The sequence below is a fragment of the Trachurus japonicus genome, chromosome 14 (assembly GCF_045865225.1).
Source record: "Trachurus japonicus isolate A0001 chromosome 14, Traja_1.0".
Lineage (NCBI taxonomy): Eukaryota > Metazoa > Chordata > Actinopteri > Carangiformes > Carangidae > Trachurus > Trachurus japonicus.
In genome coordinates, this window is record NC_140920.1 from 11,153,648 (window position 1) to 11,214,595 (window position 60,948).

At 40.7% G+C, this 60,948-nt stretch overlaps 7 protein-coding genes across 12 annotated transcripts in view; all 7 read left to right on the forward strand.

The window, feature by feature from the left end:
• LOC146974308 (uncharacterized) overlaps positions 1–698 on the forward strand; it is a 1,464-nt gene extending 766 nt beyond the window's left edge. Inside the window, exon 1 of the mRNA XM_085798941.1 lies at positions 1–698. This exon is cut by the window's left edge and continues 766 nt beyond it. Coding sequence (XP_085655067.1) covers positions 1–566 — 566 coding nt within the window. The 3' untranslated portion in view covers positions 567–698.
• Positions 699–8,564: 7,866 nt separating this feature from the next.
• Positions 8,565–13,172, forward strand: zfpl1 (zinc finger protein-like 1). Of its 4 annotated transcripts, none has more exons than XM_085797480.1 (8): positions 8,565–8,721; positions 10,219–10,331; positions 10,433–10,544; positions 10,645–10,838; positions 10,974–11,052; positions 11,659–11,853; positions 11,991–12,114; positions 12,236–13,172. In XM_085797480.1, the coding sequence occupies exons 2-8, from the start codon at positions 10,230–10,232 to the stop codon at positions 12,420–12,422; spliced, it is 993 nt and encodes a 330-aa protein (XP_085653606.1). In that variant the 5' UTR covers positions 8,565–8,721; positions 10,219–10,229; the 3' UTR covers positions 12,423–13,172. The 4 variants fall into 4 exon arrangements, with proteins under 4 accessions (XP_085653606.1, XP_085653607.1, XP_085653608.1 ...); XM_085797481.1 differs by having other exon boundaries at positions 10,224–10,331; XM_085797482.1 differs by having other exon boundaries at positions 8,565–8,708.
• Positions 13,173–15,551: 2,379 nt separating this feature from the next.
• LOC146974310 (uncharacterized) lies at positions 15,552–22,557 on the forward strand. Its single transcript, XM_085797484.1, has 8 exons — positions 15,552–15,751; positions 16,211–16,454; positions 16,593–19,677; positions 20,053–20,081; positions 20,204–20,365; positions 20,522–20,588; positions 20,803–20,907; positions 21,072–22,557. The coding sequence occupies exons 2-8, from the start codon at positions 16,252–16,254 to the stop codon at positions 21,918–21,920; spliced, it is 4,500 nt and encodes a 1,499-aa protein (XP_085653610.1). The 5' UTR covers positions 15,552–15,751; positions 16,211–16,251; the 3' UTR covers positions 21,921–22,557.
• Positions 22,558–23,521: 964 nt separating this feature from the next.
• Positions 23,522–27,533, forward strand: rom1a (retinal outer segment membrane protein 1a). Of its 2 annotated transcripts, none has more exons than XM_085797485.1 (5): positions 23,522–23,742; positions 23,992–24,219; positions 25,770–26,200; positions 26,295–26,541; positions 26,803–27,533. In XM_085797485.1, exons 2-5 carry the CDS (start codon positions 24,070–24,072, stop codon positions 27,001–27,003), a joined length of 1,029 nt encoding a protein of 342 aa, XP_085653611.1. In that variant the 5' UTR covers positions 23,522–23,742; positions 23,992–24,069; the 3' UTR covers positions 27,004–27,533. The 2 variants fall into 2 exon arrangements, with proteins under 2 accessions (XP_085653611.1, XP_085653612.1); XM_085797486.1 differs by having other exon boundaries at positions 23,629–23,700.
• A 1,738-nt stretch (positions 27,534–29,271) lies between these two features.
• Positions 29,272–37,308, forward strand: frmd8 (FERM domain containing 8). 2 transcript variants are annotated; one of them, XM_085797488.1, is made up of 11 exons: positions 29,272–29,465; positions 30,490–30,587; positions 30,726–30,893; positions 31,205–31,306; positions 33,191–33,249; positions 33,587–33,753; positions 35,256–35,471; positions 35,597–35,720; positions 35,823–35,972; positions 36,651–36,879; positions 36,987–37,308. In XM_085797488.1, exons 2-11 carry the CDS (start codon positions 30,497–30,499, stop codon positions 37,097–37,099), a joined length of 1,419 nt encoding a protein of 472 aa, XP_085653614.1. In that variant the 5' UTR covers positions 29,272–29,465; positions 30,490–30,496; the 3' UTR covers positions 37,100–37,308. The 2 variants fall into 2 exon arrangements, with proteins under 2 accessions (XP_085653614.1, XP_085653615.1); XM_085797489.1 differs by having other exon boundaries at positions 29,311–29,465; positions 30,472–30,587.
• Positions 37,309–40,714: 3,406 nt separating this feature from the next.
• vps51 (VPS51 subunit of GARP complex) lies at positions 40,715–48,298 on the forward strand. The gene is made up of 11 exons (XM_085797490.1): positions 40,715–41,153; positions 42,035–42,164; positions 42,253–42,399; positions 42,508–42,727; positions 43,808–44,723; positions 45,567–45,782; positions 45,906–45,989; positions 46,082–46,216; positions 46,342–46,463; positions 47,138–47,225; positions 47,311–48,298. Exons 1-11 carry the CDS (start codon positions 40,965–40,967, stop codon positions 47,569–47,571), a joined length of 2,508 nt encoding a protein of 835 aa, XP_085653616.1. The 5' UTR covers positions 40,715–40,964; the 3' UTR covers positions 47,572–48,298.
• A 347-nt stretch (positions 48,299–48,645) lies between these two features.
• On the forward strand, positions 48,646–60,049 carry tm7sf2 (transmembrane 7 superfamily member 2). The gene is made up of 11 exons (XM_085797491.1): positions 48,646–48,701; positions 49,704–49,786; positions 51,823–52,019; positions 52,246–52,300; positions 52,817–53,011; positions 53,706–53,809; positions 57,035–57,154; positions 57,263–57,431; positions 58,026–58,106; positions 58,313–58,435; positions 59,322–60,049. Exons 2-11 carry the CDS (start codon positions 49,714–49,716, stop codon positions 59,480–59,482), a joined length of 1,278 nt encoding a protein of 425 aa, XP_085653617.1. The 5' UTR covers positions 48,646–48,701; positions 49,704–49,713; the 3' UTR covers positions 59,483–60,049.
• The last annotated feature ends 899 nt before the right edge of the window (positions 60,050–60,948 follow it).

Genomic DNA, 60,948 nt, shown 5'->3' on the forward strand with positions numbered 1-60,948 from the left:
TAAGGCAAGAGCACAGGCTGGAACTGATGGACATGAGGACCAAGTTTAAGAAATGTGAGGCCAGAGTCAACGACCTGCAGGAAACACTTCGACAGGAGACGACGAAGAAAGAGGAGCTGCCCAGAAAGACAATAGACATTGAGGAGAGCTGGCTAAAAAAGGAGAGAGACTGGTTGTTACGGAGCAGACGAATGGAGGAGGACATGCAGCGCCTGACTACTGAAAAGACAGAGTTTCAGGAACTGGCCTGCAAAACCGATAAGGAGAAAGCAAAAATTAAGAAAGATGAGGAAAAGAGGCTCAAAGAGGAGTTGAAGGAGCAGAAGAAGCAGGAGAAGAAAGAAAGGGAAGAGAGAGAGAAAAATGAGAAGAGGGAGAGGAGAGAAAGAGAAGAGCAAGACATAGAAGAAAGAAAAGAGAGAAAGAAAATTGAGAAGAGGGAAAAGAAAGAAAGAAAAGAACAAGAGAAAATAGAAAGAGAGAAGATAAAACAGAACGAGAAGAGGGAGAGGAGAGAAAGAGAGGAGAGACAGAGGAGAGAAAGAGAAATGACAGTGGAGGAATAGAAACCCCTCACCTCAACTCCCCCTCCTACTTTCTAACCCCTACCATCCACCCTTTACCCTCCATCTCCTGAACAACTCCTCCTAGCATGATGCTCTCGTACTAAATGAATGGATTCAGTGTCAAGATTGGGTTTTCTCCAGGAAGTCTGGTTTCTCCCACCTAGGCCTATTTCATTAAAAAAAAAAAAAAACATCAGTTCTGTTCATTTAGTTGTTCTTGATAACAAACATAAATTAATCAATCTATGTATGTTAATCAGCAACAACTGAATGAATGATGACACAAATCCATAAGTATTTGGATAAAAGCTGAGAAGATATCCCACCGACCATCTCTCTATGAAATCTCCCTCTCTCTTTCACTATCAAAATATCTCTCTCTCTATGAAATCTCTCTCCCTCCCCTCAACTCCCCCTCCCACTTTCTAACCCCTACCATCCACCCTTTACCCTCCATCCCCTGCCACCTGAACAACTCCTCCTAGCATGATGCTCTCGTGCTAGAAATGAATGGATTCAGTGTCAAGATTGGGTTTTCTCCAGGAAGTCTGGTTTCTCCCACCTATTTCGTTTTACAGTAAAAAAAAAAAAAAAAAAAAGTTCTGTTCATTTTGTTGTTCTTGATAACATATATAAAATAATAATTTATGTTCAATGAGCAACAATTGAATGATGGCACAAATCCACAAGTACTTGAAAAAAGCAGTGAAGATACTGCAGCAAAAGCAGTGAAGATCTACCACCGACCATCTATGAAATCTCTCTCTCTCTCTCAAAATGGCAAGAATTTCCTAGAAATTCAACAGGGTCCTCCAACCGACTTCATCGTCACTTCTATCTATCTATCTATCTATCTATCTATCTATCTATCTATCTATCTATCTACTGTATCTATACAGACAATAAATAAAAACAAACATAAAAAGAACCAAGAAATAAGGCTGCTCCCCTCAACAACAAAAATATATACACTTAGTTCATATTAAATGATGATGATGATAATAATACTAATACATAAAATAAAGAAATGAAAAACAACAATAACAATATAGACACATAGGCTAGTTCATATTAAATGGTGATAATAATAATACTAATACTAATTCATAAAATAAAGAAATGAAAAACAACAACAACAATATTATATGATATCAATTAGAGCTTTCATTTTTCAACAGCTAACCCTCTCTCTCTCTCTCTCAATTCAATTCAAAGCGATTTATTAGCATGACCGTTAAAATACAGTGTTGCTAATGCAATACAGACAATAAATAAAAATAAACAAACATCTCTCTCTCTCTGAATTCAATTCAAATTTGCTTTATTGGCAAGAATGTTACGAGAAATAATACAACTCAAAGAATAAAATAAAATAAAAAGTATATATATATTTATACTGTATAGCCTACCCTATGCATGTCTCTCTCTCTCTCTCTCTCTCTTATATTAAACATGACATGATTGTATTTTTTTTTGTCTGTTGTCTGTTGTCTGTTTTCTTTTTGGTTGTTTGTTTTTTGTCTTTGTTATTTGTATCAGAGAAAATGTACAAAATATGAGATACGGGGTAATGCATAATGGAGAATGTCTTATCTCTCAATAGTTTCCCATTTGGGAGACTTGAAGACATGCAGAATAATCACAGAGCCACCACTGCGTCATATTCTATGTCAAATTAAACAGCAGAAGCTGGCCCACAACGTCTAAAAACCATGTTTATATGACCCAAACACAGCCCAAACACTACTCAAATAAACAACTAAACAGCAAACTTCATGAAGCACCTCTGTGTGGACCTAGTCGCCACATTTCTGGCTCGTAGGCTATAATTATGTAAAACACATCAGCTCATATGAAAGAGCCGGGCCGAATATTGGAACAACACATAGCAACCGCGGCTAACACAGAAGCTACACAGAAGCACGGCAGAAAGGAAGCCAACAACGCGCAAAGTCGAGCAAACACAGACACTGCGTGGCCACTGGCCAAAACCTGGTTGTACATTTCCTCTTACCTTTGCTGTTTTGCCGTGAAAAGTTTGTTTTATGGGTCAGTTTGAACTTTGACCGGTGTTACATCTAAATTGGTCCGGACGGGCTTTACGGTAGCGGCGGAACCCTTGTGAGCGTTATTTAGTTCCGGTTGATTCTTTTTCAGTTAGTTTATGCAAATAGTGTGAAAATAAAGATTAAACAATGGTTTATGGTGGAAGGTGGTTCCAAGCTGTGCCAAAAATTGACATTTTGGAAAAGCTCGCCTGAATATTTTGTAGTAAAATCTCAATAATCTTGTACTGCTTCACTTTATCAGAATCAACCACCGTAGAGATAATGTTCATACATTGTACTATCATTTGATAGAGGTTTTGAGCTTTATTAGCATCATTCTGAAGGACATGATTTTTTGGGGGGCAAATATTAATTTTTTCAGTGTGCCATCTTCATTTACTCTTCACCAGTAACACATATACTGAAATTTACACATCTCAGCAATTTCTAAATTTGTTCCCTTTACTATGACACTAAAAGTATTTAAATAGACCTTGTGGTTGCAGAGATCCTACTCATTTTATTATGGATATGCAGTTTTTGAGAAAAGGCCTAGAAAATAGGCTTGGTATTTAACACGTTAGGGTATAAGTGATAAAATAAAATTGGATCTGTCCCAATGATGATACATCTGCTCCAAAGTTAAATGGGTCTAAAAACTATTTGATGTATTTATATTCACGGGCCTTGGACATTGATTCTGTCTGACTTGAGTGATCTCTGACTTTTCCTGCAGCTCTGTCATGTTAATTACATTTGTGGCTTTGATTGACAATTATTGGACAGTAATTATTGGATAGATTGCAAAGAAATGTGTTGCACACATTGATGCTGTGTGTGTTTAGTCCCTGACTTTTCATCTTGTTTATCAACATTTCAGTTAGTTGAAGAGTGAATACCTACAAGACTCATATTCTCATCAGCTTCAGCTCTTCCACCAAAATATTATTTTTTCTCTACCTCTTACATTGTTATAGCCATCAGTTACAGTCAGGGAGAGGCCTTTTGAGACTTTTACAGTGATTACAGGCCAGAGATTGGATGAGAGATGGGATGGGAAGAGGTACCTTCAACCTCTGCACACTCCCTATGAGCCAAAGCATTTAATCCTTGCCTGCATGTTTTCTGACTTCACAGGCGAATCTCCACGGTAAAAGCCTGGGTGCTGCTTTGTCTGACAGTGCCTTCTGTTGTTGTGTCCCTTGTCTTGATCTAACACATTTCTCTCTTTTTTATATACCTGCAGAGCTAGCATCTTCACTTTCAGTCTTTCATGTCAAAAACTCTGGATAATTGAATGATGGGTTGATCCAGTCATTATACACATTGGATTTGAATAATGGCAAGTTGAAGCTTCTTCCTAATTGGCTGAAGATGTGCATGGAAATTTTGTCGGTCTTAAGCGGCAGGGGGAACCAATAATAAGGATGACAGGGGGTGAAACCTGGGTGGAATATAACACATTTTAGCTGATTATAATTCTCAACTGTGACAGTGTTCTGCTCAGAGTAATACACGGTATAGCAGGCATTTGTCTTCAGGAAATACTGGTGTCTTTTCTCTGTCAGCCAGTGTGTCTGTGTATTGTTTTTTTCAAAGCGAATAAGTGGGAGAGAGAGTCTGGCAATTAGAGAAAAATCTCCTGATAAGCAATTGTTCATTTTTATTGTGTTATTAATTATATTGTGATAGAATACAACCCAGTCTGCCAGATGAAACACAAAGCAAATATTTGCACAAACACATTTCATATGCGCATTATGTGCATGACCTGTCATTTGTGCAGCCGTTATGTTTTATGTTTTATATCCCATTTTCCTCACCCGGCTCATGGAGAGACGAGGACAGTCTGAGTGCTCCCGACCTCTCAGTCTGTTATAAGATTACAGGGTCCAGAATTAAATAGAGGCATGTGCAAAGGTTGGACAGCCAGGGAGGAGTCAGACAGGGCTGAGGCAATGTCAGTGTGTTTCTGATCATTATTAGGAGCGACACAGACAGATCCTCCCTCCAAACAAGCACACACACACACACATACAAACACACATAACGCCCATTTCCCTGTATTGATCAGCTGGGGGGAAAAAAGAAAGGGTTGAGGTCAGCAGGCATATGTCTGAATATCTTTCTCTCTGTCGCTCACACTCCATTTGTCTCTGTCTGATTCAATACGCTCCTTCCCCCATCAGGGGGCCATGCTTCATCCATATATCTGCGACTCCCCTCCCCTGACCCGCACTCACTCTCTGTGGTTTCTTTGTGACTGTCTGTTTGCCCTTCACTTGACATACATGAATCAATCAGTCAATCCAATTTCATTCAGAGCAAAGCCTGATGGATTTGCTTCAGAGCCACCGTCCTGATAAAGTTACAGTATCCACAGTATAATTACATTCCAAATCAGATGATGTGGTTATGACCGTGGATTTGATTTTACTTCATTTTCAGTCATCACACACAAAAGTACAACAACAAAACACCAACACAGACATACATTTCCACTGTGAAGTTGGGTTAAAAGTCAGTAGTTGTGAAGCTGTAGACCAGGACCACTGGAGGACACTTTACATTGTTGGGATCATTATGGAACAAGAATAAAATGAACACTGCTTTCAAATAATATTTTTCTGTTTTTTCCTGTCTGATAGCAGCCACTTGTTTTTCTCTTGCTCAAAACTCTTCACACAGTTTTCACAGCAGGACTCAAACCAAACAATAAATAAACTATTTTTTTCATCACTTGACATGGATTCAACTCATTTTCAGTAAATGCGTTCCACAATACTCACGTCCTCCAGTTTTTAAAAACAGATCAACCTGAGCTCAGGTGTTTCTTGTTTGTTCCCTACAGTCTGGTTTTGTCGCACTGTAGAAGGAAACAGCATGCAGTATATGCCAAGTATACACTGTAAATGTTTTGGAAACAAGAATTTGTCATGAAATAAAAATGCTCATCTTATTTAATAAGTCAACAATTACAGGAAGAGATAGCAGGACTGGTATAAAAATCACCACCATGAATGCACAACTCTTGAAAATTAGGGTCAGATGGTGGAGTGAAGCCTCTGCACATATGACGAACCTGCATGACTCAGCACAATGACACTGACTGAGGTACAGGTAAAGGTATCAGCGTGGGATTTTTAACCTTGTGTGTTCTGTTTGTGTTGTGTAAACAGCATCTTTAAAAGGTATTACACATCAATCTGTCATAACATCAAGTAAACAATGGCCCCGGCAGGCTATCTGGGTTTTCAGCGCCTCTCTGATTTAGGGGCCAATCCCTTTACACTCACATTGGGGAACTAATACATTAAACAAGCCATGCCTGAATCTTAACACTTTCCCTCGCAGATAGAGCTGATAGCTGATCAATAGTTGCCAGACTCAATCAATCAATGTGCTCCCACACAGCCCCGACAGCCTCTCCAGTCGGTATTTCAGACCCAGCTGCCTCAGCTCCAGGGCTGGTTTGTCCTCCAGTGCCTCTGTCATTTGTCTTTAGATTTCCCTTCCATCTGATCGCACCAGTGCTTTTCAAATGCCCTTTCCACATGTCCTTACCCCCCGTCTGTGATTTATGTGTCCCTGGTCATAACTGACAACACTACAAGACCATGCTGATGTGCACAAAGCCATTTAGTTTCATTTTCTTTTCTTTTTTTAAAGAGAAATTAAACAATTTGCAGCTAGGGATGATCCCACATAGTATATCCACAGTTTTTGAAGCTTGCTCTTTCAAAAAAAAAAAAAAAAATTGCCTATTGGAAGAAATTTCTTGTAACAAGGGGTGGGTGAAACGGAATTGCTCCACTGATATGATCTACTTTTTTGTTGCATTTATTAAAACTATTAGAGCAAGTTAATTAATTTGTAAATGAGAAAATTTTATGCCTTTATGCAAAATTTGAAGAAGTGTTTCACACTAAGTTGCGTTAAGCAACTTTTTTTGATTTCATTGCCTAAGACCTTAGAGGACCTCACATTCTCTTTGAGTGGAGGTGCTTCCTTTTTTAGTTTTTTTTGATTCGCTCATTTTGCTCTCATCACTTTTCCCCACAGGCAATTCACATGTGCAGTGAACTGTGAAGGAAAAAATTGTATCCTCATTCTCAAATACATTCATGGCCATTTACACATACAAGCAGACATGCAAAGACCAAATGTCATTACTATGCATGCAGGCACCAACGTGGGCATAAACTGATGTCATTACCATGCATTTAAAAAATGCTTGTCTGCAGGGCTGGATTGAGAGCTGTCGTGGTTGCCATGAGTAAGCCGCGAAGCTCCACCTTTGCAAACCACCAGCAGCAGCAGCTCTGAATATTTGTAACCATGTTGATGTCTACTAAGGATGGCCAAGATTTTTATGGCAATCATTTCCTACATTTACAGGCCCTTACTGTCTCCTTTCTCCCATTTACCTTTATGACATTTGGCACACGCTCTCCTCAAGACCAACTTCAAATGTTGCTCATTAAGACAACATCATCATCACATCAAATGAAGAAGCACATTTTTCTGCAATCAGTTCACCCCACTGATCTGCTGATTATAAGTGCAGGAAAGGCTACACAACACCCACACAACTGTTCTCCTCCTCCATATCTCATATGAAATCACTGTAGTTACTGAAATGCTAATGATCATAGCCTAGATCTCTACAATTATTGATATCTATTTAGATTCAGACATACAGATACAAGATCAATAATCTATGACTGGATTTGGAGGTCAGCTCTGCTCTTGAAAGGTTAACATCTTTACATGGTTTGGTGAATAATTGAACTCAGCAGTGTTTGAGCTTTTTGTAATAGCGTTTGGCTCTTAGTTTGTGCGCCATCTGCTGAGTGAACACGCAAACTACAGCCTGACACAAACTGACAGGTGTAGGCTATACTGTATATAGGATCAGGAGCTCAGCTAAACCAATGGCTTTTTCTGCTGCTCCCTTTGAAGGAGGGAATAATGTGGATGTGTTAGATTTTACCTTTTTATCACTTTGATGCCTCTCTACTTCAAAATAACTGCATATAGGTACAAAAAATATTTTGATGTTTACTCTAGGCTATATCTTGTTGCACATATATTCTTGAATCTCATCAATATTACATTCGAACTCTTGTAGCTACTTTCCAGTGGTGTTCTTTGATATGTAGATATTCATTTCTTCCCATCTTATCCAATTATATGATCAAGTATTTCTTTAAAAGACAGACCTCCAACATTATCAATCAACAAAACAAAAAGGGGACTGGGGAATAAATGCATTTGACTGCCAAAACCAGAACTGTTTTGAAATATTTTTTGTGCTGCATTAGGCCTACACTCATATACTTTTTAAAACTGCACTTATACAAATATTTCTGTTTCTAAATGTTTGAGGTCTAAAATATGGTGGTATAAGTCAAGATATCGTACATGTTTTATACACTATAGGGCCTACAGTGTATAAAACATGTACATGTTGGACTGCAAGTCCAGTCGCTTTTCCACTGTTTTGCTAACCCTCCTCCTGGCCATGTGCATTTGTTTTCAACTAAGACGACAGGAAAGCCATCCATGGAGCGGTGGATCATATACGTATACGATTTTACCATGTGTATAATTGTGTAGTCTTATCTGTCATAAACAAGAGATTAAGGGTTACGGGCGCAATTGTGTTGCAGCCAAGATGAAAGCTGGGACACCGGCTCTGATCTTGCAAGGTTGGTTTACAGCCAAGAGACGCTCTGTGGAAGGCAGAGAGCCTCACAAGTTACAAGTAATTTATATAACCATCACAATTACTCTGAATCTGTTTAATTAAGGTAAAAAATCTTGCATAGTTCCTCTTTAACCGTTCATAACCAGACGTGTGGGTGTAGCCCCCTCCGGCCCAGCAGGGGGCGTCCTGCAGCCCGCGGCTCGCTGCGCACAGACCCGGAGCGGAAGAGACGTGGCACATAAACAGAGAGAGGAAGGAAGCAGCAGCAGCTAGCCGCAGTCAACTTTACTGATGACAGACTGTGGAGACGCCTTCCGTGGGACCCCGGCAGGGAAGCTTAAATGACAGCCGTACAACAGCTGACACGAAGGGGACTTGTTTAAAGTCTGTGTGACAGGTACGGTGTTGTTATTTTATCATTTACGACGGCACTTCCTGAACTCCTGCAGCTAGCTAAAATTAGCTCGGCCAACGTCACCTCACCTGACTAACTTCCAGCTCAGCTAGCAGCTAATAATGTTAGCTCTGCTAAAAAATGTTGTGATGACATGTCGGGAAGATGTTGGTGCTTAAAGATCAAGATCAACTCCTGAACTTCCTAAATATGTCACTTGTGTTAAATTTGCTTTAACTATATGTTTGGTGCAGGTGAAGAAACTCAGATCACGTCAGCAGACAGCATGAGGAGCATATTGAGCTAGGAGACATTCAACAGCAAATAATTACATGTAAATAATATATAAATGGATTCTTAACTAGGTAGGCTGTCAATACCCATAATAAATTGGAGATTTAACATTAATTGCACCATGAATCCAGCGTTACAGTTTACTAAAGGTGTTGGCTCCCTCTTTGTGGACTGTCTCATCCATCCTATCTACAGCAGTGACATGACAGCTGGGAGGGGACAGGGGAGCAAAGTAGATATGATAAACAAGTTAATATTAACTTTAAAGTAAACCTCAGAAACTGTTTCTTAATGACAATTGAGTCTAAGTTACAACTATGTGAATGTCTATGTGTCACCTTCCGTATGTAAATGGATGAGACATGTAACCACAGAGACAAAACCTAGGCTAACAACAATGTCAGGACACCCCTGTGTCTCTGACCTGGGGTTGTAAAGTTTACAGGAAATCAATATGTTGAGTATTTTAAAGAGCATTGTTTGCACTAATTACTCCTCGTTTTAAAGTATTTAAGTCAGGTGATGTAGATTTAATTTTTTTAAAATTATTATTTACCCTGACACAAAACCACGAATGACTCATTCTTGTTCCCATTTTGTACGAGTAATTACATTTTTAATTTATCATTGTTATGTGTAGATCAAACCTTACGTTTTACATTTTAACATATTTTGAACTTTTTCTGTGTTCTCTGTAAGACAGTTTCAGGATGTTTAGCTACATCCCAGTGTTGCTTTGTGGCTCATGTACTTGTGCGTTAAAGTGACTTTCCTTCTATGTGCCGAACTTAACCTGTAGAAGAATAAGCATATACTATATCATTATGCCCTCAATGGAGCAGTGGAGAAACTGTTAATAGATAAAACACACATACAGTAATGCCTGTATAATAACTGGCGGGCCATTCACCAGAATAGTGCAACGATGCCTTTCCTTATATTCTTATAAAAGAGGAAGCTTTCTGCACTCAAAGTTTCAGGTTGTCAGGAAACAAAGAGGCGATAACTTCATCTTCTGTCTTCTTCTATTCAAGAGAGGATTGGGCTGACGATAAATTGATTGTGTGCCAACCTTTTAACATGACATGCTTTTGTATTAGTAATTTCTCACACCATCCACGAGGGCAATTTGTAATTCACCGACTCCTGAGAGCTGTTGTTGTGTTGTATGCATCCAAACCAAACCTGCAGTTATTTGTTTTACAGCGCAGGCGGCTATGGGTCTCTGCAAGTGCCCGAAGAGAAAGGTGACCAATTTATTCTGCTTCGAGCATCGTGTAAACGTGTGTGAGCATTGCCTCGTCTCCAACCACAACAAGGTCAGTGGGTGAACAATTATCTCATGATATGTATTTGTGCAAAACTTTTCACATGTTGTGATCACATTAAAATTCTGTGTTGTCATCTGTTGCCCCTTCAGTGTATCGTGCAGTCGTATCTGCAATGGCTTCAAGACAGCGACTACAACCCCAACTGCACCTTGTGTAATACTCCATTAAATGCCCAAGACACGGTCAGACTGGTGTGCTACGGTAAGATCATCAAGTTCCTGTTTAATTCAGCTGAAACAAAGGAAACCACTGGATTCACATCCCCGTTGCTGTGACGTTAAACTGTTTCTGTCGTTCACAGATGTCTTCCACTGGGCCTGTCTTAATAACCTGGCATCTCGGCTGCCCCTGCATACGGCTCCAGCTGGATACCAGTGTCCCACCTGTCAGGGTCCAGTGTTTCCCCCCTCCAACCTGGCCAGCCCGATCGCTGATGTGCTGAAAGAACAGCTGTCGTCTGTTAACTGGGCTCGAGCTGGTTTGGGGCTGCCTTTGGTAAGGGGCCTATTACAGTTAAATCCTTCACTTGGTGATTGGACAGTCCTCCTGAAAACATATCAAATAGAAGACGATACACATTATTATCGTACTGATTTAATTTTCTGACATTATTCAAATGTGAAATGACAGATTGAAGAGCCCATCGGGGTCCTTGAGGAGACCACAGCTAATGATGTCACAGATTATACCGACTGGTCAACGTTTGATGGTGAGTCTCTTTCAACATGTGCATAATTATACACTGCCTGTCCAAAAAAAAAAGTCGCACACTCTAGTATTTCGCTGGACCGCCTTTAGCTTTGATTACAGCGTGCATTTGCTGTGGCATCGTTTCAATAAGCTTCTGCAATGTCACAACATTTATTTCCATCCAGAGTTGCATTAATATTTCAAAGAGTCTCATTGGGGTTAAGGTCTGGACTCTGTGGTCACATTGGACCACATTTTTTGCTTCACACTGTGTTGTACAGTTCTTAACCCAATTTTAATAGTCTCAGCAATCTCCTTAGATGTTTCATTTGCTTAATCAATGCCAATAATTTGACCCTTCTGAAACAGATTAACATCTTCTCCATGACGAAAATGAGACTGCATCAGTTAGGGTTAGATAAGTTGTTGCCAGCTGAAACATAATCATCCATGCAGTAATTATCCAATGGGAAGCTCTTACCTATTAGCTTAGTTAAATCCAAGTCGTGACTTTTTTGTTTGGACGGGCAGTGTAGTACTATGTACACACAACATTATTTAAGAGATTCGGTTTCTGGTGCAACATGATAATATAATTTATCTGACTTCTTTTTTGTGTCCACAGCACAAGAAAATAGTAGCATTTACCCCAGCCACTCTTACAACACCAGCCTCAGCAGTGCCCCGCCAAACTCGGTCTCCCCCCCAGCACAGGAAGACCTTGGAGGCCCTCATAAAAATGGGGATTCAAATGTGCAGGAGCACGCTGTGATCAACTTTACTACTGCCACCACCTGTGACACAATCACAATACACTCAGGTAAAGCAATACACAGCCCTCCGAGTCTCTACAGCTTTGTAGTTCCTCAAACAATCAAGAGTAATTTTGTCATTATGCTAAACATCCAACATAGTTTTTGTTGATAGAGTAACATGATGGTTTGGTTTGTTCTCCAGCATCATCCCCAAGAAAACTCTACGACACACGGGACGTTGGTCACAGCTCTGTCACACAGATCGACTTTGACGACGACAAGTACAGACGGCGACCAGCGTTAAGTTGGTTTGCTCGAATTCTCAAGTCAGTACTATGAGTTCGAGCTCTCCTATTGTTTTGACACTAGAAAAAAAAATAGCTGTGAATTGATTTTGTGATCTGATTTTTTTTTTTTTCTCTCTCTTTCATTAATTCATCTCCTCAGGAACCGCACAGGTGGAAAACGGACATCTCTGTCCTGGAAACAGCGAGTCTTCATGCTTCTCCTGGTCGGAGTTCTTGGATTCTTTACGTTGATAATCATCATGGCTAAACTTGGACGTGCGTCGGCCGGCTCAGACCCAAATTTGGATCCTCTTCTCAACCCCAACATTCGTGTGGGGAAAAACTGAAAACAAGTATTGATTCCGATTTTTCTCCTCTGTTACACAACATAAGATTGTGTAGAACGAGCTGAAACGGGACTGTCCAACATATGGTTAGCCCAGTAGAGAGAGCTTTACACAACATGAAAGGAAAAGAGATGCTGCACCTCTTTAAAACGGAGGTTATCCTGTCTCCATTCATTATATCAGGCATTAGAAACATGCCAGACATTGAAAATATCTCGGAGCATTCAGGAGGTTTCCTGTGATCCCCGCAGAGCAACCTGAAAACTCCAGTGGTGACCAAGGCCTGAAGCGTAGTTACAGAGGATCCAGTAGATGTTGTTCATTGAATAGCTATTGACAAAGAGGGCCAATATTTATATTTCCAGTTTCAGTTAACATTTGTCAGTGGTCAAGGTAATTTTTTTTCAAGTTCATTACAAACTAAATAAACACTGTTGATGTTGAAAGAACATCTGTCGCTGGTAAAATGTCAGAATGTAGATGAGCAATGAAACGTTCATTAACATTACACGGTTAGAAACTGATTCCACGCGCTGATTTGGATTGAGTTGCCTTGTGCGTTTCTCCCTCTAGAGAAGAGGTTGCCCTCAGAACTGGAATCAGATATCCCAAAACATGATTAATACATAACTATTTATGGGTGTGCATTATTTCTGAAATTGAGTGCATTGCTTTTAGATTTGCCATATATACTGTATGTACATTTCCCTGATGTTTTTTGACTGTCTATTAAATGGGAATACTACAGAATTTCAGCATTTTAATATTTTTTAAAATAACATAAAGCATGATCATCATGCTTCGATACAGCTTCAATGAGAATGTATAATATGAAATTATGAATCATTTTAAAATATGTGTATATACAATTCACATTTGAGTATAGTTGCTCAAAGAAGTTTGTTATTCATTGCTAAGTTTTTCTAAGCAGCATATGGAGGCTATCACAGAAATCATTGCACTTCATTACAAAGCAAAATTTGCACTGAGGACACTCATGAATAATTTTTCAAAATCACAGGAAAAAACAAGAAGAGTTATAGCACGTAAACACATTCACACTGCAACAATATTTCTCTTTGACAAAACACTACAAATATTTGTCTTTGTTAACTTTGTGTATAACAAAAACATGCTTCATCATCTTGGGACGGCATCTGTTTTATAATGACTAATTTGTTGTCAACTTGATTGTTTTGTGAAATGGCATTCCTATATGCAGTTTAAAGAGTTATTAAAAGTTCATCAAAAACTGTGCATGTCACGTTCTCATATCCCAGATAAAGACGACTCTTGCACAGAAGCAAATATTCTGTATCTTGTTCTTTTCAAAGGTGAATATGAGACACAACAGTCCTCTGCTGCTGAACACTGAGCTCTTTCTCAAGTCAGACCTGCCACTTTCATAAAACACATGAATGGACTGAGTGTGAGGTCCTGCTGTGACACCACATGTATGTTTCATGACACTCCCCCTAGTGGTTCATCCACATCAGGACCTCCCTTAGTCCTGCATGTGTCCATGCCCTATGACTGTCAGTGAGTTCAGTGACAGGACAGGGACCAGGGTCAGCTCTGTGTGTGCAGACTGAGATTCTACACTGCTATGGGCTTTAATAATATACAAAAAGCACTTTCAGTTTTTGTATTTGTGTTATTCATTGCCGGTATAAACTGGAGGCTACTGCTCATTATTTATTTTGTCTTGTGCTTTGTGTTTCTGCCTTCTATTATAATATACTGTAGCATGATTTGTGATACGGGGGACTGGCATTTAAAATCTCTCAGGTCTATGAATAATAGAAATATCCAACTTTAAATCCTAAGACTTCAGCCACTTCACAATTTACATTTAATTTCACTAGTTAGTTGTTGTTTTTTTGGTTTTATTCCATGTATTATCATTATAAGTTCCTTTCTTTTTTCCTGCTCTGAATTATGCAGCCCTGCCATTTTACTGAAAGCTGCATGTGAAAAATATATTTATTAGTTTGTAACTCCATAGCCTAATGACTGTGAAACTGTTTTGGCATAGACACATTCACCACATTCATTATTGGGCCCTTGATGATGTTGATATTGTGTGATGTTAATTTGTCACATGCTGTCCTTGAGAATCCTCCTAATTCAAGTGTAGATATCTGTAGGCCATTATAAATATTCACCAACACGTTGTGCGTTTGCATGTGACTATCAGTTGCCTCATCTAACTTTCCATTGTGTCTGGCACACAGTCACAACAGCGTAGGTTCGCCATTGATTGTCAGTGGATTTGAGCCATACAGGATTGATGCAGGGAAAGCTGCCGGCAGCTATAAGCATCATACATGATGCCAATGTACAATGAGGGGGACAGATCCAGCACTTGTGTTCACCGCAGAGCTGTGGTTTGCACAATCTGACGTGTTTCTGGGAATATAAAACGGTTTCAGTCATGAGGGGGTTTAGTATAACATGGTGATGTCTCATGGTGTGTAATTGCCTTTGTCACTCTATTGGAGTTCAATTATTTCTCACTGACTCTGAGTTATGAGATTGCCCATTGCCCTGACATAATAAGGACATCCTGATCAATACCCCACCACTTTGTAGTTAACATGCATACGGTATGCAGCACAGCTCTTCTGTAGTCCTGCTCTTGTCTCATGACAACAATCGCAAGTGGAAAAATTATCTTTGAGCTGATCTTTTGACATCAGGAGTGATTTATTAATGGTTTTACTCTATCCTGTGGTTCTAGCTGTATCCTGGCACCTGGGAATGTGACAGTGAAAAGATAGTGTGACATCTAACACACACACAACCATCCCAGTTAAATGGAGTTTAATTCATTTTTGTTCAGTAACTCGGATGATAGTTTTTAGTCTTTTGAGTTGTGAAATTATGTCCTCAATTTTTTAAAGAGCCCAGAAATACACTTATTAAATTAGCTTTTATTTTGTGCATGTAATTATTAAATTAAAATCATTTTTAAGCATGTGCAACAAGCAAACCACAGGAACAGCATGTTATACAAACATTATAAACAAATACAGTAGTAGTTTTTTATTTTGTGTAATTTATTCTTGTTGGTATCTTTATAATACATGCATAAGCATACACAGAGCAGTCTACAGTAAAGTTTAATGCAGTTCAGAGTAGTTGCGTGCATCAGCTGGCCCATCTGCCATTGGACAGCACAGGAGTATATATTGGGAGTGTGATTGTTAGTGCCTCACATGTGCTTCCAAGTTCAAATACAAGGTGCATCACACCCAGAGAATCGCTGTTTTTCCGAAACAAAACATCAATGAAGACCTCAGTGACAGTCATGCGGATTCTTTGAAAACGTAAGTACAGATGTCGGCTGTTGTTAGAGAAATACCTGAAATAATGACTCTATAACCATGACTAGAAATAATAGCTGAATTTTGTTTTTACATCATACATTCTGCATTATGTACTCAGAAGTCTGCATGAGATTAGTTTTAGATTTTTTTTTTTTTACAGTATGACGCACTGCATTACATTATGAAAATTAAGAATTACTCTATTTAGTCATATTTTAACGGAGCTGATTCTGCTGTGGTGAACCTGTGTAGTTTTATGAATTAATAATTATCAGTCATGTAATGATATTTTCAATAAACTATGTTTTTCTTAATTTACAGCAATAACAGTACAAACTAACATTCAGATCAATCCATTTCTGTTTTTGTGGATGTTTTGTGAATGGATTGAAGAGCAAAATGGTCATAGCAAGGGGAATTGTGTAACAAATGTTGTAAAGAGTTACAATATTTCCCCAGGGATCAATATTGTGCCAGTCTCTGAGAGCTGCTCTCAGTTGATGGAGAGACATTTCCACCAGGACAACAGACCTGGAAAGGGTCATAACTCTGAAATGTGTGACCACCCAGAAAAAGACCACAAGCGTGGCAAGACGGCAAACTCAAAATCTCAACAGATGAAGCACCATCGCCAAAGCCAGGGCCACCGTCAGCACCACCACCAACAGAAGTTACATCACCCAGATGGCAATGATAGCCATGAGTAAGTCAGGGATTATTTTGCCATAATTACATGCCTCTTACTTGTTCATAAAATCTGTTTTTTTTTCTGTTTTTTTTTAATAGACAAAGAGTAAACACATTCAGTTTCACTTAAACAACCATGTTCTCTGTTCGATAGCACCCATTCAACAGCAGAGGACAGCATTTTGAGTGATCATCAGCCCGACCATCGACGTCCACATGATAATGACAGAACTCATCATCCTCACTCTCACCACCAGCATCACAAGCAAAATCATCGCCATGTTTCCCTCTCAGAAGTCTCCACAAGTTCCTCCACTGGCTCTTCTTCATCCTCCTCCTCTTCTTCCTCCTCCTCCTCCTCCTCTTCAACATCAACCTCCTCCCCTTCATCCTCTTCCCCTTCCTCCTCCTCCTCTTCCTCTTCATTCTCTTCTTCCTCTTCCACATCCTCCTCTAGCCTGTCCTCTGAGAGCAGCAGTGATTGTTTGGATAAACATCCACTTAAGAAGCCTCAGCATTCACAGTCCTGTACTGACATTTCTGGTAAACACAGGTACTTCGAAGAGGGAGATGATACGGCTCCTTTGATAGATAAAAGAGGTTATATAAACAGGCCCCCTGCCAAACAGAGACGGGAGAAAGGCAAAACCTCTCACGGTAGCCCGACCAAGAGCAAACATAAGAACACAAAAAAGGTTGCAAGAAGCTTGGGAAAAGATGGAAGTTTCCGCAAATCCAAATCCATGGAGGCTCTCACTAGACCTAAGGAGAAAGAAGGACATGGACATGAAGATGCACATGAACAAGAAAAAAGGAAAACTGAAGCCAAGAAGAATTTAATGAAGGAAAAAATGAAGTTCTCTGCATTCCTTAATGAGATCACCCGTCAGGTGCTCAGCCCAATGAGACTCACCACTCTGGGTGTTACAGATGCTCAAAGACCGTGCAGTCCACGGCAAACCTGTACTCCAGCCAGCAACGTAGAGAGCAGCACCGAGAAACACAGACAACAGAGGAGCAGGCCTACCAGTGCAAACTCGGCTAGTTCCAGTAAGTACTCTCATACCAGCAAGCAATCCAGTCGACTTTCTCACTCTAGATCGTTCCACCACCACAGTCCCCAATCGGTCTCACCAGATAAGATGTCTCACAAGGCCAGAAGCTGCAACGATATCAGCTGCCTGAAAGGACGTCACTCACGATCTCAAACGCCTGAGCGTCACTCCCGCTCATCTTCTGTCAAGCACCACCACCGTCAGCAAGGAGACCACGCCTCGGGTCATCAACATCATCACCACAGCCCAACTCATCAGCATCACCACAGAGACCACCACAACACCAGTCATCACCATGGACACCACCATCATCGAGATCGCCATAGCCCCGCTTCCCAACACGCTGACCACCACCACAGAGGCCGCCATGATCCACCATCCCACCACCATCACCATGAAGACCGTCATGGTCCTGCCCGTCATGACCACCATGGAGACCACCATGATCACGCTCATCATCATCATCACCATGGAGACATAAGTCACCATCATGAAAGTCACCATCACCATAGAGACCACCCAAGCACTGAACGTCCTACTACACCACGACGCCAGAGCCTCTCCAGCGACCAAGGAGAGCATCACAGCCCTACACATCGGCATCACCGTAGAGACCGCCACAGCCCACTACATCACCATCACCATAGAGACCGCCATGGTCCTGCTCAGCATCACAGCTCTGGCCATCATCATCACCACCATGGAGATCACAGCAGTGACGATCGTCACCATCATCATGGAGACCGCCACAGCCCAGGCCACCACCATCACCATGGAGATCAGCACAGTGAGTCTCATGAACAACACCATGGAGACCATCAAAATGAATCTCATCACCATCACCATGGAGACCACCACAGCACAGGCCATCACCATGGAGACCACCACAGTCCAGGCCATCACCATCATCATCATGAAGACCATCAAAGCGAGTCTCATGAACAACACCATGGAGACCACCACGGTGAAATCCATGAACATCACCATGGAGACCATCAAAATGAATCTCAACACCATCGCCATGGAGACCATCACAGTCCAGGCCACCGCCACCACCAACACCATGGCGACCACCACAGTCCAGGCCATCACCATCACCAACACCATGGAGACCATCACAGTGACGTTCATGAACCTCACCATGGAGACCACCTCAGTGAGTCTCATGACCATCACCATGGTGACCATCACAGTGAGTCTCATGACCATCACCATGGAGACCACCACAGTCCAAGTCCAGGACATCAACATCACCACGGAGACCACCACAGTCCAGGCCATCACCATCACCATCATCATACAGACCACCACGGTGAGTCTCATGAACAACACCATGGAGACCACCACAGTGAGTCTCATCACCATCACCATGGTGACCATCACAGTCCAGGTCATCACCATCACCATGGAGACCACCACAGTCCAGGCCATCACCATCACCATGGAGACCACCACAGTCCAGGCCATCACCATCATCATGGAGACCACCACAGCGAGTCTCATGAACAACACCATGGAGACCACCACAGTCCAAGCCACCAGCATCACCATGGAGACCACCACAGTCCAGGCCATCACCATCACCATGGAGACCACCACAGTCCAGGCCATCACCAACACCATGGAGACCACCACAGCGAGTCTCATGAACAACACCATGGAGACCACCACAGTGAAGTTCATCAACCTCACCATGGAGACCACCACAGTCCAAGCCACCAGCATCACCATGGAGACCACCACAGTCCAGGCCATCACCAACACCATGGAGACCACCACAGCGAGTCTCATGAACAACACCATGGAGACCACCACAGTGAAGTTCATCAACCTCACCATGGAGACCACCACAGTCCAGGCCATCACCAACACCATGGAGACCACCACAGTCCAGGCCATCACCATCACCATGGAGACCACCACAGTCCAGGCCATCACCATCACCATGGAGACCACCACAGTCCAAGCCATCACCATCACCATGGAGACCACCACAGTCCAAGCCATCACCATCACCATGGAGACCACCACAGTCCAAGCCATCACCATCACCATGGAGAGCACCCACTTTCACACAGGAAGCCAGAGTCTCTTTCTAGCAAGGCTGATTCACCAAGGAATACGAGCAGCCCCTCCAGTCAGGACGAGGAACAGACGAGCTTCACTGACTCATCATCACATAAAGTACGGCATTACTTTTCCTGACTATACACCACCATGAAATCCCCTATGGTAGGCTATGTTCATTAAGAACTTACTGGCAAGTCAATAGTTGCCTGTGTTTCATTAACAGGTTATGCAACAGTCATTTGTCTGTGTATTGATTTGGGCAGTGTGTGTGCATGTCACTGTGAACAATAGATTAGTAATTATAGAACAATAGATTAGTTATCATGCACACACTAATGATAATCAAACTGACCTTGCATCTAACTGCTCTTTGATTATCTCTCATTTTTCAGCAATTTCTTCTTTACTTAATTTGTCGTGCATCATTAACAGTATTTCTGAATGTATGGTTTTCTTGTCATACTCAGTTGGTCTTGTTGTTTTATACAGGAAAAGACACACGAGATGGGCAGAGTCATGTAAGTGATGTAACTCTATTGTTTTTTTACTGGCCAAGGTCATTCAAGTCAAAGCCATGATCATCAAAAGCATGTCTTGATATATCAACTCACTTCATCTTTTTGTATCTCCATCCTGATAGGATACTACAGGAGAAAAATGAAGGTCTGCATCAAACTTTGCTGAAGACAGCGGTGCGGATGGAGTGTTTAGGTGAAGAATTCATGAGCAGCCAAAAGGTCTTGGAGATGGAGCTTCAGAGGACACGTATGGAGCTTAACAACCTCACAGAGAGGTTTAAGAGGTAAAGCATGCGGTGCTAGACTTAAATAATCTGCATACCTATCTTATTTAAAATCATACAAAGTTAGATGTAGATGTAACATTTGTATGTGCGCATTGCAATATACCATTCTATTGTTAATAACTTCCCTCTCTCTATGACTATGCCTTATTTTAGACTACATGATAACTGCTCCTCCACACAACAGACCAACAATTTTCTACAGCAAAGACTTCACTCAGTGGTGAGATGGCTAATCTATGTTTTTTGCACAAATCAAATCAATATTTCAAAACATGAATATGAATGTAAATAGGTTTTGACATTAAATAGGCTTTTTCTACTGAGTTATTCAAGTTGGCTTTAAATACCTCTAGGGGAACGACTGCAACATATTATAGCCCCAAACCTACCAAGAGTTGATCTGTAGTAACTAATAACTGTACTCTCTGTGTCAGGCTCAGGGTATGGAAGGAGAACGTGAGAGGTTGAATCAGCGTATTTCAGTGCTGACGGAGCAGCTTGCTGAAGCAAAATTTGCCAACAGTGTGGAAACTTTCAATGTAAGAACTTAACCTCATTCAGGGGAGGAAGATCAGACTCTGAAATCGATGTGCATATGACATTAAGTATTAGTATTGTCTTGAAGTCAAACAATAATATATTTTTCTTTATTCTTTTAATTAAATCAATTTACTGATCAATTTGTGACTTCTACTTACTGTAGGTAACATCTGTCCTGCACAAAACCAACCTCCATTTTCAGTCAGATGATACCATTAATCAGGTGGTTCTCCCCATTGCTCCCCCTCCGGTTCAGTTCATGGACAGCCTTAACTATGCAAAGGCAAAAACATCTGGGCAGGAGCAATCACTAGGGTCAGTCCCAGAGGAGGAGGAGTCCGACTGGTCAGAGATGGGAGAGGAGACGCCACGATTTATACTGACAGGCTCAAACAGAGGTCAAACATGGAGACTCCAGGAAGGAGACATGGACAAAGATAGCGAGTCAGGGGGTGAGGAAACAGTCAGACGACACCCTGCACGACCACGGCAGATACCTCATCTTCAGTTTACTATCCACAATGAAATTTTACAAGCACCCCAGACCAACACTTGTCCTTCTAGCTTCAAGAATCTGTCAAGTGACATGGCAGGGGAGGAAAATTACAGGATCACCTCAAGTCCAAACCACGGCTCTTCCATCCTGATTCGGTCAGCTAGCCTGGAGGAAATTCCTCTGGCACGCCATCACATGCAAAAGGAGCTGAGAGGCACGGAGGCTATGATGGACCTCCACCACCCGGGGGATGAAACCATTGAGGATTCAGATAATGAGATCATTCATCACTGGAGAACAAGCAACAGCAGGGAGGCAGGTATCGGCAGGCCAATTGAAAGCAGGATGTCAGATGCAGAGAGCAGCTTGGCCAGCCTGCGTTCAGCTGAGCAGATGCTCAATCACTTCATACTAGAACCACAGTGCAACGAAGGAAAAGGGCAGGGTGGTGTTGAGGTGCATGGCTGGCCAGGGATCCCAGACGAGGTGTTGAAGGGGGAGCGAACACAGCTGTGACAGGAACATGAATGCATTGTCTCATGTGTGTGAAGTTATAATTTACTTTGACCTTTAATGAGAAAGTTCAATGAAGCTTTTTTTTTTGGTGGCTCACTAATTTACATTTACATTACAATTTTTAATTGAATTTTGGGGAGACGGCCTTTGAATTCTGAACTATAAGGCTTGCCTGTCTTTAACTAATTAACACTTTTTAGAAAGCACACTGAGATCTTGTTTCTCATTAAAACACACAAATAAATGATTGTATTACAAAATATTCAACACACTCCAAACCTGTGAACCTATAAATCATCAAATTACACTGGAAACAAAGGAATAATACATGATTTTAAATATGTACAATATTCTTCTGTACCTTGAAACATGTACTATAGTTTAGATTTGTGCATGTAATGGTAAAATGTAAATGGATATGTTTGTTGTATAGATGCAGATATAATAATTTCCTTTCCTGTTCTTTCATCTGTGCTTTAAAAAAAAGTTGATCAATTTATCCTCTGGCTGTTAGCATGAAATATTATGTATTCATATTAGGAGTATCTTGTGTAGGTAGCCATAATTATGCAGTGACATGTAAACATGACTTGTAACATATAAAAACACCCTCAAGTGTTTTCCTGTCAATTAATATTCTTGTTCTTATAAGTAGTCTTAGATATTACTATATACACAATAGTTACAAATACTATATGTAATAAAAATGTGTCCCATCCTTGTGCAAAACATTTATTTCCCCTGGTGACAATTAACCTGCTTCATGAAATGTTTGCCAATGAGCAATTTCTACAAGCTTGTGTAAATGTCACCCATGTAACTTTGTCCATGTAACATTTAATAAACCAAATGAAGAAACAGCAAGACATGATTCTGAACTATTTGTTTTATTTCTATTTGAGGTGGAAATTGAGATAGCTGTGTGAGGAGTCAGGTCTTTTTCAGCCTGGGCGTACTTTGTTGTGTTTGGGTGTTTAGAAGCTCTGGCCGATGATTTGGAATTACCTCATAGTTAGAGGTGTTAAATACCCATGATGTATGAATCTGTGAAATAACATGTCACCAGTGTCACTGACCTTCAGTGAAGACCGAGAGCACTGCTCTACTTCAGACGTTCAGGATTTATTATTAGAAGTGAAATGATCAATAGAGTCTGTACCAGATTCATGTTGCAAAAAGCCTGTTCTACTGGTTCTGTCTAAAACTTCAGACTTCTGCAGACAAACAAGACCTTATGATCAGCATGCACCAAATGGAGAGTTATATTTATCCCTCTGAACTTCTTGTGGGTATTATAAGATAATCAACACTTTCTCTGCCACCACACATTCCTGTCTGAAGACAGTCCTAGTGTAATTCACAAACTGTAGATGTAATTTTTTTTCATCTAAATGTCAACTTTAAAATTCACAGAGATGGAAATTAAAAAAAAAACTTTCTGAAATGTCAAAGCTTTTTATTCAGTGAAATATACAGGTTTCCTTCTTTTTATCTTTTTAAAAAAAATGTATTTCAGTCTATGTGTACTGGATGTTGTCTCAGGAGGGTATGTGTTATGGATTATAATAACATCCACCCTTGTCAGGTTCAATTTAGTTTGTCATTCAAGTCCCTCTGTATGAGTGATGGGTGCTGAGCTGACAATGGCCTGGATTCAAAGACCAGTTTAATAGGATAGGTAGGCATTAGAGGTAAGACTCTCGCAGCATACAGGTTAACCAAATCCAGTGTGCCAAATCCACTGTGTGGCACACTGGACGGTACAGAGTGGTCGGTGGAGGTAACTGGACTTTTTTCAGGACTTTCTGGGGAAACAAATAAGGTGATTTTTTTGATGATCTGACACCTGCTCAGTTGGATATGCACCAGTTGGGATGTGAAGTTTTCAAACGTATTCTTAGTTTTCTTAACTTTTTGGAAAAAACTTTTTTTTTCCTCATAAAGTTATCATCAGTGTGTTTTTGATTGCACTATGGCTACTATTCTATTTTCCACATTCAGTGTTGCATTTCCGTTTTGTTTCTTCTGAGCTTTTTGGATATTGCTTCTCACCTCTGCTCCTCTCCCACAGACGAAACACAGCATCGTCCCTCGTTACCTCGCCGTTCTCCTTCCCCTCTTCCCCCGGTAACACTCCCTCTCTGCAACCATGGTGGTGATGAAGATGAAGTTCCCTTTTGAAAAAAGGGTGAAGCTGGCCCAAGGACTGTGGCTCCTCTCCTGGTTTGCCACAGTAGCCGGGGCCATAACCTTCACCCTGGGGTGCATCCTTAAGACGGAGCTCCGCAGGAGGGCAGAGGTAGGCTACTTTTTAAAATTGAATTGCTTGGTCTTTGGAGCTTAGTTCATATTCTAAAAGTGTTGCAGAGATTGACTTGTCTTTGCCTCTGAGTTATCAAAGATTTCAGTAATTGTAATTACTGTTAAATGGTGAGTAAATACTATTGGGTAATGTGTAATACTTCTCAATGAAACAGAGACTAGGCCTATATTGGTAGGCTATGTGTGGTTCAACTGTGCTCATATTTTCAACTCCTGTATTCAGAGACAACATAGCCTACAGTATTACATTACTGATTTATGTCAAGTACACCTGACAAATGACAGTCTGTTCCTTATGTATTTTTGTTACCATTTTCATCGTGGGAGAAACCTTGAAAACAGGACAAAATTCCTTGAAGGGATGCAATAAATCAGATTCGAAAGAAATATCCTTGAGTGGAGACCAATGAGAGATAGATACACTTGTGACCCACTTTAGATCCTGACTAATAATAAACAGGCTCTGTCAGTCTTAATCATGCTAATCCAAATCATAGAAGCCCGCCATCACAACTCAGCAATATTGACAAAACCACATAGTTTTTGTCTTTTTTTTAATATATATATACCCCCCCCCCTCCCCCCACATTTAAATGGAATGATAATAATTCTTAAGTGATTAATTATGTTTGTGACAAGAAGGGCCCTATTTATGGTAAATGGTAGGCTAATTGGCTCTGTGTTCTGTTCACAATATTTTAAGAAAAGTCTAAATGGATGCCTTAATAATTGGGAGAAGAGCAAAGAAAATGAAATGATCACCAAATAGACATATGAAAAGAAAATATAGGCCTACCTATAAAAGACATTTATGATGTTTCCAATGTGTTATACCCTAACCTTCAATTAGCTAATTAGTTTTGACTAGTTTGATAAGTTTTTTGTTAAATAATGGACAACTTTTCTTGCTTTATCCAAATACAAATTTGTTTCACATGAACCAAAACCAATGACAAATGTTGCCTAAAAACCTTTAAAAGCATTGCTTTTGGCATAAAAAAAATACACTCAAATAAAAACATGGCGGCACCAATGCGCCATCCATGTGGTAACTGTTAGCATAGATGGTTTAGCTAGCAACTTCATTACGCTACAACCACCACAGTCATTTCTATTGTGATACACACATAGGAGAACCATGTAACAGAAATACTGAACACCTACGATCTGCTAACATTAACATTAACATGACTTAAGGCTGTCACTTCTCGCAGTTGTTAGCTTGTTCTCCAAACAGGTTTGACCACCAGGCCTGAATTAGCAAATAGGGTGGAGACGGCTCCATCAGGGCTCACTGAGTGTTTGTTTGTGCACCACCAACATGTAGACCTGACTAAGATCAGTTAGCGCTATGTCACAAAATTTACGGGTCAAGCTATGGGTTGGGCCAAAGGCCAAATACATTTTGAATATTCAAAGCATTTTAGTTGTTGACACATTATCCATTATTTTTGACTTCTGTATTCATGTGTTTTTCCAAACTAATGTAACTTTTACTAATTATACCACTGTGTCACATCCTTACAGGTGATGGATAACTCAGACATACATATTGTCCCCAATACCCTCATGATAGTAGGGCTGGCCTCCTTGGGTATCAACTACTTTTCATCAAAGATCTGTCAAGATGCACTGGATGCTGGGCGATTTCCTCGCTGGAAGACCTTCTTGAAGCCCTACTTTGCTGTCTCTTGTTTCTTCACTGTCCTCATGCTGCTGGCTGTCATCATGAGCTATGCAATGAAGGGCAGCCTGGAGTCTTCTCTGAAGGTGGGCTTGAGGAACGGCATCCGCTACTACAAGGACACAGACACCCCGGGCCGCTGTTTCCAGAAACAGAACATCGATCGCCTCCAGATGGAGTTTCAGTGCTGTGGAAACAATGACTTCAGGGACTGGTTTGAGGTCCAGTGGATCAGCAACCGCTACCTTGATTTCAGCACTAAGGAAGTGAAAGAGTAAGTTGTGGGAAAATGTGAAGAGTGGATTTCACATCAGAATACATCTAGTAACAAAGACAACTGACACATTTATTTTCTCTCTTTTTCTTAGCCGCATCAAGAGCAACGTGGATGGCCGCTACTTGTTAGATGGTGTCCCGTTCAGTTGCTGCAACCCCAGCTCTCCACGGCCATGCATCCAGTATCAGCTCACCAACAACTCGGCCCACTATAACTATGATTACCAGACTGAGGAGCTCAACATCTACCTCCGAGGCTGCAGAGAGGCTCTGGTCCACTACTACATGGGTCTGATGAACACCATTGGGGGCGGAGTGCTGTCTGTCTTCCTCTTACAGGTAATACAGCACAAGTATTACAGTCTGTGTAGGTTGGCAATGCTATGGGGCACTTTGTATTTTGTGGTTGGTCAAGCATAGAACTGCCTTTTTAGGGATTGGTTCAGTTGCAAAAAGGTTATAAAAATAATAAAAATGTGTAAGTTAATACTATATAATTAACAGTGTGTTCCTGCAGTGGTATGATTCAAACATATCATCAATGAAAATATCCACTTCCCCTTTATTCACTGGCTGTTTCTCCACCTTCCTTCCTCCAAGGGTTCTGTGCTGGTAAGCTTGCGGTTCCTGCAGACCTCCATGGAAGCACTGGCAGGGAATGAAAACACAGAAATCGAGACAGAGGGGTACCTGCTGGAGAAAAGCGTAAAGGACACCCTCATGGAGTACTTCGGCCCTGTACTCAGTTTCCTCCTGCTCACAAACGAGGTGGAGGAGGGCGATCCTGCAGCAACCGCCTAAATTACATAGGATGTACACACATGTAAATAATTTTTACACAGAGGGAAACTAATGAATGATCATTTAAATTGGAGATAAGAGCATGAAACACAGACTTCTATGAATTTCACAAATTTAGTTGTAGTATTTTTTTTATTGTCAGATGACCCTCACTCACTCAAAGTAACTGTTGACTATATAACTGCCCACTCAAATTTGATGTGCTGAACTAACACCTTTTCTGTAAACCACATACTGTATAACACCAGATAAGATACCTTCAGATGTTATCGTATATACCATGTTTGAGAACACTTGCCAGCACTCCTTAAAATGAACATTATGCTCAAACCACTGAGCAGATTCTTTATTTTTGTTATAGCAAAGTTGTATTTTTCCTTCCTTAACATTAACAATAAACCCTTTATTGTTACATTTGTTTACAGTTCCACGAATACACAAAATTACTCATTTGCATTTGAATGTGATGTGCATTGCTTATTCTTATAATAATTGTCTGTATCAAAATCAATAAAACAATCATCAGTCAATCACTGTGTAAACAGTAATTCATGAGGTATAAGGAAAAAATAAACATTTTTTGGTCCTTTGAAGACCAGGATGTGAAGCTGACTGTAGAGAGACATGAGGCCCAATGCTCAGCCGCGCAACAAGACTGACATAATGTAACTAAAGTTTGAAGTTACTAATTGTCTTGTGCAGATTATTCTCTTTCTCCAATGTAAACACAATACATGCAGATAGTGACATACTATACTGTATGTCTGCCTACATAATGGGTACTCCAAGCCGCTCCGTGCCAGAGAAAGGAATAGGATTAAGAGGATTGATGAATTGATGTCAGTAATGCAGTGAAAGCTATCAAGTGTGTCCTCTGTTCTCTCACCTTTGTTAAAGCTGTTAATCCCATTTGTTAATACTCAGCCTGCTGCCCTTGCAGTTAGATACCTGCGTCAGGTGGATGTAAGCTGCAGAGTGAACTATTCAAAGGCTTTGTCTGCTTATGAAGAAAAACATAATAATAATGATAAGATACACAAATTGAGATTCATCTTTTCAAATACAGGTAGTTTATCACATTGGGGCTCCTTGGGCCTTTGATTGAGAGAGTTAACATAACACATTAATGCGGTCTCACTTTAATTTTCACTACGGTGTTGTTTTCTATAGGAAAGAATTTGACACTCTCTTTATTACAAGAAAAAAAAAACATTTGGTTCATCCCTGGAATCTATTTGTAATGTCAACCAATATAAAAAGCTTTATTAAAACCCCCTTTAAAACACAACTGTGTAATGAGTGATTTTCTGGACCGAAGCAGGCAGAGTGTCACTGATAACAACAAGAGATTAACATATTATGGTGTACAAAGTAGCCAAGTTAGGCTATAAACATAAAAATAGCCTAATAACAATCAGCACTGGACTTTGCCTCGCCTTTTTTTTCTTGTCTTTCTTTCTTTTCTTTTCTTTTAAATATCATAGTTCTTAGCTCTTACTCCACTATTTTCATACATTGAGTGCAACTGATGGAGAGTGCTCAACAAAAAATAAAACTTTTGTGGAGGTCCGTTTAAGTTTTTGTTGTGGCACAGAAATGTTGATTGATAGTGTTTCTCAGGCTGTTGCCATTTAGCTACCATGACAACTTTTGCATGCTGTGGTAACTGAATGCAGATTGTGGAGGGATGGTACAACAACATCTGGTCCTCCTGGTAACTACCAAGGAAACCATGAATGACTTAGCCTAATGGGTTAAATGAATTACGTTGTAATAAAGCTCAATTGAATAAATGGATAAACTGTATTAAAAAGATCCAGTGGCTAAACAAATGAGTCTGCTTCCTGTATGATTACAGCTGTTATGACGTGTTCATCACATGGCTGGATAACAGCGCGCTTCCCATCAGAGGACGGTTGTTCCATGGATGTGTGGGTTGTTCCCATGGTTCGAACCTTTTTGCACCACTTTATTAAGCCCCGCCCCTCCCTGACCGCGATTGGCCGATTTGTGATTACGATTTCATTCTAAGCCAATCAGAGGTAGAGTATGGGGAGGGCCTTACCTCATCTCAGATGGGAAAGAGTTTTGAACCGGTTCCCACAGTTAAACCAGTCAAATTGTATCCAGTCTGTTACTTTAGGCTCTGAAATGAACCACGGATTAACACCTCTAAATTATTTATCTCCGCTCCTTAATGCTTCTTTGAGGTGTTTTTAATCCGACACGGTGATCACCACGCCCACCGAAGACTGGTTCACAACAACTGAGTGGTTCGTCCGTCACTCACGCAGCTAACTTAGCTGCCCCGGAAAGCTAGTTTCAGACAGCTGAGCTGGCTAGCCACGGAAATACCAGCAAATCGTTGATTAGCTAATGTATTTGGCCACAATATTTACAAAAGTAGCGGGGTTTTGTTTTGGATAAGCGGCGAGTGGAGGAAACTGTACGGCAACCGGCAGGTATGTGGACAGAAAACAGACATTTTTTGTAACATCACATGCCATTAACAGTAGCAGCTGTAGACTAGAGGACTACAGGGACAGACACCCACCAAAAGTTAGCCAACTAGGCAGAAATATTTGGTGACTAAACTGTTATCAACAGCCGACTGAAATGTATTAATAGGTCTGAAGGAACCGTAGTAATGCTCGGGCGTCAGCAGCTAGCATGCTCGCTAAGCTAACTTGGCTAAAGCTAACGAAATGAAGTTTAGTTGCGTTGAGTTATTTGTTTCCTTCAAAATCTCAGCCATTGTTTGGGCATGTGTTGGACAGTCCGGTCAGATTTGGGTGGCTAGCCCATAGCTAACCTTGTTTATACTGATTGTCCCCGGGCTGTTGCCGTGATACCTCTGTGTTTACCACCCCATCTGTAAAGCCAAATAGATCATCATAGTGTTAAGCCTTATGGGAACTATCTATATAAATGGGACTGAGTAATAGATGTTTGGACCAAACGATCATATCAGTTCACCAGGGTGAGGTCAACAGTCGACTGGGATGTTCAGATTGTCCAGGGGTGTTTTCCAGTGTAATACCACATGATGGCACTGGTGCATACTGACACCAGGGCTAAATTTGCCTTATCACTTGTTTATTGAAACATGACTAAAGGAAAATAGATGAAGTGGCGTCAGTAAAAATAAAAAATAAAAAAAAAGACTCAGTAATTCATGTTGGAAATATTTCTGAAGTGGTCTCTGACGCAATTACTGAGTCTTTTTAAAGATACAAAGCCAAAGTATTATTTTAGTACGCAACATAGTACAAGTTGTACTCTTGACTGATCTCTCTTCAGCCATCAGTACAAATACTAGAGCTTTATTCTCCAAAATGCTGAAGTACACTGTTAATTAAGCAGCACATTTTTGTAGATGTCTGTTCTGAGTGTAGACAATGCATCCTGCAAAGCTACTAGTATCATACACTATGTACTGTGATTGTAATGTGCAGATTTTGATAGAAGTTGGTCTGTGTATTTCAGATTAGAAATGGAAGGAGATGACTGCAGTTTTCCTCCAGACTCATCAGATGACCACTCGCAAAGAGGAAGTGTTGCTTCTTCTGCAACACTTTCCCGTGGTATGAAGCAGAAAATAATATATAATATAAATCTAACCTATTTGTGTTTTCTAATATATGGTACTTGTTATTCATAACAAATTAACTATAAAGTGTTGTTGTTTTTTTAATTTTGTATGTCTGTTATTGTTCACACAGCTCAAGATGTGCTCATATACCTGTTTGGTGACAGTGCAGTCCACTTGTCTGTAGAAGGGCTCGGCAGTGTCTCTGTGCAGGAGCTGGGCCGCAGTGTGCGTGAGGCTCTCAATATTCCCGAATCTGTACAGGATGCTTTTGCCTTCTGGTTGTGTTCGCCACTGCTTGGTAAGAAAGTTTCCCCATAATCTACACTCATAAACTCTTGAAATGATTTACAACACTTGTAGGAGCCGCATTTAAATTTCCTTAATTTATTTACATTCTTTGTTTGATTTTGTGTTTGTTCATTAACCTGGACATTATGAGAAAACACACCTGAATATCAAAGCTTCTTTCTTTAAAAACGGCTGCCAAATATTACATAACGTTTTGTTTTTTTTGACAGAATATGCCTCTTACATGATATAAACTAGAAACTCAACACAGGGCTACAGACAGATGTATGTATTACATTGTATTTCCTCCATACTCCTCAGAATTGCAGCTTAAGGTGAGACATCAACCATACAAACTGTGTCGACAGTGGCAGGATCTGCTGTATCGCTTCACTGAGGCCTCTGAGGACGACATTTCACAAGGTGAGATCTTGTTCGCTATATTGTTATGTTTACACACAAGTAATGTGAGTTTTTGAAGGATGTCAAAACAAAAGACCCGGTTACTGACTCACTGGGAAAGAGTGTGATAACAAGGAACAGGAAAGAGTATGCCTTTATATCGCCCCCATCCAAGAAGGGAGCTTTTCCACAAAACACGTAAAACCAGCTTTGGCTTTTCACAAAGACTTGCTGTAGTAAATGCAAAAGTTACTCCACAAAATACTAGATGGCTGGAGTGTGACATATCCACCTAATGGCTGTTATATGTTATAGCTTTTTAAGGAAAAAAACAAATTTCCTAATAATAACATTTTCTGGAAGGTCTGACATTTAGGCTGTGTATTTATATTCACTTAACATACTGTACACACTCTGGTCTCCTGCCACAAGTCTGTTCCTCTCAATCACCTGGATTCTTGCGTTCTTGTGTTTCTGTGTATGCTGAGCACAGCCTGTTTCTTTTTTCTGCAGCTGCTCCCTCTAGATTTGTAGTTTTCCTATAAATTGTTTGTGCTTAGTAGCCTACTCAGGGTAAATAAGGGATCAATGTGCTGTCAGGTTTGTTTGGAATGAATAAAGAGAAACGGAGGTAGTTGGCACAAAAAGCAAGAGCCACTTGTGGCTGAACAGGAAAAGTAAAGGCTTGAACATGTAGAAAATCAATCTGCACCAAGACAAAGCACTCAGAAAGAGAGGGATTAGTTACTACAAGCGATTTGTAGTAAAGCTGAGCAGTCAGTGCAATATTAATAATATTTTCAGAAATACTCTCCACTCCATAAAACTTTAGTATTAGGTACTATAATCCTAACCCTGTGTCCTATGTTAACCTCATTGTAATCAGTGTACACAGAGATCGCCACATACAATATATAACATTAGTATAAGTTTGAAAATAATTTGAGTCAGTCAACAGAAAATCTTTATGCAACATTAATCATATTCGCTATTCAAGCAAAAAAAAAAAAAAGATTCAGTAGTTTTTAAACTTATGACTAATGTTTAAAGTAAACAAGCAGTTTGATTATGTAACCATGAGCTTTAGAAAGTTGCTATGGAGATTTTGAACCCCTTTTTGACACTTTATAGGCTGGTCAGTCAAGGAAGTCATCAGCAGATTGAATTGTGAATAAATGTCATTATTACTGTAGTTGCAGCAATGTACATCAGATCAAATTAATCTTATGCCAGTAACATTTTATAGATTCATAATTAATTTAAATGCATGCATAATACACCATCGCAGGTTCTACAGACATCATAAAGCATTACAATGTCTGAGCATTTTATCTTTCATGATCACATTTAAACTCATACTGTTGACATCATATTCCAGGATGCAGCTTTTACGACACAGGGTGTTACAATGGCTAATGCAGTACAGTCTATATAGTATATTATTGATGAGGGAAAATTTAATTGTATCTGATGAATGTGGTCAAAGATGCATCTTTCCATTAAGCAAATGGACTTCTAGTGAAGTGTAAGTCTGGTGTTGTTCCTCATTACTTAGCCAGTTGAAGTAGCTTTTCGTGTAGTGATATCAAAGAGCTGGCGACACAGTGACAGCTCACCGCTAATTAAACAAAGAGGATCACGAATATATTGCATAATCGTTTAGATGCTGTTATGTGTTTTTGTGGAGTAGGTACAGATACAGTACCACCCACACTACAGGAATGTGAGCCAGAGCACAGTGGGCTGGAGGGGGCTTGAGTGGTAGACTTGATGTTACCCCACATCTACTGCAGTGTTTGTCTCTATACCCTCACTCCTCCACTCAGGGCGATGAGACTGACTGATCTGAAACTGCAGTCATCTGATCTAACCCTTATGCATCATTGTCCTCTGCTTTTTCCTCAGATGAGCCATACCTCCAGTACAGACGCAATGTCTTCTATCCTAAATCTAAAGAGCTGCAGGTACTATTGCGTCATCATGTAGACATTGTCATCTAATACTTGGTACTAAGGAGCCTTTTTACTAACAAAATGCTCAGTGGGAGTTGTATGAAAATAATTGGTTAATGTCTGAAAATTCATTAGACTTCTCTAGTCATTGTGGATTTTACTGTAAACTATAATTGCCGAGAGAACTGCTAAAAAAAAAGCCAGACTTATAATTACTGTAGTTGGTCAAAATTAAAGAACCAAGAAAAAAATTAATAAATACGAGTTCCTTTTCTTTTCAAATATCTTGGACTGAAACTAACTGAGGAGCTTAATGTCCTGACTAACTGTTGGATGATCTCCTGAGCAGATCAATGATGAAGGAGTCCTAAAACTTCTGTATGAGGAGGCCAGGAGCAACATCCTCACGGGCCGATACCCTTGTGATCCCGAGCACTGGATGACTCTCGGAGCCTTGTCTTTTGCTATTGATGAGGGATCTAGTTTGGACAGCCAACAGTTTACTTCTACATTAAGGTAAGTTAGAAAGTGTGAGTTAAAAAAAGAAGAAGAACAAATTCAGGAAGTGCATGCTTTTTGAAATTTCGTTTCCTAGTGATGATCACATGATTGATGTGAAGCCACAGCCTGGAGATGACAATTATCACTTCATGTGATGGAGATAATTTTACTTGATTTATGCCAACACATGATCTTACTTGGCTTTCTGTTCTCTTGGTACCAGCACATTTGACAGAACATTTTGTTAAGTTCATCAGTGGGCTAGGTTAAAGTTCGACCTTTTAGAAAATGCAAGTCTGTGTCTGTTGATTTTCTCGAATGGAGAAAGGACATCTCACTGTAGCAGAGCGCACTACAATAAGTCATTGACACAGTAGAAAGCACTTCCAAATTCATGTCCCTAAACCCACATATTTTAAAGGGCAGCTGCTTGATTTAGCAGCTTCGAGTACTTTGGCACAATCAACAACAAAAAGCTGCAATTTGATGAAAATCAACAGGCATTGTGAAAAAGGTCAGTAGTGATTCTTTTGTTTGAAGAGGCTTAATATTGTCTTTTGTTGATAACACTCATTGTGCCGTTGCAGCAATTTTCAGACGCTTGATGGCTTGTGCCAAAGTGCAGGAATGCACAAAATGGCAATGATTGGAGTGGGATGGTCATGAGAGTGTCTCTCTGTTTTCTCTTTAAAGCCATTTGAGACTTGATCAGAGGGATGTGAATTATTCAGTTGGTGTTTGACCAAACCCACGAAACATTGTATGTCTGACAGAGACAGAGTAAAGCAGTGTATTCCGTGTTTTTATTTTAGTTGATGGTAGGAACAGATGACTGGGTAGATTATGTCTCGTGTTTGTTTACAGTGGTTAATGGTGTCCTATTTTTGGTTGGTGGTTTTTATCTGTCATCATCTTTTTTGCGGTTTATGATCAGTAAACAGATGTTGCAGCAAAGCAAATATTCATGCTTCATCAAAAGTCCAAAGAGTTTGTTTTCTTTATTTTTCCCTTTGACCATTGATCGTAAAGCAATAGAGGAGATGAGAAGAGGCTCTACGTTTATCCTTTCCACATAAATTACATGATGTTTAATGTTTGAAGTAGAGTCAAGTTAGATAGTCATGGGGTCTACAGATTTAATCATTCCTTCATTTAAATTACTGGTCATAGACTGTAAATTAGACCAGTTGACGTCTCAGTGATGCTGAAGGACAGAAGCTGTCCCACTTAAGGATTGTGAAATCAGGATGTAGGCGGCAGTAATTGAGGAGAGGAGGTCAAAACTTGAGCTACACTTGTACTTTAAGAGCTTTATTTTGAGACCAATGCGTTTTGGCCTGTGGCCTTATTACAGCACAGTCATAATGACAGAGCACAGCAGCAGAAGACAGTGGAGTGCATTGATGCAGGAGGTTGTTTCTGTATCAGTTTAAATTACAAAGTTAGAGCAACAGAGGCAAAGGAGAACATTAAAGTATGCAGTAAATGCTAGAAAATGAGTTGTCGTCTCTCCACAGAGAAAAGAAGCTGTCCTCTTTTCTGCCTGCACATGTTGCCATGGGCAGCGGAGGGTTACTCTCCACTCTGAGAGGGAAGTCGAGCCGGCAGGCAGGGCTGGAGCAGAACCTGTTGGAGGAGTACAAAAAGATCAGCACATCTGCCGCGAGCCCTCCTGAGCCCACACAGCTCCTACACCAGTACCTCAACACATGTCACACTCTGCCTTATTATGGGTAAGATTTTGTGTAATGAGCATTTATATTCTGTATTTGTCGACAGAAGACGGTTTCAAAACTCAAAATAAAATACTCACATTGTTTATTTTTCAGTTGACATTAACGTTTTACTGCACAAACAGGTGTGGTTTCTTCTTTGGGGAGATTGACAAACCAGCGCAAGGGATCCTCCAAAGGGGAAAACGCAAAGCCGTCAATGTCGGGATCTGCCTGGAGGGAGTTTATGTGATGGATGTCAAAGAGAAGGTGAGCACTGGATTTTTTTTTCTGTCTGGTTGACAGCTCCTTTTCTCGTTTCTCTTCATGAAAACTATTGTGGTTTCTCTCCTTGAACATGTTTTCCTGTAGCATGTACTGCTTGGCCTGCGCTTCAATGAGCTCTCCTGGGACCACAGCCACCCTGAGGAGGAGGGGGACTCGCACATCCTGTGGCTGGAGTTTGATGGAGAGGAAGACGGCACTCCTGTAAACAAGTTGCTAAAGATCTACTCAAAACAAGTAAGAAGATATTTGTGAAGTTGAATTCTCAAATTATGTGATATGAACGTGTTTAACACCTGTACATGTATTTACATATGAATGGTGGAGCTCAGCAGGTACAGTATATCGGGGGATTATGTAGAATGTGTTGTGATTGGCTTGCTTGTTTTTTTTTGAGTCGCACCTGTCCTGACCTGGCTGCCACCTTCATCATCTCTGCTGAGTGAGCATCGGTTTAAAATCATCTTGCAGCTGGAGAGGCTGCCAGATGTAGTCCTCTTGTGCGCGTCTCACTTCAAACGTTTTCATCGCTCAGCCATCATCTCCAGAGAGAGCACTGCACCTGGTGTTTTGGAGAGCGTTAAGATCGGGAGCAGCTGCTCTGCCCGTTTGTTCTGAGAGCAGCGCAAAACTTGATATTAGGGCTGAAAGCTAAAAAAAATTCTGCACTCTCATGTCTCTCAACCCTTCTCAATGATTGTTGGGCTGAAAAGGACTGAGGCAACAGATGGTGAAGAGATGTTACATAATGGTAGAGGCAGTCATAAATAATCTCCCCAGGCCCTAATCCAAAGCTGGAAGTCTGACCCTCGTGTGCCCGTGGTTCACTAATAAACCATCAAAAAGTACAGCTCTGCATTACATATACTTCTAAGGATCAGACTTCATCTTTTGTTATTCTTTCTCTCGAACCAGGCAGAACTAATGAGCGGCTTCATCGAGTTCTGTGTGGAGCTGAAGTCTACGTCGGAGGGAGGAGCTGCGGCTGAGGTGGACGGCGAGGTGAGCCAGTCTCAGCAGCCCGCGGGCCAAGATGGCAGGAGCAAGAACAGCCGTGGAGGACGCCGCGGGATGTTGCAAAGACAGAGCAGTGTTGTGTGCAGTCGGGTCCATTCTCTTAACACTATCAGCTATGTGGACAATGGTGAGTGTACTGTAATGGCAACATGTAGTGCTTACACTAACATTTCTCTAAAGTGAGTTACTTTTATCCCATGTCGATCTATATTTGTTTTTATTTGTGTCTTTCAGGTAAAGAAATCAAACGCTTGAAGCCGAAAAGAGCCGCGTCCTTCTTCACCCGACAGGCGTCCGCGGCCACATACTCTGCTGTGCAAGTGACAGAGAGTCTGGAGCAGGGTTAAACTGACTGTGGCTGAGTGGCTCAGTCCCGTTCCTCTCAAAGACCAAACCTGAATAATTCACACTGAGATTTAAAGAAAAGACTTGATGTGAGCTTGAGACATTTTACTGATAATATATGAACATGCAAAAGGACCAAGCGAGGGATCTAAGCGCGTGACAATATTTATCCTCTGAGGTTGTGTATATTAAGGGAGTGCAGCAATGTGAAGAACAAAAAGATCGATCAAAATCTATGCTTCCAAGGTTAAACTGAAGTGGCTATTCGTTAGATGGCCTTAAACAAGGAAAATATTCTCTGATTACCATATGATGGACCTCCTTCATAAGTCTGAGACAAGCCTTAGAGAAATCCTCAGTCAGTGACTGTAAGATATCTCGTAACCTTTTTGACCTTTCCGCAGTGCTCCACAGACGCTATTACTCAGAAACGTTAAACCTCAAATGAGTATAACCACTGCATTACCTCCTTTTTACATTAATTCTTCTCATTGTATCCCCTTATAACATGAACTTCGTGCTCAGAACTGTATGAGTTGGCACAAACTCTTCACAGTCAGCATGACGAACGCTTTCAGGGGACGGAGGGTGTGTTCCCACGATTCTGCTTTTTTAAACTGCCAGTGCCTTGTTCTCATGAAAGGGTGAAGCCACTTTAAAAAAGTACTGGTAGAAACGCTTAGTGCTTTGTGCTACAGATGATCAAAAAGTCTGTATGGGAGCTCATTAGCTGTGTTGTGGAAGTTTCTTATAAATACATTCATTTAAGACTTTGACATGATGAATAATTGCAGATATTTGCAACTAGTTATTGTGGAAAGAAAATGCGGGTGGTGCATTAGCAGATTTAAAAAAAATGAATTTTAAAAGCGAAAAAGTGTCTAAACATGTAAAAAATAATAGAATTAAAGGAGCTTTTTTACAGGATCAGAATGGAAAACCAAAATCGCACATTCACAGTATCAGATGCTCATTGAAAAGCTCAAGTTCACTTTTACCAACCAAAGAATCAATTGGTGAAAAATTAACTGAACTATTGAGTAAATTAGTAAAAAGAACTAAAGATGAATACAATAAAAATTTGCGCAATCAGATCCTTTACTGCACTGTACTATGCTGCTATTCATGCCACCAAATACTTTATAAGAAATAATATATAATATACATATATAATAATATGAAAATATATATAGTATATATATATAATGCAGTTTTCAAGTCAACAAATCACATTCACTTCTCAACATGAACTTCTACATCGGCACCATCATTACAAGTGACAATTGACCCATGTGCAGGTCTGGACTTGACAGCCACCTCCTCAGTCAGACCTGACAAGCAAAATATAATTGATGCAGTATTGCACTTGCGCAATTGACATGACAGATGCTAAAAAAAACAACTTCCAGTTTCGCTGTTCTCTGCCCTAGTGCACAGAAACAACTTCAAGCTGCAAATTGAAATGTCTAAGTGTTGGTTAATGATTGTTTTCCTTGCAAACAACACAATCATGGTTGACATTATTTAAAAAGTAGACAGGGAACACTATCTTTGTGTGATGTTGCTGACGGCCTTGTTTTCAGCTTTGTGACAATGCATTTTCAAATTCTCCAGTGGGTTTATTCAGGAGTAAACCATGTTAACTATTAGTGGTAGATGGCAGAACAATTTTCTTGACCCATAAAGAAATAGTTGACGCTTCAGTTTATCTCACAGATCTAAAATCATCTAACTCTGAAATATATGGTTTCTTATTGATCAGTGACTGTCTGCTCTGAGCATATGGTACAGAAAATCTAACCAAGACGTTGAGACTATGCTGTTGAAATCTCTATGTGTACACCAAAGCAAGCCTATCTAACATGCTGCAACACAGTGAACTACCTTAACACTCCAGAGACAGATCTCGGTGTCCACCTGTCGCTCCAGGTGTAGCTCTGAACTTCACCCGGATCTTAATACAGGCAGTTTCTATCTTTGCTGTACAACATCAAATACAGTCGCCTCACTAACGGCCATCGAAGAAGTTATTCAGCTGTTTAACACACTGCCATACGACCCTTTTTTTTAGATGCAGTGGCGTCATGTATTCTTCCTGATTGTCCTGAGCATGCAAACTGCAGAATGTCTTTCCATTTCGAAGCTTTCAGCTAACTGTCTGTACCCTAACCGCAGCAGGCCCATATATTGTTGCTAATGTACACTATGCATGTCACATTGTAGAATAGGCATTCCGATATACAACACATCATGTGATACTGCACTATTAATACTAATACACTGTTTATAAATCTTTTACATCTGCAAATTGTTTTGTATTGTTTGTTAGCTCTTATGAGAAAATATTTTTACTTTCTTTTTCATAATACTTGTCAGTGTTTGTACACTAAAATGAAGAAATAGGTCATTTTAAGCATCTCAAGCAGTCACTTTGCAGAAACATTAAGTGCCTTTTTGTTTGTACTAAGTTGGTATCTGAATGACTGCTTTGGTACTTGGAAATTTGGTGTTGCAACAGTTTAAAAAAAGAAGTTTGAGTTGTGTTTTGTATTGTATCCGAACTTGATAATACATTTCACCTTTCCTAGCTCATGTGTGTATATTGTTACATTGGATGCAGTGATCAGTCAGTTCTGCCTTGATTTAGAAATGTCCATTAATTCTTTTTTTATATATACATAATAAACAGATGCAAAGTGGCCCTGTTCTCGGAGAACATCTGTGTTTACTACTTCCCTACCTGTGTACTGAAGCCATACTCATTCTAACTAACATGTTGTCTTGTATGTGATTTTATTCTGTGTTACTGTTTGTACCACATGTTCTGCTAATACAAGGTCTATTGTAGCTTTGTTTTACAATCAAAGCAGCAACTTCATTGTGAGAACTGCTGCTTAATTTCAGTTAGGTGCATTTCAATAAGGTTTGGAAAATCTTGTAGTGTTAAAGTTAAATGTAGGTAATATAATGTGTGGGGATCTGAGTGTTATAACAACACTGTTTATGCATATTTAGGCAGTTTGGTGATTCTTTCTGTTTCTCATTCACCTGAAAATGTTACTATATACAATACACAATCTACTCTATTTTGGATTATTTTCAAATTCATGGCTGAAATCCCAGGACTATATTCCACTGTTACAGTTTTGTCCATGATGCAGTATACAGAAACTTTTGACAGATTTTGAATCTTTGACCAATAAAGGTAAATTTGTTCTCTCTGAAGATGATGTGCATTACTCTTTAGCTTAGTTTGCCCTGTTACTGTAAAAGGTCTTTGCATATCTGGCTGCAGTTTTCATCACTAAGGGCGCCACCACATGACCAACAACTGACATAATACAAAATACTAAATTATGTTTTTTCAATCTTATTTTTATTGTTTTCATTTTGTTTTGTTATTTCTGAGACATTGGGACTATAAAAGAAACGTTAAAACAATGTAATTCAATGTTTGGTTTGGTTTTTCTGCTGCAGGATCTTTGTCTGACATGCGCAGTTGTGAACTTCCGGTTCAGAACTACGACGACGTTCGGTCGCGGCCGGTAATTCTCTTGACAGCGACTCTCTGTGATGACGTGACACCGGATAGGCTACACACCCGGAAACGTTTTCCCCAAGCCAGCTGCTTGTGTTTCGGGAGAAATATGACATTTTCTACCTGAGTGTATTTGAAAAGCCCGGATAAAACAGGCAGCCTGCTAGGCTACAAAGACACAAAGACACCGTTCACCTGTGAGGGAGAAGTGTCCGTGCTCAGGCGGCGTCAGAGAGCTGTCTGCTGCTGCTGTCGGCTGGACGCTGGACGCTTGGTCGCTTTGTAATCGTCGTTTCATTTTCATATTTCTCAGCTGACCGCAGCTCGGTATGGACGGAGAGGCGGCGGACGGATCTGTGGGGGTACCGGATGACCCAGCCAAGAGGCGGAGGGTGCACGGCATGTTGAAGCTTTACTACGGGCTTAACGAGGAGGGAAAGGCCCCGCCGGGGTCCGAGTCCCTGGATCCCTGCGACATCAACGGGCCTCACTTTGACCCCGAGCTCTACCTGAACAAGGTGAGGAGGGGGCCTCTGCTGTCAAAGCACTGTTTACATTATTGGCTTATTATTATTATTCACATAATGGCGTGTGCACTGTGTGATATAGCTGAAGACAGTATCAGTGTTACAGGGAACTTCCTCTGCCCTGAATTTTAAATCAGCTTGTTTGTTGCTGTCCCCATCACTGCATAAATATCATTAAAGAGGTTGGGAATAATTATACTCAGGGCTTCAGACCTTTTCAACTTTTTTTGACTAGGAGCACAAGCAGAAAATGTAGGGGTACACACCACTTAAATCAACTTGCGAAGCAAATATTCACATTTCCTTTTCATTCATGATCCTCACACACATTGGTCTGTCACCTATAATGACAGATTCCAGATTTATTTAGTCGCCCCTTTCATGTTTCACCAGTGTTAACAAAAAATGGCAAATTTACTGGTTGCACATGCGCAAGTAGATGAAAAATTTACTTGCACTGTCTCAAAATTTTGAGGCAAAATGAAAAATGCAGTCTGGAGCCCTGATACTGTACAATATTTGACTGTAAGGAAATCCTTCAATGTGCCAGAGACCATCTTTAAAGGTGGAGACAGATGTGATTCCAGGGAAAACACAAAACTAAGTGAGAATGAAATGGAGTTTTCATGATCAGCGAGTACAGAAATTATTTATTCAGCTTATTTGACAGACAATTAAGTGGACTGAAAACTTAGTCTGTACTAATGGTGGTGGTTAAATGTAAACAGGACCAGTTGGTTGATATCTGCTTTATGAATAACAAAGCAGCTCGGACTGAAGTGTGCCATTTAAGTTTGTTATGTACTCCACATCTACTCCTTTAATTTGTGAGTCTGACTCTGACCATGGTGTGTATTGTTCCCTAAATGCAGCTCAGAAGAGAGTGCTCTTTGACCGAGCTGATGGACCAGGAAACCTGCATGGTCAAACAGATTCGCTCTCTGGACAGTGACATGCAGACGCTTGTGTATGAAAACTACAACAAGTTCATATCTGCTACAGGTGAGGGATTGTCTCAGATGACACTGTTGTTGTTGTTGTTGAAATGTGCAAACCCAGACAGCTGAGTCACTCTTCTCTGTTTCTCCAGACACCATAAGAAAGATGAAGAACGACTTTAAAAAGATGGAGGATGAAATGGACTGTCTGTCTGCTAACATGGCGGCGATCACAGAGTTCAGCGCTTCTATCAGTGGTACTCTTCAAGACCAGCACACACAGATTACAAAACTGTCAGGTGAGACCTTAACAGGGGGTTCTTTTATTGAAGCAAACTAGGTGGTATTTGTGGTGGTGGATTATTTTCATTTTCTTTTTTTGTTTCTTTCACCGTGTGTCACTTCAGGGGTCCACACTCTTCTACGGAAGCTACAGTTTCTCTTTGAGCTACCCGCTAGATTGAATAAGTGTCTGGAGCTGCAGGCCTACGCTCAGGCAGTGAGCTCCCACCGCCGAGCCCGCTGTGTGCTGCAGCAGTACAGCCACCTGCCCTCCTTCAAGGGAATTCAGGACGACTGTCATGACATCATGGACAAGCTGGCACAAGAGCTTCGGCAGAAGTTTAGGTGGGAATTTCTTTATCTATATTTATTGTTAGAGCCATTTTGTATATCGCGGATAAGGTGATAAATAATGTGAATATGGAGACGAGGAGGGCACAGTAGTGAAGATTAAATCATATAATAATATAATTAGAAATACTCAGGTTTTACTTTCAGATTCAGATTAATTATGTTCATTTTGTCTTCTTGTTAAGATAGTTATGTGTTTTTGTGGTCAGACGAACAAGTAAGGAGATTTTACCTGCTTGACAGTTTGTGACTCTGTCACTGTGACTCCAGTCTTCCTCAGAAGCGTTTTCCGATGTGCTGCTGACGGCCAGCTGATAAATGACACGTCAGCAGTACGTCGGATGACGCTTATGAGGAAGACTGGAGTCACACTCGAAACTGTCAACTGTCTGAACACAAAAAAACCCAACTTACTTTGTTACATTGTTATTCATTTATTTTCTATATTGTTTTTTGTAAACAGGTGTTTATTGTTTTTTCACAAAAGGGTAAACAAACATTTACAGTGGGGTAAACAGTCATACAATTGGCTTTGTAATTCGTAGTTCGAATAAAGTTATTTGACCAACCATATTCAAATTTAACTGACATAAATACACAAATGTTGGCTTAGTTAAACAGAAGTCTTGCAGAATACCAATCCCACCCCAATACAATCACTGTGTGAATGAGAATCTCAGTACGTCCAACAGATTGCAAGTGGCTTATCAAAGTAAAGCGGTAGCTACCAGACAAAAAGAGAGACTTCTTTCTAACCCTCTGTAATACGATACAAATTTCCTTGAATGCATGAATAAATAAAACATACAAACAAACAGTATCAAATTGGTAAAAAGAAAAAAAAGAGAGTGCTTTGGATGTCAGACATATCATGGTTTATTTTCTATACTGTACATGGATGTACTGATTCCACTAAGGCACATTATGTAAACAGATGTTGTCCTTGTTTTGCAAAATGTTTATTTTTTACATTTTCATGACCTATTTTTTGAAAATAGATTTTTTTTTTGCATGTGTGTAATTTCTATGATTCCTGTCGATCAACCTTTCCCAACTGTTTTGTTGTGCTCATAGGGATGGTGGGTCAAGCGCCAAAGATTTATCAGAGTGTGTGGAGCTGCTACTACAGTTGGATGAACCAGCGGAGGAGCTATGTGATAAATTCCTGAGCCATGCGAGATCTCGACTGGAGTCGGACCTCCAGGGCCTGGAAGCAGAGATAAGACCGTACCCTTCTGCCTCAGCCGTGAAAGATGCTTCTGCACGCAGATCGTCCTCGAGTGCAGGTGCCGGATCTCCGACTGATAACTCCCCTAAAACGAGCGCTCTACCTTCTCCCACCGCGAACACTGACATCCTGGAATTCATCGACAGAGGCTGCAATGAATTTGTCAGCAGCTTGTGTTTAGTAATTACATCCTATCAAGAACTTTTTATTAACCACGCTCAGAAAGGAGAGCTGGCGTCCAAAAATATCCCACAGATGGCAAACGGCAAGCTTCATGTCTTTGTGGATGACCTGGCAGCTCGCTACTTCTCGCTGGTGGAGCGGAGAATACAAGAAGAGAAAGGGGTCGGCGATAACTCCCTCTTGGTCCGAGCGCTGGACCGCTTCCACCGTAGACTTCAGGCCGTGGCCAAACTGCTGCCAGGCTCTGCCGTGCCAAACAAGGGCACTGAGATAGTCGTACGTGCAGCAACGGAGCGAGTCAAGCAGTACCTCTCTGCCCTGCAGAGCTTCTACATGGACAGTTTGACAGACGTGAGACAGGCCCTGGCCACGCCTCGGCTCTCTGTGGCTGGCGCTTCGGTGGCTGGAGGCGGAGCTCATCTCGGGGGGCCGGCCTCGGGTAGAGATGCTCCGATGAGCCTGCCGGAGCTGCTCTCCTCCCTGTCAGCCTCGATTCTCAATCAGATTAAGTCAGTGCTGGCATCAGTGCATCTCTTCACAGCTAAGGACATCACATTCTCCAATAAGCCGTACTTCAAGGTGAATAGTTTTTCTGTTTATTTGCCAGTTCAGTAACAGATTGCTGCAAGAAAATAATTATTTTCGCTCTGCTACATTTGGACTGAAACTCTTCCAATAGCTTCAAGCACAACTGAGCACAGGGATAGATAAAGTAATGACTTAGTTTTTTTCACTGCGATAAACTAACAGTTTATAGGGAAAGTTCAACATTTTGGCAAATTGGCCCATTGCCATAATCCCTAGAGTTTTAGGAGTAGGTTTGTTACCTTTAATTGTCGGTGCAAGCTGTTTTTAAAACGGCGGAGCAGAGTCCAATCCAACAACTCCAAAATGCTCTTGTGGAGTTGTGGCCTGCACATTCACCACGCTATGAGATGATAACAGAACGTTACGAGACGGAGTTGTTTTCGAGGTAAAGTCATGCAAACCGCTGATGCGCGTTCCCGTCAGGGGCAGTTTTTTGGCAAGCAGTCTCTGTATTTGCCTCCAAAACAACTCTGTCTCCTAACGTTTTATTATTATCTCATAGCGTGGTGAATGTGCAGGTCACAACTTCTCCACGAGAGCGTTTTGGAGTTGTTGGATTGTGTATTTGATGAGGGAAACAAGAAATCCAGTTAGCCTCCGTAGCGTAGCTCTGAGCAGCTCACGGCTCTGCTCAGCCGTTCTAAAAATAGCTTGCACCGACAAATAAAGGTAACGAACCTACTGCTATGACTAAGGGATTATGGCAATGGGCCAATTTGCCAAAATGTTGAACTATCCCTTTAATGTGGGACTCCCTGTGTCATTGTAACCTACTGTGTTGTTTCTACACTGTGACAGTGACAGTTTTCTCCCTCTCTATCTGTCTTCTCATAGGGTGAATTCTGCAGTCAGGGTGTGCGTGAGAGTCTGGTGGTGAGCTTTATAAAGTTTGTGTGCCAGTCTTCTCGCCAGTTCTGTGAGAGCGCAGGAGACAAAGGAGGTTCAACCCCTCCGGCACTTCTGTTGCTGCTGTCTCGCCTCTGCTTGGACTATGAAACCTCGACCATCTCCTACATACTCACGCTCACGGATGAACAGTTCCTTGTGCAGGTAAATGGTTTACAACCCAATAAGTGCAACATTGCATTTTTGAAAGTATTTTTTTTAACTCCCCAGAGCAACTGATTTCAGTGCCATCTGACTAAAGGCGTTGTTGTTTTTGTTCTTTCTCAGCATCACAGTCCTGTAACACCCGTCACAAGTTTATGTGCAGAAGCCAGGGAGGCAGCACAGAAACTACTGAACCATTATGTGAAGGTAGGTTTTCCTGAGTCATTTTTCTCACTGAGGGAAAAACAGACATCAATGCAAATCATGAGTGCATCTATGGTGTGGTTTGTTTTTTGCAGGTTCAGGGCCTGATTATCTCTCAGATGTTGAGGAAGAGTGTGGAAACACGAGACTGGGTCAACACCATCGAGCCACGAAATGTCCGAGCTGTGATGAAGAGAGTCGTAGAGGACACCACCTCGATCGATGTGCAGGTAAAACTTTTATTAGTCAAGTCAAGTCAAGTCACAGTTTATTTATAAAGCACATTTAAAACAACCAGTCACAATACTCTCATGGTGGGCAGGCTGGTTTATGAACCCTGTGTGCTCTGCTCTAGGTCGGACTTTTATATGAAGAAGGTGTGAGGAAAGCACACAGCAGCGACTCCAGCAAAAGGACTTTCTCCGTCTACAGCAGCTCCAGGCAGAATGCCCGATACGCCGCCAGCTACACCCCCAGGTAAATAAGCTGCAAACATGCAGGTGAAGGGAGGAGACAGGAAGTTCTTGTTTGGTCCATTTACAACATTATAAGACTCTCAGGAACAGAACAATGAGGCATGCATGTATTTTTTTGAATTTGCATGTGGCTCAGTGTTGTGAGATTCAGTCATTTCTCTGGTGTGTAAGATGCATAACACAAGAAGATAAGATATGCAAGTCTGAGGCAAATCACTGGAGCTTTATCTTAAATCTGAATCCTCCTGAATCACTTCCCTTGACACCATCAATACAATAAAAATTAATTTTGTTTTCCGTAGTCCGTAGTCTTTGATGTGTAATTATCTGTTTTGTGGCTGAAACTGTTTTCATTTCTTTCTTTTATTACTATTTTCCCATGTGATGCATTTGCAGCATTGCAGGCAGCCACTTGATAGGAGAGAACAAAACAGTGTTTAGTGACAGCTGCATGTTTACATTCACACACTATGTGACAACTTACTATGTTGAAGCAGGGCAACAATTTTAGATACAATTCTTCAGCACCAAGGATTATTAAATATTTTGTTGGTTTTCATTTGCCAGTGTAGCGCATGATGTAAAGAGGATCGTTCTCTTATGGTCTATTGAGCCAACTCCAATCGTAAGTGTAAGGTCATTGTTGATTTACTCTGTACCTCTGTCTTCCTGCAGCGCTCCTATGGATACGAATCTGCTGAGCAACATACACAAGCTGTTTTCTGAGAGGATAGACATCTTCAGCTCAGTGGAGTTTAACAAGGTGAGTGCAGATCTTTGTTCTGTAACCCTCTTTATGTCGTTTACAGCGAATAACATGTCTCACCTCGCGCCTCCTCTCCCCCCAGGTCTCTGTGATGACTGGAATCATAAAAATCAGTTTAAAAACGTTCCTGGAGTGTGTCCGCCTGCGCACCTTCGGCCGCTATGGCCTGCAGCAGATCCAGGTCGACTGCCACTACCTGCAGATGTACCTGTGGCGCTTTGTCTCCGACGAGAACCTTGTACACTTCCTGCTGGATGAGATAGTTGGGAGCTCCGCCCACCGATGCCTGGATCCTGCGCCGATGGAGCAGAGTGTGATCGAAGTAATCTGTGAACGGGGTTAAAGCTCAAAGTGCAGCACGTCCTGATAGTCCATACTAATCTCCAAGTAGCAAATAGCGATTTACAATATACACTGGAATAGTGCATCCACTTTAAACACTCTCTGTTGCATAAGTCCTGTTGATGTCAAATTTATTGATTAGATTCATAAAATGGTTGTTATGAAAGCCTCATAAATATTTGCGAAGATCTCAATACTCCCATCAGACACTTCACTAAACTTCAGTTTTTACAGTTGTCAATGAAAAAATAATGTTTCAGGCACAGGGATGGCACTTTTAGATTTACATCAAATCTTTATTTAATTCCAGGCCCGACAAAGAGCATAACAAGCCTTTAGTTAGTACTGTGGTTTAATATTGTAGTTATCATTTACAAATCATTAAATATGAGAGGAGAAACTTGTATTGAAACTTTTAAACCCGTCAGCACATGTTCCGTCTAAGGAAATGTGTTAAATGTGAAAACAGAATCTCGATGATTAAAGAAGAAAGCTGCATCTGGTGGAAATCTCATGTATTAATAAATTCTCTCAGGCATCTTTCGCTGAATTAATTTGCAGTCTGAATGTCATCTGATTACGTTGTTCATGTCTAACACTAAAGTAACTACAGCAGGCTTGCACGTCTCTTGCCTTCAGGCTGACTCTCTGTTTTCTGTGCATGTCTAACACAGATAAACGTGTTTAGAAATGGTTTAAGTGTTTGTTTCCACAATAAAGGTGAATGAGTGCGGGAGTCAAAATCTGTTTTACTTTACTTCCTTTTCCAAACCAAAGTTATAGTATTGAAAAAAAACACACCTTTTCACAGTTTTAGTCTCAGTCTTGTCAATGGGTGTGTAACAAGTGAATAACAGTGTAATTCAGGTGTGTTTCATAAAAGCTGCCAGTCATTCTTCAGTGCAGCACCCAGCTGGCTGTCGCCACCTGAGGAGCTCATTTGATTGGCTTAGCCCTCTTCGCTCCACCCTCTTCTGATGACCGCGGACGGATCTGATTGGCTGAAAGACGACTCCGTGCGTAAAGACGTGGGCCTGAGGCGTTTCTGTCTGCAGGCTGCCTCTATGGGATGGATGCATAAGAGTTACATTGATGCCTACAGTCCCGCCTGCACCTTCATGTTACACGCCGGTAAGATACAACACTTGCTGCACTACAAGACAAACATCCATTTACTCTTTTACAGACGCCGCGTTTTACCGCGAAGCCTTTGTTTCTCCTCTCAGATCATTTCAGCGTCACCAGTTAAAGGTGAACGTTTCATAACTGTCATAACACGGGGACAAACAGCGACCTGAACTTTGTCTTAGTAAATGAAGACAGCAGTCGCAGTAAAGCCAGACAAGTGTGCAAATTAACACGCAATGTAAACGATTCTACATACAGAAAAGCTACATGTCTATGTGTGTGTTTTGTCAGATTATAGCTACATAATCGTGTTTTCAAGACTTTCCTGAGATCAGTAGGTTGTCCACTCTGAAGCCAATACCATAATATAAATGCATCAGAGGTAAAATGACCTTTCAGACTAGATGTGTTGTACTTATGGGTTATCATTACTGACATTTAACAGGTTAACAGCATTTGGATTGTATACATCTGTCTCAGTGTCCTATGTCCTAGTATAAAAATGTAATATTGTGTAGTATACCAAAGTATAGGAGAGGAACGCATGGCCTTTATAATAGTGCATCATATAGTTATTATGCTGTATGGTGAGTCACTGTAACTGTTGCATGGATGTGTAGTGCTGCATTATGGTTAATAGGAGCATAGACTGGAAATACTTAAGTAAAACACTTAACACACTGACAGGGATTTATGTTCATTTGTAAAATGTCACACTGTGCTGAGGTCAGAGGTTACACTGAAACCTAGGACCTGTTGAAAGCAGAGAACTGTGTGTTAATAATTAAGATTCAGAGGTTAAACGCAATAAGTTTTACTGCAGATGAAGCTGAGGATTATTGTAAGAATCATCTTTTAAAAATATATCAACATAATAATTCAACATCACCATTGGTTGTCTTACTCTGGCATTAATCCTGTCTTGTTTTATTAGCATTAGAGTGTTTGAATTGTTCCTCTAATGTCTTTATTTTGACTGAACTATATCTGTCTCTGTTTTCACAGGAGACCGATAATGAGGCCAAACAGTCAAGCAGCCAAACACAGATCCTCCCATGACACAGAGAGGGAGTTTGGAGGAACCCTGGGTGAGTCATGCTTCCACTTCCACTATGTCTGTGTCGGTTTGCCTTTACAGCACCATAAATACCACATTGCATCGGATGGGCTGCATGTATATCCTCATATTTACTAATGTTGAAGGCAGACATACAATTCCCTTTCAACCAATGTTGTACAACTGTATATCTGCCTTTCTATACACACTGCAGAAAATGTGAGACATGTCAAAGAGTTTCTTACATGAATAGTAGAGTGTAAAAGCTTATTTTAGAAACAAAGGTAGGATGAATTCAAAGCTGGCGAGTGAATTGGGCTCTTTGTTAAACCTTCATCACTGAGAATCGTCACAACTATTTAAGTTAGAGTTGTTGTTGCAAAAATGAAATGAAATCGTCTGATGTTATTATCACTGGTTCTGCCTTGTTACCTGCCGTGTTCTTTAAATTGAGCATCACATTCATTTTACTTTGCAGTTAAATCATGTTTAGCTTTGACAGATAAGATCAGACAACACTGAACTGAGCCAGGAGTTTTAAAGATATTTTTTGAGATCTTTGTTTTTTTTTAGATGCTGGTGTTGATGTATAATTAATTCAAATATCATGACAAGGAGAGTTTGAAGGTGATCCGTGACTAAATCTGACGTTAATTCCCATCTACTGATTACCTTGTTTTAACCAATCAATGACAGGCCTCCTGAGGTGTGTGTATATTAACCTACACCTGAAATACACAGCATCATAAAATATGCATGCACTTAAACTTTTATATGAAATAACAGGGTATCCGCGGGGTCTTAAAAAGTCTAAAATTTGAAAATCTAAATTTTAGGCCTTAAAATGTCTTAAATTTGTTGAATTATTGTGTTCAAGTCTTAAATAATTTTAGACAGGTCTTACATTTTCTTATGCCCACCATGGGCGAGCATTTCACTCGCATTTGCCCCTAAAAAAAAAAAATACATGTGTGAACCAGGAAAATCACAAAAAAGAAAGAGCACAACCTGCGATTGGTCAAAAACTACAAATCCCACAATTCTCTGTCTCAACAATAACAGTAGTTAGTGTAAGTAAGGGAGAGTGGAGCTGTCGGTGAAAAGAGGAAACAACGCCACGTCTGGTCCTGTTCTATGTTGTTCGTTCACACCGTCACCGTTTATTCGTTACGTCCGCGGTGTAAAAGGCCGTAACGCAAAGACGCGATTAGGCGCGAGACGCGGTATACGCGACTTTTTTTTTTGCGACGCAATACACGCGATTTTTTTTTTGGCGACGGGACCTTCGCGTCTTCGTCTATTTCATCGTATTTCATCTACATGTCCATGTGCATGTGCATGAGAACTGATTTTGAATCGAAGAGACACCCAAATATTCACATCCTTCAGTCCAGGCTTTGAAAAGAGAGTAGCCTATAAAATCAGCTTCATGTAGCAGTTTACTTTAAAATGGTTCAAATATATTGCTGCTGAATAAATCTGAAACATGTGATGTGCATTTTTTGGGGGGAAATATGACTTCTGATATAATAGTCTGTAGACATCATCATCATTCAACGTTTTCACATGGTCTGGTGTTAATAAAGCAAACTAAAAATCGCAAAAAGAAAATCAAGAATCGGTTGAATCGAAAATCGATTTTGAATCGAATCGTGACCCTAAAAGTCGGAATCGAATCGAATCGTGAGCCACCCAAAGATTCACATCCCTAGTACAGAGACCTGCCGCAGTGTCATGGTGCATTAATATAAACTTCAACCTCAGAGCTGTCTGTCCTCAGACTGTCCTGACTGTCCCTGAACATCACTGCCACTGCAATGCTTGTAGCAAAGCATCTTTGATGTTTATTTCACCTTGAGATGTTTCAATTACTCACAGTCAAATTTCATTTGCAATATGAATATGATTTAATAAATAGTCTCGCTCTCGCTGGCCAGATGTGCTTCACCGGTTAAATTTCCCCTGTGATGCCGTTTCGCTGGTTTCTGTTTGTCAGTGCTGCTGCTCAGTTACATCAGCCATGTTCTCTTAACTCACACCCAGACTGAATCTGTATTCATATCACAGGAGCCACATGCATTCCCATCTCTCTTCCATTGACGGTGCTGTTTCTGATCTCTGTGAGTCGATCCCCGGAGGCCTCTGTTCTCCAGTGGCCCCCTCTCCTCCCCTCCACTGATCAGCTGTGGGACCCTCTGGCCCCCGTGCTTCTGCTTGGATGGATGGGTCTACACGCGCTCCTCTATTCGATGCCAGTAGGAAAGGTAAGACACATTATCAGTCCAGCTCAGGCCTAGACTTCAATACAATCCAGCTGTTGCTTTAACCAGCATTGTGTGATCATACTGTGTTGTAATTATCATCATGATAGCATGCATTTAAGCACAGAGGTTTATATGAATTATACGGTGTTACAGACGTTATGACCGTTGTTAATATGCAGGGCACAGTTTGGGTGTTTGGACTTAAGTTATGTATATTTGTCCACAGGTGTCTGAAGGATTAGTGCTGAGGGATGGGACACGCCTCAAGTATCCCATAAATGGTAAGGTCGGGTTTGGGGAGTTAACAATAAGCCGTGGTGTCGTGGTATGGAGTTACAATACAGTGGAGGATTTTTTTTTTTTCAGTTTTCAATCTTTTACTCATAACTTGTGTGTGAAATGGTTTATAGTAGAGTCGCAACATGGTTTATAGTAAAGTTATGAAATGGTTTATACTAGTAAAGTCGTGATCAAGTAATATTATACAGTTAAGCATTGTTTTACAGTGTAAATGTGTAAATGCTTTCTTCACTTTTTTAAAGCTTCACTCTTGTAAAATTCACTTTCACTGTTCCATTTTATTTTGAGGGAGATTCAAAAGGATGTTTCTCTCTGTCTCAACTCTCTCTGCCCACTCTGACCTTGAGCTAAAGTTTACTGAAGTTACACACTGAAGTCCCACGTTTCAACTTTTACCTGTTTTCTTTTCTTTCTTTTTTTTATTCCAGCCTCTGTCAGTCTACATATCTTTCTGCCCCAGGCTAAAATATTTAGTTTTGTTTGTTTCTCTCTCTCAGGTTTTCATGGCCTGTGCATCACTGGTGTGCTGCTGATGCTGTTGCTGGGGCTCGGGGCTCCTCTGGGGTATCTGTTTGAGCTGCTGGTGCCTCTGGCAGTGTGTGCAATAGCAGGGTCGTTCCTGCTCTCCATCTACCTCTACATCCGCTCCTTCTGGGCGCCTTCCCATGCTCTCGCTTTGGGGGGCAACACAGGTGAGAGTTGAGCCTCATCATTAAAGGAAGAATCCACCACCCTAAACTACTGTTTAAAAAAAGCTGCCGGTCATGTACTGTGCGTCTGTAGGCCTGTTTTATTGTTTGTTGAGGTTTTTGGTATTCCTATGGGTGAGTATTCAGCAGCCAAGCTCCACAGGAGCCTGCGGGCATGAGGCATAAAGTGTACAGTCTCTTTCAAGTAAGCCGAGCGTTTGCTGTGCTGTCAAACTTAAAAAGAATAAAATACTCTTTTTTTCACTAAGTTACCAGAAACAGAAATAACTGAACACATAAAATAGACAGATACACAAATGAATAGAATAATTCAGGGGCTAAACTAATGCAAATGCTAATGTGAGTATGTAAGCAAAGGTTGGAATGATAAAAAGCTAAATGAATAGTGGAGAACATGGAAATAATTTTAATAGGGAACCATCAGCTGGCTAGCATCATGATCATTTTCTCTGGTGTTTGCATTTAGCTCAAAGCACCTTTTAGTGCAGGGTTTAGCTGATTGATGATTAATCCATTATTAGTTTAGGGAACAAAGTCACTGACTTGATGCTTAAGAGTTAATTACTTTTTTAATTCACATTATTTACCTGCAGATGATCCAAGAGCAGAATTAAACTGCATTTCAAATCCTTCTGTGTGTTGTTTCTATTAACATTCATCCCACTGCTCTGTTTAGGAAATCCCCTCTATGACTTCTTCATCGGACGAGAGTTAAATCCACGCATCGGAAACTTCGACCTCAAATATTTCTGCGAGCTCAGACCAGGTCTGATTGGTTGGGTGAGTGAACTGATCAATTTGAAATCCAGGCATTGATTAATATTTCTGGTGATAGGTTCATATCCACTGTACTCTGGATTCTGAAGGTGAAAATTGGAAAACTTTGTTGTGCAAATTCCAAGAGTGGTTTTATTGAATTCCCTCCAACACATTTATATTTTACACAGAAAATGCATTGATTGATCGATCAGCTGTCATTCTCTCTCAGTGCAGTAAAATCACTGTTTTTTTAACAGTTGTTGTAAAACCACTCTATATCTAACATTGTGGTAATGTTTGGAGTGTACTGCTTAAATAAAAAAAAACTGTTGCAATATGTAGCCTAATTTATAAGTCAGAATAATTAAGATACATAATTGCAGACATTAATTACCACTGATATGAAACCCATTAAGACCAACAGGTGGCAATGTTGTTCTCCTCTGGTCGTCCACTATAATTTGACACAGTCAGAATCAGAGGGTTTTCTCCCTGATGACCTGACACAGTGAGAGATTTGTTGGACGACCGGGCTGCACACCATCAGCCTCTGTCTGAGTCATCGCGCCGAATAAGACAGAAAATAGATTTTCCAATTAGAGTTAGAAGTAAGAATTTAAATAAGAATAACGGCAAGGCTGTCTTTGTCTTCCCTAGTCGCAAAAAAACAAGATTGACAGTAAAAGGGCTGAGTCATGCATGGAAATGTAATGAGTCCTGTATTGCAAGTATTATTTGTTTCTCCGTATTTACAGTGTAAACAGTAAAACCTTTGTACATCTGAAAGCTTTAAAGCCATGAGCGTAGGAGAGGACAGAAAAAGCTTCCACCAACTGGCCGCAGACAGTGTGTGGGAGATTTTCATTTCCTTTTGCATGTTAAACCTATTTTCTTGTAACATTCAGCGTCTTACAGTTGCAGCTACATTTGAAGGGCTTTTCACAGGCCCAAATTTTGTTTAATGGATTGCATGAAAATTATGACAAAGTACGCCTAATAGAATTTCTTGGATGAATATAAATCAACCTCATGCACAAGAGCACAGTTTTGAGTTACAGGCCAGTTCTTGAAATATTCATAGTCTAGTACGTATAGATTTATCATCTATTCAGATGTTAATGAATGTGTGAAACAACCTTTTCAGCAGCATCATGTCGCCCTGCGCAGACAAAACTACTTCTTCATTCGAACATAATGAAAAACAACATTTCACAATGCAGTGACTTAAACATGAGTATCCATCCATTTTAACAGCAACCAGTCCAGCTGATAGTAATCAATAAAATGACATTTTCATTGCAGCATATGGGTGAAACTTAATGTAAATAGAAAAAAGTTTTAGCAGAAAATGTTTTATTCAGTGTCACTGTCACTGAGAGTCCTGGTGTCAGGATGATACTGCAGCTTTAGCAGTTTGGTTTTGGAGGATAAGAACATGGAAGACCACTACAGTTACAGTGACTGATCACTTAAACAGTTTATAGATTAGTTAAAGGGATAGTTCAACATTTTGGCAAATTGGCCCATTGCCATAATTGCTATAGTCATAGCAGTGGGTTTGTTACCTTTAATTGTAGGTGTAAGCTATTTTTAGTACAGCGGAGCGCAGCAGCAGGCTGCTCAGAGCTATGCTATGGAGGCTAAGGGAATTTCTTGGTTTCCCTCATTAAACTCATCAAATACAAAATCCCAAAACTCCACAGTGCTTTTGTAGACAAGTTGTGAGCTGCACAACCACCACGCTATGAGATAATGACGGAACGATACGAAACGGAGCCGTTTTCGAGGTAAATTCATACAAAACCGCTGATGCGCGTTGCGTTCAGGGACAGTTTTTCAGCAAGCAGTCTCCGTATTTACCCTGTATTTACCTCGAAAACGGCTCCGTTTCGTATCGTTCCGTCATTATCTCATAGCGTGGTGGTTGTGCAGGTCACAACTTGTCTACAAAAGCGCTGTGGAGTTTTGGGATGTTGAATTTGATGAGTTTAATGAGGGAAACCAAGAAATTCCCTTAGCCTCCATAGCGTAGCTCTGAGCAGCCAGCTGCTGCGCTCCGCCGTACTGAAAATAGCTTACACCTACAATTAAAGGTAATGAACCTACTGCTATGACTATAGCGATTATGGCAATGGGCCAATTTGCCAAAATGTTGAACTATCCCTTTAACAGAATTTACTCACACTCTGTGCTATCTCATCTCACGTGTAAATGTTTTATTTACAAAACTTTTAGAGAAGACAAAGATGCGTGATTGTCATGACTTGCTTTATGAATATTTATAGGGAAGTTTCACCTGAGAGGCGACTACTGTTTGTAGCTCTGAATGTCCTCACCCTGTGGCTCAGGGGTCAGAGCAGTCCACTGATTAAGGTCATTAGTAGTCCACATGTCGAAGAGTCCTTGGGCAAGACACTGAACACAACATATCAGTGGTGTGTGAATGTGAGTGTATAGTAGGAAATAAGTGCAATGTTGGTAAAAGAATGTGATTGGTAGTTCTTTGAGTGGTCTTTAAAGGGATGGTTCAACATTTTGGCAAATTGGCCCATTGCCATAATCCCTAAAGTTTTATAGCAGTAGGTTCGTTACCTTTAATTGTCGGTGCAAGCTATTTTTAGAACGGCGGAGCAGACCCGCGAGCTGCTCAGAGCTACGCTACGGAGGCTAATGGGATTTCTTGGTTTCCCTCATCAAACTCATCAAATACACAATCCAACAACTCCAAAACGCTCTCGTGGACAAGTTGTGACCTGCACATTCATCACGCTATGAGATAATAACGCAACATTATGAGACAGAGTTGTTTTCGAGGTAAAGTCATGCAAAGAGCTGATGCGCGTTCCCGTCGGGGGCAGTTTTACGGCGAGCAGTCTCCGCATTTACCTCGAAAACAACTCTGTCTTGTAACGTTCCCAATAGCGTGGTGAATGTGCAGGTCACAACTTGTCCACCAGAGCGTTTTGGAGTTGTTGGATTGTGTATTTCATGAGTTTTATGAGGGAAACCAAGAAATCCCATTAGCCTCCGTAGCTTAGCTCTGAGCAGCTCGCAGCTCTGCTCTAAAAAAAAAGCTTACACCAACAATTAAAGGTAATGAACCTACTCCTAAAACTATAGGGATTATGCCAATTTGCCAAAATGTTGAACTATCCCTTTAAGACTATGAGAGCGCTCTATAAACACAGTCTATTCACCATTTACAGTGAGGTTGTCTGTGATGATCAATATGACCTTTCCCCTCAGGTGGTCATAAACTTGGGCATGCTGATGAAAGAGGTGGAGCTTCGGGGTTCCCCCTCTCTGGCCATGATCCTGGTCAACAGTTTCCAGCTGCTGTACGTGGCAGACGCTCTGTGGAATGAGGTGAGGGGTCGGCAGGGTCACACCTCAATTCTTATGTCAAAATTAAGAATAATAAAAGAACCGAGCTCCAGACAGTTAATCCCAGGTTTCCTCCTTGTGTTGTAACAGGAAGCTGTTCTGACAACCATGGACATTGTGCACGATGGTTTTGGCTTCATGCTGGTCTTTGGGGACCTGGCCTGGGTCCCCTTCACGTACGGCCTTCAGGCAGCCTTCCTGGTCGTGCACCCACAGGCCCTAAGTTCACTTGGAGCTGCAGTGATTATCACACTAAATGGTAACCGTGTGTCAGCTGTATTTAAAGGGATAGTTCACTCAAAATTGAAATTTCACTCATTATCTACTCACCCTCATGCCGACTAAGGGCTGGGAGAAGTTTCAGAGTCCTCCGTGCCTTCTCGGAGTTACAGCGGGGCTCCGTGCAGCACTGCATGTCCATATGACGGTAGCGAAGGGGGCTCACTTTTCTTCGTCCAAAAAAACACACCAAAAAACATCCAAATACCTCCATAGTGCTCGTCTGTAATGTCCCTCTTGTATTGAAGCCCCAACATGAGAAATTGTTCAGAAAAACATTAAATAAGTCTATATTTTAAGCTTGTTTGTAGCGGAAGCTCCCAGTGTCTCAGAAGAAAAGTGAGCCCCATTTGCTACCGTCATATGGACATGCAGTGCTGCACGGAGCCCCCCTGTAACTCAGAGAAGGCACGGAGGACTCTGAAACTTCTCCCAACCCTTAGTTGACATGAGGGTTAGTAGATAATGAGTGAAATTTCAATTTTGAGTGAACTATCCCTTTAATAAGGCTGTAAAATGTTGTTTTTCGTGCTTAACTAAGGTGACGTCAACATTTTTTTTTCTTTGCCATCAGGTATTGGATATTATATTTTCAGAAAATCCAACTCACAGAAGAATCAATTCAGACGAGACCCTTCACATCCAAGCGTTGCAAGTCAGTTACTTTTCTAATTTTCTCTCAATACACACTCAGTTTCACTCTTAACACAGCTTATTTCTAATAATGTCTCTCAAGTCACGCTGCATATATAACGAAGAGATTAAATTAATGTCCTCTTTGCCTCAGAGTGGAGAGGGAGAAGTGGAGTGAAGGAGGAATTTTATTCAGAAACGTCTTCATTCTCCATTACTTCCTTACAGGACTGGAGACCATCGCTACAGCGACAGGGAAACGGCTGCTGGTGTCTGGCTGGTGGGGTCTCGTTCGTCATCCCAATTACCTCGGTGACCTCCTCATGGCGCTGGCGTGGTCCCTGCCATGTGGTGAGACATCCCTAAAAACCCTCAGCATCATTTGCTCATTTTGCAAACACACAGACGTAACACCAACCTGGAGAGTTTTTATTAGAAAACATGGATGAATTAATCATATGAAGTCACATTTATCATTAAAACAGACAGATTTGTGGGTGTTTTTAATAAATGATGTGGAAAAATATTTGCACACCTGTTTAAATATACCGTATCCAATCACATAGTGGTTGTATGAAAGGTCCTGTTTGAAAGGGACCATCGCTATTGTAATTTTTCCCCCAGATTTCCTTCCTGTCCTCATAACGTAATTATACTGTTTAATACTTGTGCAAAATAAATGAAGGCTGCAACAATCTGTCTTTGTTCCCCTGTAAACTGCCTCATTTTCCCATGAATCCCTCCTAAAAATGGTGACTGTCAGACTTTTTGTTACAGCTGACACATAGAGCCCATTGGTATTCAGATTTACGTGACTTACTCGTGTAGCCGCCTTTGTAATTGAGATGTACAGCTGTTTCTGCCTTAATTGCTGCGGCAAAAGTCATCAGCTGCTAAATTATGCACTCCAAAAAAGAAATGCATTTTCCAGACATATGAAAGCTTCACTGGCAGAAAAGTAGCAGTGTTAACGCAGAAGATACTTGCTGTACAGGTTAGCGCAGCCTCAAAAAATGACCAGTGAGACCAGTCTGGCATGAGCTTAATCAAGCTGCTATTCACTGTATGATACAGACTGTAATTTAAAAATGCAGAGGAGGATGTACTCGCATCATAAACTCTGATGTCAATAGTGAAAGGAGGTGTTACTTTCCCTCTGTTTTGATGATCATTTGAAAGGTATTATTTAATCAGTCGGATATTGTCTTTGATATTATGTTGTTGTTTTTTTCTTTAGGATTCTCACATCTGCTGCCTTACTTTTACGTCACCTACTTCACCGTGCTGCTGATTCACAGAGAGGCTCGTGACGAGAGACAGTGCAGGGCTAAATACGGACTAGCATGGGACACCTACTGTCGGCGCGTCCCCTACAGGATCTTCCCTTATATATACTGAAAAAAACAAAGCAGGTGGGTTGAACAGGACCAAAACTGTCACGCAGTACCCTCCTGACTCTGGACATCCACACAAACCCAGCAAAAAACTTGAGATGTGAATCGATTTTAATTTGTACATGGGACACAAGTTGTAATCGGTGCTGCTACGGGGGGAATCTGCAGGGAGCTGCTGTTTTGAATCATCAGCCTTCATTTATTACAGAATGACGGATCACTACTTCATATTCCTTAAATTTTGACCTTGAACTTCACGTCAATCTGATAAAGTCAGTGTAAAGTCAGTGCATTACACATTTCTTGCTCGTTTCCAGCACATAAGGCTAAAACTGTCAGCTTTCCCATATTACTGTAAGAACAAGATGAGGGGAACATTTTTTAAAAACATTCCTATTCTATCCTTAACATAAATCCAAAAAACTGAACAAAATGGTGAAAATCTGTGCCTTTTTAATAGCCTTTTAAGACTGCATCACATCATTTTACCATGTTTTTTTTTACAGTGTCTTTTTGTGAGGTGAATTGTTACCTGTTGAAGCGCGTTTGAAATAAACAGATAAAAACAGCACCTTCATTGCACTTATTGTGAATATTTAAACCTGTGGAAAAGACAATTTTATATTCTCTCAATATGAAGGAGCTTAAGTGTCAGTGCTTTGCGTTATACACGTGCAAAACTTTTTACATTGTGTGAAGATATGAATCAATTTGAGACTATTTGTGAGTGTGATGGACAGCTGAAAGACCAGAGCAGCTATTAGCCTGCAGAGACATCAGCTAATAGCTGGGTTAGTTTTTAAAAACCTTTTCCAACCTGTTATCATCATCCTCTTTAAATGGATCCTCTTTGCAGCATATAGCTGTTAATAGCAGATGTTCACCAAGCCTCTGGGCTTTTTTCGGCATCTGTCAGACTTTGGCTTTGAGAATGTTCTTCTCCAAATTGCTCCGAAGGAACAAAAAGTACATTGAATATGTTAGTACAATGAAATTCAGACACTTCTGAAAAATGGCTTCAATCAGCTTTAAAGCAATGTTCCTTTTTTTTAATGTTGTGCCTTTGAGCAGGTTGAGTCACTGCGGAGGTGAGGTGACAGGTGGTTTTATTGTTAATGTACCAGTGCATCATCCTGGTGACAGTTTTTTTTTTTTTTTGAATAGGTGCTAACTGAGAAGTAAATGACAGACAGCAGCTCGGTTGATGTGGCATTTTAATGCTGGAGTATGTTTGTTCTCTCAGCAGGAAATGCAGCTGTGTCTAACACTAATGTACATCACCGTTTACCCTTTTCAATTATAAGTAACCTCGCATTCACACTGCAAATAATATTCCTCTCACATGCATACTGAGGACAGAGCTGTGTGTAGACGCACACCTTCATTTTTCACCTTTTAAACCCATTTACAGTATAGATGGCCTCTGGCCTCGCCTACACAGAGCTCAGGCTATTTTCTGTTGTTTTTCAT

What these genes read in the sequence shown, in the direction of transcription:
- LOC146974310 (XM_085797484.1), top strand. Translation starts at nt 16,252, where the DNA reads ATGGAGAGACATTTCCACCAGGACAACAGACCTGGAAAGGGTCATAAC. An exon ending in GATGGCAATGATAGCCATGA is followed by an intron (nt 16,455 to 16,592) that starts GTAAGTCAGGGA and finishes TCTGTTCGATAG; the next exon opens with CACCCATTCAACAGCAGAGG. An exon ending in AGCAAAGACTTCACTCAGTG is followed by an intron (nt 20,589 to 20,802) that starts GTGAGATGGCTA and finishes TCTCTGTGTCAG; the next exon opens with GCTCAGGGTATGGAAGGAGA.
- tm7sf2 (XM_085797491.1), top strand. Translation starts at nt 49,714, where the DNA reads ATGAGGCCAAACAGTCAAGCAGCCAAACACAGATCCTCCCATGACACA. An exon ending in CCTCAAGTATCCCATAAATG is followed by an intron (nt 52,301 to 52,816) that starts GTAAGGTCGGGT and finishes TCTCTCTCTCAG; the next exon opens with GTTTTCATGGCCTGTGCATC. An exon ending in CGCTTTGGGGGGCAACACAG is followed by an intron (nt 53,012 to 53,705) that starts GTGAGAGTTGAG and finishes TGCTCTGTTTAG; the next exon opens with GAAATCCCCTCTATGACTTC.
- zfpl1 (XM_085797480.1), top strand. Translation starts at nt 10,230, where the DNA reads ATGGGTCTCTGCAAGTGCCCGAAGAGAAAGGTGACCAATTTATTCTGC. An exon ending in TCGTCTCCAACCACAACAAG is followed by an intron (nt 10,332 to 10,432) that starts GTCAGTGGGTGA and finishes TTGCCCCTTCAG; the next exon opens with TGTATCGTGCAGTCGTATCT. An exon ending in GGTCAGACTGGTGTGCTACG is followed by an intron (nt 10,545 to 10,644) that starts GTAAGATCATCA and finishes TGTCGTTCACAG; the next exon opens with ATGTCTTCCACTGGGCCTGT.
- vps51 (XM_085797490.1), top strand. Translation starts at nt 40,965, where the DNA reads ATGGACGGAGAGGCGGCGGACGGATCTGTGGGGGTACCGGATGACCCA. An exon ending in CAAGTTCATATCTGCTACAG is followed by an intron (nt 42,165 to 42,252) that starts GTGAGGGATTGT and finishes CTGTTTCTCCAG; the next exon opens with ACACCATAAGAAAGATGAAG. An exon ending in ACAGATTACAAAACTGTCAG is followed by an intron (nt 42,400 to 42,507) that starts GTGAGACCTTAA and finishes GTGTCACTTCAG; the next exon opens with GGGTCCACACTCTTCTACGG.
- frmd8 (XM_085797488.1), top strand. Translation starts at nt 30,497, where the DNA reads ATGGAAGGAGATGACTGCAGTTTTCCTCCAGACTCATCAGATGACCAC. An exon ending in CTAAATCTAAAGAGCTGCAG is followed by an intron (nt 33,250 to 33,586) that starts GTACTATTGCGT and finishes TCTCCTGAGCAG; the next exon opens with ATCAATGATGAAGGAGTCCT. An exon ending in CAGTTTACTTCTACATTAAG is followed by an intron (nt 33,754 to 35,255) that starts GTAAGTTAGAAA and finishes GTCTCTCCACAG; the next exon opens with AGAAAAGAAGCTGTCCTCTT.
- rom1a (XM_085797485.1), top strand. Translation starts at nt 24,070, where the DNA reads ATGGTGGTGATGAAGATGAAGTTCCCTTTTGAAAAAAGGGTGAAGCTG. An exon ending in AGCTCCGCAGGAGGGCAGAG is followed by an intron (nt 24,220 to 25,769) that starts GTAGGCTACTTT and finishes ACATCCTTACAG; the next exon opens with GTGATGGATAACTCAGACAT. An exon ending in TGTCTGTCTTCCTCTTACAG is followed by an intron (nt 26,542 to 26,802) that starts GTAATACAGCAC and finishes CCTTCCTCCAAG; the next exon opens with GGTTCTGTGCTGGTAAGCTT.